The sequence below is a fragment of the Cherax quadricarinatus genome, unplaced genomic scaffold, assembly GCF_038502225.1.
Source record: "Cherax quadricarinatus isolate ZL_2023a unplaced genomic scaffold, ASM3850222v1 Contig2607, whole genome shotgun sequence".
NCBI lineage: Eukaryota > Metazoa > Arthropoda > Malacostraca > Decapoda > Parastacidae > Cherax > Cherax quadricarinatus.
In genome coordinates this window covers 1-57703 of record NW_027197633.1, presented here as the reverse complement: position 1 = coordinate 57703, position 57703 = coordinate 1, and the positions used below count along the sequence as shown (strand labels likewise).

Here is a 57703-nt window from a genome sequence, read left to right as displayed (position 1 = left end):
TGATAATAAAACAAAAAATAATTACTGTAATGAGTTATAATATTGGTACCACTACAGTGAGTTATAATATTGGTACCACTACAGTGAGTTATATTGGTACCACTACAGTGAGTTATAATATTGGTACCATTACAGTGAGTTATAATATTGGTACCACTACAGTGAGTTATATTGGTACCACTACAGTGAGTTATAATATTGGTACCACTACAGTGAGTTATAATATTGGTACCACTACAGTGACTTATAATATTAGTACCACTACAGTGAGTTATAATATTGGTACCACTACAGTGAGTTATAATATTGGTACCACTACAGTGAGTTATAATATTAGTACCACTACAGTGAGTTATAATATTAGTACCACTACAGTGAGTTATAATATTGGTACCACTACAGTGAGTTATAATATTAGTACCACTACAGTGAGTTATAATATTGGTACCACTACAGTGAGTTATAATATTGGTACCACTACAGTGAGTTATAATATTGGTACCACTACAGTGAGTTATAATATTGGTACCACTACAGTGAGTTATAATATTGGTACCACTACAGTGAGTTACAATATTAGTACCACTACAGTGAGTTATAATATTGGTACCACTACAGTGAGTTATAATATTGGTACCACTACAGTGAGTTATAATATTGGTACCACTACAGTGAGTTATAATATTAGTACCACTACAGTGAGTTATAATATTGGTACCACTACAGTGAGTTATAATATTGGTACCACTACAGTGAGTTATAATATTAGTACCACTACAGTGAGTTATAATATTGGTACCACTACAGTGAATTATAATATTGGTACCACTACAGTGAGTTATAATATTGGTACCACTACAGTGAGTTATAATGTTGGTACCACTACAGTGAGTTATAATATTGGTACCACTACAGTGAGTTATAATATTGGTACCACTACAGTGAGTTATAATATTGGTACCACTACAGTGAGTTATAATATTGGTACCACTACAGTGAGTTATAATATTGGTACCACTACAGTGAGTTATAATTTTGGTACCACTACAGTGAGTTACAATATTAGTTCCACTACAGTGAGTTATAATATTGGTGCCACTACAGTGAGTTATAAATAACAAAAAGGCACAATACCGTGACTGGAACGATACACAAATAACCCGCACATAAAAGACAGAAGCTTACGACGACGCTTCGGTCCGACTTGGACCATTGACAAAGTCACACTAACAGTGTGTGTGTGTGAGTTATAATATTGGTACCACTACAGTGAGTTGTAATATTGGTGCCACTACAGTGAGTTATAATATTGGTACCACTACAGTGAGTTATAATATTGGTACCACTACAGTGAGTTATAATATTGGTACCACTACAGTGAGTTATAATATTGGTACCACTACAGTGAGTTATAATATTGGTACCCCTACAGTGAGTTATAATATTGGTACCACTACAGTGAGTTATAATAATGGTACCACTACAGTGAATTATAATATTGGTACCACTACAGTGAGTTATAATATTGGTACCACTACAGTGAGTTATAATATTGGTACCACTACAGTGAGTTATAATATTGGTACCACTACAGTGAGTTATAATATTGGTACCACTACAGTGAGTTATAATATTGGTACCACTACAGTGAGTTACAATATTGGTACCACTACAGTGAGTTATAATATTGGTTCCACTACAGTGAGTTATAATATTGGTACCACTACAGTGAGTTATAATATTAGTACCACTACAGTGAGTTACAATATTAGTACCACTACAGTGAGTTACAATATTGGTACCACTACAGTGAGTTATAATATTGGTACCACTACAGTGAGTTACAATATTGGTACCAATACAGTGAGTTATGATATTGGTACCACTACAATTAGTTATAATATTGGTTCCACTACAGTGAGTTATAATATTGGTACCACTACAGTGAGTTATAATATTGGTACCACTACAGTGAGTTATAATATTGGTACCACTACAGTGAGTTATAATAGTACCACTACAGTGAGTTATAATATTTATACCACTACAGTGAGTTATAATATTGGTACCACTACAGTGAGTTATAATATTGGTACCACTACAGTGAGTTATAATATTGGTACCACTACAGTGAGTTATAATATTGTTACCACTACAGTGAGTTATAATATTGGTACCACTACTGTGAGTTATAATATTAGCACTACAGTGAGTTATAATATTGGTACAACTACAGTGAGTTATAATATTGGTACCACTACAGTGAGTTATAATATTGGTACCACTACAGTGAGTTATAATATTGGTACCACTACAGTGAGTTATAATATTAGTAGCACTACAGTGAGTTATAATATTGGTACCACTACAGTGAGTTATAATATTGGTACCACTACAGTGAGTTATAATATTGGTACCACTACAGTGAGTTATAATATTAGTACCACTACAGTGAGTTACAATATTAGTACCACTACAGTGAGTTACAGTATTGGTACCACTACAGTGAGTTATAATATTGGTACCACTACAGTGAGTTATAATATTGGTACCACTACAGTGAGTTACAATATTGGTACCAATACAGTGAGTTATGATATTGGTACCACTACAGTTAGTTATAATATTGGTACCACTACAGTGAGTTATAATATTGGTACCACTACAGTGAGTTATAATATTGGTACCACTACAGTGAGTTATAATATTGGTACCACTACAGTGAGTTATAATATTAGTACCACTACAGTGAGTTATAATATTGGTACCACTACAGTGAGTTATAATATTGGTACCACTACAGTGAGTTATAATATTGGTACCACTACAGTGAGTTATAATATTGGTACCACTACAGTGAGTTATAATATTGGTACCACTACAGTGAGTTATAATATTGGTACCACTACAGTGAGTTACAATATTGGTACCACTACAGTGAGTTATAATATTGGTACCACTACAGTGAGTTATAATATTGGTACCACTACAGTGAGTTATAATATTGGTACCACTACAGTGAGTTATAATATTGGTACCACTACAGTGAGTTATAATATTGGTACCACTACAGTGAGTTATAATATTGGTACCACTACAGTGAGTTATAATATTGGTACCACTACAGTGAGTTATAATATTGGTACCACTTCAGTGAGTTATAATATTGGTACCACTACAGTGAGTTATAATATTGGTACCACTACAGTGAGTTATAATATTGGTACCACTACAGTGAGTTATAATATTGGTACCACTACAGTGAGTTATAATATTGGTACCACTACAGTGAGTTGTAATATTGGTACCACTACAGTGAGTTGTAATATTGGTACCACTACAGTGAGTTATAATATTGGTACCACTACAGTGAGTTATAATATTGGTACCACTACAGTGAGTTATAATATTGGTACCACTACAGTGAGTTATAATATTGGTACCACTACAGTGAGTTATAATATTGGTACCACTTCAGTGAGTTATAATATTGGTACCACTACAGTGAGTTATAATATTGGTACCACTACAGTGAGTTATAATATTGGTACCACTACAGTGAGTTACAATATTGGTACCACTACAGTGAGTTATAATATTGGTACCACTACAGTGAGTTACAATATTGGTACCACTACAGTGAGTTATAATATTGGTACCACTACAGTGAGTTATAATATTGGTACCACTACAGTGAGTTATAATATTGGTACCACTACAGTGAGTTATAATATTAGTACCACTACAGTGAGTTATAATATTGGTATCACTACAGTGAGTTATAATATTGGTACCACTACAGTGAGTTATAATATTGGTACCACTACAGTGAGTTATAATATTGGTACCACTGCAGTGAGCTATAATAATGTAGATAAATTAGACACATGTGCAACTCTTGGGTATCTTTATTGAGGAAAACGTTTCGCCACACAGTGGCTTCATCAGTCCATACATAGGAGAAACTTGAAGAACAGGAGGAGAATGAGGTAATCAGTCCCTCAACCTTGAGTCGATGTGTTCAGTCCATCAATCTTGAGTAGAATACGGCAGATGAGCGGAGAAGCAGCTTATAAACCGTATGGCAGGAGAGGTGTAGCAGTCATAGGTAGTGTCACATTTGTTCAGTGTGGAAGTAGGTTGTGCCCAAGAATTAGGCAAGCGAAGAATTCCTAAGTATTAAGATCCCAAGAAGTTGCAGTGTCTGACAGGTTTGTAGATGAATGGTTCAGAGAACCGACATGTTGATAAATTAGACACATGTGTCTAATTTATCAACATGTCGGTTCTCTGAACCATTCATCTATAATAATGTACCAATATAGTGAGTTATAATATTGGTACCACTAAAGTGAGTTATAATATTGGTACCACTACAGTGAGTTATAATATTGGTACCACTACAGTGAGTTATAATATTGGTACCACTACAGTGAGTTATAATATTGGTACCACTACAGTGAGTTATAATATTGGTACCACTACAGTGAGTTATAATATTGGTACCACTACAGTGAGTTATAATATTAGTACCACTACAGTGAGTTATAATGTTGGTACCACTACAGTGAGTTATAATATTAGTTCCACTACAGTGAGTTATAATATTGGTACCACTACAGTGAGTTATAATATTGGTACCACTACAGTGAGTTATAATATTGGTACCACTACAGTGAGTTATAATATTGGTACCACTACAGTAAGTTATAATATTAGTACCACTACAGTGAGCTATAATATTGGTACCACTACAGTGAGTTATAATATTGTACCAATATAGTGAGTTATAGTTTTAGTGTACCACTACAGTGAGTTATAGTTTTGGTAACACTACAGTGAATTATAATATTGGTACCACTACAGTGAGCTATAATATTGTACCAATATAGTGAGTTATAATTTTAGTGTAGCACTACAGTGAATTATAGTTTTAGTACCACTACAGTGAGTTACAATTTTAGTACCACTACAGTGAGTTATAATATTGGTACCACTACAGTGAGTTATAATATTGGTACCACTACAGTGAGTTATAATATTGGTACCACTACAGTGAGTTATAGTTTTAGTACCACTACAGTGAGCTATAATATTGGTACCACTACAGTGAGTTATAATATTGGTACCACTACAGTGAGTTATAATATTGGTACCACTACAGTGAGTTGCAATATTGGTACTGCTACAGTGAGTTATAATATTGGTACCACTACAGTGAGTTATAATATTGGTACCACTACAGTGAGCTATAATATTGTACCAATATAGTGAGTTATAATTTTAGTGTACCACTACAGTGAATTATAGTTTTAGTACCACTACAGTGAGTTACAATATTGGTACCACTACAGTGAGTTATAATATTGGTACCACTACAGTGAGTTATAATATTGGTACTGCTACAGTGAGTTATAATATTGGTACCACTACAGTGAGTTATAATATTGGTACCACCTCAGTGAGTTATAATATTGGTACCACTAAAGTGAGTTATAATATTGGTACTGCTACAGTGAGTTATAATATTGGTACCACTACAGTGAGTTGTAATATTGGTACCACTATAGTGAGTTATAATATTGGTACCAGTACAGTGAGCTATAATATTGTACCAATATAGTGAGTTATAATTTTAGTGTACCACTACAGTGAGTTAAAATTTTAGTACCACTACAGTGAGTTATAATATTGGTACCACTACAGTGAACTATAATATTGTACCAATATAGTGAGTTATAATTTTAGTGTACCACTACAGTGAGTTAAAATTTTAGTACCACTACAGTGAGTTACAATTTTAGTACCACTACAGTGAGTTATAATATTGTACCAATATAGTGAGTTATAATTTTAGTGTACCACTACAATGAATTATAGTTTTAGTACCACTACAGTGAGTTACAATTTTAGTACCACTACAGTGAGTTGTTATAATAGTGTTCCACTACAGTGAGTTATAATTTTATTACCACTGGAGAGTGAGCATTATAACTTTATCACAAATGTTGCTTATTGTTTTAGTTTTTTGTTGTGCTTTTATAAGGATGTACAGAGTGCATTATTCTTGAGATTTATCATATTACTGGAAAGTTATTTCATTTATAACCATTTATTATTGTTGCATTGTAATGTAGCATTATCATGTTTGTATTTTTTCAGGACTTTGAAGACGTTACCCCAAACACATTATGTGGCATTGTTGAGAGTGTGAGTGGTGGTGGGGTTGTGGTGTTTGTCATGCAAGGCATGCACTCCCTCAGGGACCTCTTTCCTCTTGTTATGGACGTTCATGGTAAACTCAAGACATATTCCCACCCTCATGTTACTCCACTCTTTAATGAAAGGTTAGTTCACAGTTTGTTGACATGTTCATGAATTCTGTGTTTAATTTGCATATTATCAGAGTAATGGAGGAGGTTGCAGACTGCATTGATCAGGTGAACTTGGATTATGCTGCTTAGTATCTTGATTAGTTTACACTTTGTAGAATGTTGTTGAAGTCTGGTGCTTTGTGAACTGCTTGATGATTGGCTGGTGCTACTTGAACTGCTTGATGATTGGCTGGTGCTACTTGAACTGCTTGATGATTGGCTGGTGCTACTTGAACTGCTTGATGATTGGCTGGTGCTACTTGAACTGCTTGATGATTGGCTGGTGCTACTTGAACTGCTTGATGATTGGCTGGTGCTACTTGAACTGCTTGATGATTGGCTGGTGCTACTTGAACTGCTTGATGATTGGCTGGTGCTACTTGAACTGCTTGATGATTGGCTGGTGCTACTTGAACTGCTTGATGATTGGCTTCAATGATTTTCAGTGTGTTTCCATTCTGTGTGTTTAAATTTACAAACAAGTTGTTTTTTGTAGAAATTATAGTACAAATAATGATGATTATTGTATTTTACTGTGAACAAGATGCTCCGGCGTTAAAGATGCAACACAATTCTGTCTAAATTTTGGAAAAATGATAAATGTTATCCAAAGTAATAACTGTGCTGTAGTACTACAGCTTTGAGGTCACTGTGAGTGCCGTAGTACTACGCCATGTGCTCAGCTCACTGAGATAAGTTGTTAGCAGTAAATTTGGGCCTAGGTATGAGAGAATGGGTCTGTGTGATAAGTGTGCACCATATAAAAAAAATCCTGCAGCATGCATTATTTAATGAGAAAAAACTGCAGTCATGTTTTGGGTTTAACCCTTTGAGGGTCCAAGCCGTAGTTCTACACCATGAGCTCAGCTCACTCAAATAAGCTGTGAGTAGTAAATTTGGGCCTAGATATGAGAGAATGAATCTGTGTGGTAAGTATGCACCATATAAAACAAATTCTGCATCACGCAGTGCATAATGAGAACAAAAAACTGTGACCTTGTTTTCAGATTAAAACTGCAACTTTGTGGTGTATTTGCAGTTTCTTGGTCTCATTTGATAGAATATAAGAAATATTACAGAAATAGAGATGGTTTTGATTGGTTTTATTACTGAAAATAGCTTGAAATTGAGCTCAAAATAGCGGAAATGTTCGATTTTTGCCGATGTTCAAGAGTAAACAGATGACGTTCCGCATCCAATATACGTCAGCTGGTGGGTCTGATGTGCATTCATGAATGCGCTGATATTATTTATACAATTATTACAATATTGCATAACAGTAAATCTCATATTTTTTGGTGTGAATAAAAATTCATTATGTGAATAAAAAATAAAAATGGAATTAATTTTTTATGCCTAAAACATAACTAATAAACAGGGAATGTTATTTTAGTGCCATGAATGCCTACATTGTTTATTCTGGACCATATTTTGAAATTGGAATTTTTTGAACTTTGTGTGGAATTGACCAAATTACCAATTTCTGATCACTTTATTGGGTAGTTTAAATAGTTACACTTTCTTGTGCTCAGTTGATAAAATAGAAGTAATACTAGCGAAATAGCTAAGAATTTGGTCGACTGGAATAATGTAATTGACCTAAAATAGGAGTCAGAGTGGGCAAAATTGTCAATGCGTAAATATTGCCGACACAGTAAAATTCGCAATAGCATAATTTCGTCAGTTTTCCATCAAATTTCGTACTTTTTATTTTATTACCTTCAGAAAAAGATTCTCTACCATTTCATAAGAAAAAATAAAAAATTTTTTTTTTGAAAATTCTTGGACCCTGTGGACAAGGCGTAGAACTACGGTTTGGACCGTCAAAGAATTAAAACAGCGATTTCGTGGTGTATTTTTGTATAGTGTTTATAATTGTATTCTTCGTTTCTTGGTCTCCTTTGATAGAATGGAAGATATATTACAAAAATAGAGATGATTTTCATTGGTTTCAGGATGGAAAATAGCTTGAAATTGAGTTCAAAGTAGCAGAAATATTCAATTTTTGCCGATATTCAAGGGTAAACAAATCACATCACTCATCCAATACACATCAGCTGGTGAGTCTAATATGCATTCATGAATGCACTGATATTATTTACACAATTACAGTGGACCCTCGACTAACGCTATTAATCCGTTCCTGAGAGCTCATAGTTAGTCAAAATTATCGTTAGTCAAGTTAATTTTCCCCATAAGAAATAATGGAAATCAAATTAATCCGTGTAGGACACCCCAAAGTATGAAAAAAAAATTGTTTTTACCACATGAAATAATAACCCTTTGACTGTTTCAGGCCCCTCTCTGAAACTGTCATTCTATGTCGCCAAATATTCAAAAAAAAAAAATTATTTTTTATGAAAATGTTAAGATTATTTTTCTGAGGGTTTTAGTCAAAAAAAAAAAAAATTTTGCCATCGGTACTTACCGAGATATAGAGCCGTGAAGTTTGCAGAAAATGAGCCGCGTATGGCAACAGCGGCGACTGCCGCTCACCCGGTAAACTTTAGTTTACTTGTAATTGAAGGTTTTTTGTTTTTTTCACTATTTTATTTTTTCACATAACTTATGTGGCCTATGAGACCAAAGTAAGGTGCAATGTACATATATACACTCGTTGTATACAACACAATAAGCACACAAACATAATTATCAATATATTGTTTACAAAACTTGTTTACAAAAACAAACAAACAATCATCCTCCTCCTCCTTCTCCTCCTCCTCCTTCTCCTCCTCCTCCTCCTCCTCCTCCTCCTCCTCCTCCTCCTCCTCCTCCTCCTCCTCCTCCTCCTCCTCCTCCTCCTCCTCCTCCTCCTCCTCCTCCTCCTCCTACTCCTCCTCCTCCTCCTCCTCCTCCTCCTCCTCCTCCTCCTCCTACTCCTCCTCCTCTTCCTACTCCTCCTACTCCTCCTTCTCCTCCTCCTCCTTCTTCTCCTCCTCCTCCTTCTTCTCCTCCTCCTCCTTCTCCTCCTCCTCCTTCTCCTCCTCCTCCTTCTCCTCCTCCTCCTCCTTCTCCTCCTCCTCCTCCTTCTCCTCCTCCTTCTCCTCCTCCTCCTCCTTCTCCTCCTCCTCCTCCTCCTCCTCCTCCTCCTCCTCCTCCTCCTTCTCCTTCTCCTCCTCCTCCTCCTTCTCCTTCTCCTCCTTCTCCTCCTCCTTCTCCTCCTCCTCCTCCTCCTTCTCCTCCTCCTTGTCTTGTGTGCGAGTGTGTGGCTTATAATTCTTTTGAGTCAGAAGTCGGCAGCTGTCAAAGTGACATATTGTCTCATTAGTCACTCCCCCTACCGCCTGTCAAAACAATGGGGTCGGATGCTGCTTCCCCTCCTCCATTCTATCTAATTATCTTTCTCCCTCATTCTATATCTTTCAATCTGTCTCTCTTTCTATCCGTCTGCCTATCTCTGTCTCACAGGTACACATAAATACAAGTATACATAGTGTAAATTACCTAGGATAACCCAAGAAATCCAGACAAAGTGCTATACTCTGCTTGAAGATGTGAGTAAACGTGATGACACAGTCTTGTGGCTCTCTCTGAGACAGAGAGCTAGATGGACAGACAGGGAGCTTGACAGACAGACAAATAGACAGACAGAAATGTTTGTGTACCAGCAAAAACAAAGGGAGGGCGATGGTCATGTAATATTACCCTCCTTTACGCTCATCAAAGTCAGCTCTTATCAGATGTTATCTCCCCTTATCTTGTCACTGTCATGGGGTGGACTTTTTTTTTTCTTGCTTCAAGGGAACAATATTATTACATCTTCTTCTTCCTCCTCCTCCTCTTCTCCTCCTCCTCCTCCTTCTCCTCCTCCTCCTCTTCCTTCCCTCCTCCTCCTCCTCCTCCTCCTCTTCCTCCCCTCCTCCCCCTCCTCCTCCTCCATTGCTTTTGGTCTCAAACTCCTCCAAATCATGAAATTGATCTTCACTGACACTTCCATCTGTGTTAGAGCATCACTTGGGAAGAGAAGAGTCCCAGATTTGCTGGGGAATCACATATTTCTTACCGCTAGACATGCTGAAAAAGGACAACTGAAATGGCATTCCCACAATGCACCACTGGCTCCCCGATTTTTTTTATATGGTGCACACTGACCATGGAGACCCATTCTCTCACATGTGGGCCTACCAGCTTTCTCCTGCTTGATTTGAAGCTGCTAGAATTTATGCGTATAAATATGTCAGAAACATTGGCTCGTAAGACGTATTTATACGTCGGAAACAGTCAAAGGGTTAATTTTAATACACACAAACTGAAGAAGACATGCACAGTTACTTGACACTTACCTTTATTGAAGATCAGGTGATGATTGATGGGATGGGAGGAGGGAAGAGTGTTGATGGTCTTAGTGTTTAGAAGGGGAATCCCTTTCCATTAGGACTTGAGGTGGCAAGTACTTTTCCGGGGTTACTTCCCTTCCCTTTAAATCTCTCAAACCAACCTTTGCTGGCCTTAAATTCACTCACATCACCACTAGTTGCTGGCATTTTTTTAATTAAATCGCCATGCAACTTCCTAGCCTTTTCACATATGATCGCTTGAGAGATGCTATCTCCTGCTATCTGTTTTTCTTTTATCCACACCAATAACAGTCTCTCAACATCTTCGAGTACTTGCGATCTCAGTTTCGAAAACATAGTTGCACCTTTGGCAAGAACAGCTTCCTTGATTGCCGTTTTCTTGCCCACAATAGTAGCGATGGTTGATTGGGGTTTTGTGTACAACCTGGCCAGCTCGGAGACACGCACTCCACTTTCATACTTAGCAATAATCTCTTTCTTCATATCCATAGTAATTCTCACCCTTTTTGCTGTAGGGTTGGCACTAGAAGCTTTCTTGGGGCCCATGGTGACTTACTTTGCAGGTGCAATCACTAAAAAGGCTGTGATAATATGAAATGTTCCGATTGTATGCTTGGAAGTGACAGCGGTGGCTGGCTGGCTTGTAAACACTGGCCGGAAGTGGACGCGTCTCAGACTGAACGAATAGTGTTGGTCGAGTTTTTTAGTGCTAGTCGAGGCAAAATATTTGCGTTAAAATGTATCGCTAGTTGGAATTATCGTTAATCGATGCCATCGTTGGTCGAGGGTCCACTGTATTACAATATTGCATAACAGTCAATCTTCTGTTTTTTTTGTGTGAATAAAAATTCTTTGTTTGAATAAAAAATCAAAATGGAATTCATATGTAAAGCCTGGGAATGTAACTGATGAACAGAGGAATGCCTGCAGTGTTTATTCTGGACCCTGTTTTGAAACTGGAATATTTTGAAATTTGTGTGAAATTGGCCACATTACCAATTTCTCATCACTTTATTGGGCAGTTGAAATAGTTGGTTGGGCAATTTCTTGTGCTCAGTCGATAAAATGGAAGACATACTAGTGAAATAACTAAAAATTTGGTCAACTGGAACAGTGTAAGTGGTCTAAAACAGGACTCAAAGTGGGCAAAATCGCCGATGCTTAGATATCGCTAATGCAGCAAAATTCATGAAAGCATAATTTCGTCAGTTTTCCATGAGATTTCGTACTTTTTGTTGTATTACCTTCAGAAAAACATTCTCTACCATTTCATAAAAAACAAAATAATTTTTTTTTTAAATTCTTGGACATTGTGGACAAGTTTTGGATTGTGAGTCTGGACAGTGAAAGGGTTAAATTTGAGGCATTACTTGTAAAAACACACATGTTGATGGTTTGTTCTGCATTTGTTTACCACTGATACAGCTGGCTGGCAGGGTTGCCAATGAAATTTTCAAATAGCACTAGACTCATGCCTAAATTTTCAAATAGCACTAGACTCATGCCTAAAATGAGCTAATAAACGTGCTATATTTATGTGAAGCAGCACTAAAAATGCGCCAGTATACAGTAGATTATTCTTGATTTGCTAAATCCCAGTCCTAAGCTTAAAAGGTTCTTACATCCAGAAGTGTAGCAAAGTGTAGCAAATGCAGAGAGGATGTAACAAAGTAGAATGACTTGGTGAGTGTATAAATCTGTAGGGAAAGGAAGGCGGGGTAGGAGTCGTCTTAGGAAAGTTGGAGGGAGGGGGGTAAAGGAGGTTTTGTGGGTGAGGGGCTTGGACTTCCAGCAACCATGCATGAGTGTGTTAGAAAGGAGTGAATGGAGACAAATGATTTTTTGGAATGTGACAAGCTGTTGGAGTGTGAGCAGGGTAGTATTTTGCGAAGGGACTTAGGGAAACTATTTAGCCGGGCTTGAGTCCTGGAGGTGGAAGTACAATACACAAATAACCCACACATAGAAGAGAGGAGCTTACAACGACGTTTCTGTACAAGTCGGACCGAAATGTCGTCGTAAGCTCCTCTCTTCCATGTGCGGATTATTTGTGTATCGTTCCAGTCACGGTATTGTGCCTTTTTTTTGTTATTTGTGGAAGTACAATGCCTGCACTTTAAAGTAGGGATTTGGGATATTGGCTGTTTGGAGTGACATCTAAACTTTCATGTCTGGACACATCTGCAGAAACAGTGATTATGTGTGAATGATGGCGAAAGTGTTGAATGATGATGAAAATTTTCTCTTTCTTTTTGGGCTTTTCTTTCTTTTGGGGTCACCTTCCTCAGTGGGAAACGACCAGCGTGCTAGAAAAAAAAATAAGTGTGTTGCAACCAGATCAGAAGAAACCTTCAGTGTGCAAATGGTGGCTTTTTGTGTCTTACTACCATGTACTGATACGTATCCTTATTGGAAACCCTTTTAATGTACCTGGTGTGAATTATACTCCTCTTGTTTTATAACATGTTCTCACCTGGTGTGAAGGACTCACCTGTATATGTTGGACAAGGTGTAGGGAGGCAAAAACTAAGTGCTGTAGAGAATGGAAAAAGTACAGAAGGCAAAGGACTCAGGAAAATAAAGAGATTAGTCAATGAGCCAGAAACGAGTACGCACAAATAAGGAGGGAAGCGCAGCAGCAGTATGAAAATGACATAGCATCGAAAGTCAAGTCTGACCCGAAACTACTCTACAGCCACATCAGGAGGAAGACAACAGTCAAGGACCAGGTAATGAGGCTGAGGAAAGAAGGTGGGGAGCTCACAAGAAATGACCAGGAAGTATGTGAGGAGCTCAATGTGAGATTTCAGGAAGTATTTACAGTGGAGGCTGAAGGGACACTGGGAAGACAAAACAGTGGGGTACGTCAACAAGGGATATACCAACAAGTGTTGGATGAATTACACACAGCTGAAGAGGAGGTGGAGAAGCTCCTAAGTGACCTTGATACCTCAAAGGCGGTGGGACCGGACAGCATCTCTCCTTGGGTCCTTAGAGAGGGAGCAGAGACACTACGTGTGCCACTAATCAAAATCTTCAACACTTCCCTTGAAACTGGGCAACTACTTGAAGTATGGAAGAAGGCAAATGTAGTCTCCATCTTTAAGAAAGGAGACAGAAATGAAGCACTAAATTATAGACCAGTGTCACTGACCTGTATAGTATGCAAAGTCTTGGAGAAGATCATCAGGAGGAGAGTGGTGGAGAACCTGGAACGGAACAAGATTATAAACAGCAGCCAGCATGGATTCATGGAAGGCAAATAATGTGTCATAAACCTACTAGAGTTTTATGACAAGGTAACTGAAGTAAGAAACGAGAGGGAGGGGTGGGTTGATTGCATTTTTTCTTGGACTGCAAAGCCTTCGACACAGTTCCTCACAAGAGATTAGTACAGAAGCTAGAGGAACACGCACGTATAACAGGAAGGGTACTGCAGTGGATCAGAGAATACCTAACAGGGAGGCAACTGCGAGTCATGGTCCATGATGAGGTATCACAGTGGGCACCGGTGACAAGTGGGGTCCCATAGGGGTCAGTCCTGGGACCAGTGCTATTCTTGGTATATGTTAACGACATGATGGAAGGGATAGACTCAGAAGTGTCCCTGTTTGCAGATGATGTGAAGTTAATGAGGAGAATTAACCCTTTGACTGTTTCAGTCATATATATACATCTTACGAGGTACCGTGTTTGACGTATATATACATGTACTCATAAATTCTAGCGACTTCAAATCAAGCAGGAGCAAGCTGGTAGGCCCACATGTGAGAGAATGGGTCTGTGTGGTCAGTGTGCACCATATAAAAAAAATCCTGCAGCACGCAGTGCATAATGAGAAAAAAACTGACCGTTTTTTTTTTAATTAAAATGCCGACTTTGTGGTCTATTTTCGTATAGTATTTATGGTTGTATAGAAATAGAGGTAATTTTGATTGGTTTTACTATAAAAAGAACCTGGAAATGGAGCTCAAAGTAGGGGTAATGTTTGATTTTTGCCGATGTTCAAAAGTAAACAAATGATGTCATGTCCAATAAATGTCCAACTAGTCATTCTGATATGCAGTCATGAATGGGTTGACATAATTTATACAATTATTACAGTATTGCAGTAGTCTGCATAACAGTAAATCTTCTATTTTTTTGTTTACCTTACCTTTGATATACCTTTGAAGAATTTTGAGAGTATATCTACTCTCTGAGCCCGGCCATGGGCCAGGCTCATCTGGTGCTCGCCTGGTCAACCAGGCTGTTGTTGCTGGAGGCCTGCTGCCCCACATATCCATCACAACCTGTTTGATCTGGCACCTGGTGAAGATACATGTCTAGTTTCCTCTTGAAGGCTTCAACACTTGTTCCAGCCATGTTTCTGATATCTTCTGGTAAGATATTGAAAAGTCTGGGACCCCGGATATTGATACAGTGTTCCCTTATTGTCCCCACTGCACCCCTGCTCCTCACTGGGTTTGTTTTACACTTCCTCCCATATCTCTCACTCCAGTATGTTGTTATGGCAGTGTGCAGATTTGGAACCAAGCCCTCGAGTACCTTCCAGGTATACATTATCATGTACCTCTCTCTCCTCTGCTCCAATGAGTACATGTTCAAGACTTGCAGGCATTCCCAGTAGTTTAGGTGCTTTACTGGCTCAATGTGAGCCGTAAACGATCTCTTGTATTTGTTCCAGCTCAAATATTTCTCCTGGCCTGAATGGGGCTGTCAGCACTGAGCAATATTCTAAGTGAGGGAGCACTAGCGATTTGAAGAGTGTCACCGATATCAGTATTGTTTCCCTTGTTTTGAAAGTTCTCAATACCCACCCAGTCATCTTCCTGGCTGTCGTGATCTTTGTCTTGTTATGGTCTGTAAAAGAAAGGTCCGCTGACATAATTATTCCTAGGTCTTTTACGTGTTCCTTACGTTCTATTTAGTGACCCTCTTGAGTTTTGTATATAGTGCTCCTTTTGAGTTCTTCATTCTTTCCATACCTAAGCAGCTGGAACTTATCACCATTGAACGTCATGTTGTTTTCCACTGCCCACTGGAAAACCCTGTTTATGTCTTCCTGTACTTTTTCAGTGTCCTCTACCATAGTGACTTTCATGCTTATTTTAGTGTCATCTGCAAATGATGATAAAAAAGTGTGCCGGGTGTTTTTGTCTATGTCTGCTATGAGGATGAGGAACAGCAGAGGTGCCAGGACAGTGCCTTGGGGCACTGAGCTTTTAACATAAGAACATAAGAAAGGAGGAACACTGCAGGAGGCCTGCTGGCCCATACTAGGCAGGTCCTTTACAATTCATCCCACTAACAAAACATTTGCCCAACCCAATTTTCAATGCCACCCAAGAAATAAGCTCTGATGTGAAAGTCCCACTCAAATCCAACCCCTCCCACTCATGTATTTATCCAACCTAGATTTGAAACTACCCAAAGTCCCAGCCTCAATAACCCAACTAGGTAGACTGTTCCACTCATCAACTACCCTATTTCCAAACCAATACTTTCCTATGTCCTTTCTAAATCTAAACTTATCTAATTTAAATCCATTACTGCGGGTTCTCTCTTGGAGAGACATCCTCAAGACCTTATTAATATCCCCTTTATTAATACCTATCTTCCACTTATACACTTCGATCAGGTCTCCCCTCATTCTTCGTCTAACAAGTGAATGTAACTTAAGAGTCTTCAATCTTTCTTCATAAGGAAGATTTCTAATGCTATGTATTAATTTAGTCATCCTACGCTGAATGTTTTCCAACGAATTTATGTCCATTTTGTAATACGGAGACCAGAACTGAGCTGCATAATCTAGGTGAGGCCTTACTAATGATGTATAAAGCTGCAGTATGACCTCTGGACTTCTGTTGCTTACACTTCTTGATATAAATCCCAGTAATCTATTTGCCTTATTACGTACGCTTAGGCATTGTTGTCTTGGTTTAAGGTTGCTGCTCACCATAACCCCCAAGTCCTTTTCGCAATCTGTATGGCTAAGTTCTACATCATTTAACTTATAAGCACCTCTGTGACCACAAATGCATTTGTGGTCACAGAGGTGCCTGTGCTAACTTTCCTATGATGTAGAAATATACCTAGTTGGATGAATCTTATTGTGGCTAGCTGGTCTAGTGGCTAACGCGACGGGCTGGAGTTTTGAGACTCTATGACCGCGGGTTCAATCCCGGCTGGGGGTATGGTTTATTTGCAATCGTGTCATTACGATTTCTTGAGTCATGTTGGATCTTGCATTGTTCACTACTACTTTTTGTGTTCTGTGTGTTAGGAAACCGAAAATCCATCTGCCTACCTTCCCTGTAATGCCCATGGCCTTCATTTTGTGCGCTATCACTCCATGATCACATTTGTCAAACGCCTTTGCAAAATCTGTGTAAATCACATCTGCGTTTTGGTCGTCTTCCAGTGCCTCCGTAATTCTGTCATAATGGTTCAGCTGCTGTGACAGACATGATCGTCCTGCTCTAAAACCGTGCTGGTTTAGGTTATATTGGTTGTGCTGCTCCATGAAATTTGTAACCTGCCGTCTCATCACTCTTTCGAAGATTTTTATGATGTGAGAGGTTAGGGCTACTGGTCTGTAATTTTTAGCTAGTGCTCTACTACCTCCCTTGTGCAAAGGAGCTATGTCTGCACTCTTTAAGGCCTCCGGTATTTCACCTAGATGTAAGCTCTTTCTCCAAAGAATACTGAGGGCTCGTGCTAGTGGTACTTTGCACTTCTTTATAAATAGAGCATTCCATGAATCTGGTCCAGGTGCTGAGTGAGCGGGCATGTTTTCCATTTCTTTTTCGAAATCTATGGGATTTGTACTAATGTCAGTTAGTTGGTCTGTATGGCCTTCTTCTGGAGTGAAAAATATTTCTGCATTTTCTACCTTGCTGTCATTTAGTGGGTTGCTGAACACCGACTCATACTGTTCTTTTACGATTTCACTCATTTCCTGTTCATCGTCAGTATATGAATCTCCTCTCAGTAGTGGTCCAATTCTACAGGTAGTTCTTAGCTTGGATTTTGTGTAGGAATAGAAATATTTTGTGTTTCTTGCAATATCCTGTATGGCCTTTTGTTCCCTTTGTACTTCTGTGAGGTATGACATCCCAAGTTTTTGCTCTAATTCAGTGATCTCTCTGCTAAGTCTATCTTTCCTCTGTTGTAGCATATTTGTGTTTTTAAGCAGTTCAGTAACCCGTTTTATTCTTCTGTACCATCTCCTACGCTCTCTCTCTATATCTGATCTTCCTCTGGGTTTCCTCAATGGTACATGTTTCATACATACTTTGTATGCTTCTGTATTCAGCTTCTCTAGGCACTGGTGAGGATTTAGGTCGCTCATGTCTGATTCCCAGTGTATGTATGATAGCTCTTGCTTTATTTTTTCCCAGTTAATTCTATGGAGATGTCCTGTTTAAGGGCAATGTGTGGTGTAAATATTATGCAGAAAATTTGGAGTGTGGAAATTAGGAGAAGGTGTGGAGTTAATAAAAGTATTAGTCAGAGGGCAGAAGAGGGGTTGTTGAGGTGGTTTGGTCATTTAGAGAGAATGGATCAAAGTAGAATGACATGGAAAGCATGTAAATCTATAGGGGAAGGAAGGCGGGGTAGGGGTCGTCCTCGAAAGGGTTGGAGAGAGGGGATAAAGGAGGTTTTGTGGGCGAGGGGCTTGGACTTCCAGCAAGCGTACGTGAGTGTGTTAGATAGGAGTGAATGGAGACGAATGGTACTTGGGACCTGACGATCTGTTGGAGTGTGAGCAGGGTAATATTTAGTGAAGGGATTCAGGGAAACCGGTTATTTTCATATAGTCGGACTTGAGTCCTGGAAATGGGAAGTACAGTGCCTGCACTTTAAAGGAGGGGTTTGGGATATTGGCAGTTTGGAGGGATATGTTGTGTATCTTTATATGTGTATGCTTCTAGACTGTTGTATTCTGAGCACCTCTGCAAAAACAGTGATAATGTGCGAGTGTGGTGAAAGTGTTGAATGATGATGAAAGTATTTTCTTTTTGGGGATTTTCTTTCTTTTTTGGGTCACCCTGCCTCTGTGGGAGACGGCCGACTTGTTGAAAAAAAAAAAAAAAAAAAAATTCTATGGTTGTTAAAATTAAACTTACTGAACATCCCGTCTCTAACTTTAGCGATGCAGTTTCCTACCCCTGAGTTAATACTAGTTTGAACCTCTATGATGTTATGATCAGAGGAAATAGTTTTGGAAACTGTTATGTCTCTGATCAGTTCCTTGTTGTTTGTGAATATCAAATCCAGGGTATTTTCATTTCTAGTGGGATCAGTTACCTGTTGGTTTAACCCTTTGAGGGTTTTGGTCGTACTAGTACGTTTTACGCGTAGGGGTTTTTGACGTACTAGTACTCATAAATTCTAGCGGCCTCAAATCTAGTGGGAGAAAGCTGGTAGGCCTTCATATGAAAGAATGGGTCTATGTGGTCAGTGTGCACAGTCTAAAAAAATCCTGCAGCACACAGTGCATAATGAGAAAAAAAAAACTTTGACCATTTTTTTTAATAAATCAGCGACTTTGCAGTGTATTTTCGTATGGTATTTATTGTTGTATTCTAGTTTTCTTGGTCTCATTTTATAGAATGGAAGACATATTACAGAAAATGAGATGATTTTGACTGGTTTTACAATGAAAGGTGCCTTGAAATTGAGCTCAAAGTAGCAGAAATGTTCGATTTTTACCAAACTTCAAAAGTAAACAAATCGTGCCAAGCGTGTAATACACGTCAACTGGTGAGTCTAATATTCTTTTACAAGTGCACCAATAATATTTATACCATTTTTTACACTAATGCAGTAGTCTGCATAACAGTAAATCTTATATTTTTTGTGAGAATAAAAATTCAAAGTGGAAAGCAAAAGAATATAAGAGGGGCCTTGAGACGTGACTAATGACTAGAGGAAATATCATTTTAGTGCCAGGAATGTCTGTCTTGTTTATTCTGGACCCTATTCGGAAATTGGCATCTTTTGAAATTTGTGTGAAATTGGCAAAATTGCTAAATTCTGACCACTGTACTGGATAGTTAAATTTCATAAATGGGTGGTTTCTTGCACACATTCGATAGAAAAAATGGAGTTCTAGCGAAATATTCATGTTTTTTGTTGACTAGTACAGTGAAATTGGCCGAAAATGGGGCTCAAAGTGGGCAAAATCGCCGATGCGTAAACATCGCCGAGACCGCTAACTTTGCGAGAGCATAATTCCGTAAGTTTTCTATCAAATTTCAAACTTTTGGTGTCTTTATGATCGGGAAAAGATTCTCTATCTTTTCATAAGAGAAAATAATTTTTTTTTTTTTTTAAATTTGGCCGACCCTGAGAACGAGTTTCGGAGAGGGCCTGTCGACCCTCAAAGGGTTAAAGAGTACTTTTCACAAAACCTCATTATTTCCCTGGTATGTACCTGTTGAGCCAGGGTGCTTCCCGGGGATATTTCTGGTGTAACATTGTGTTTGAATAAAAATTCAAAATAGAAAGCAAGAGTAATATCAGAGGGGCCTGGAGACATGACTGATGAATAAAGAAAATGTTATTTTAGAGCCAGGAATGTCTGCATTGTTCATTCTGGACCTTATTTTGAAATTGCCATATTTTTTTAATTTTCGTGAAATTGGCCAAATTGCAAAATTCTGACAACGTTATTGGGTAGTTGAAACTGACTTTATCTCGTTGACATCATTATGCTGTATGAATGTGTTCCATACTCGAGTCATCCTGGGTATGTATGATCTCAGATGGAGTGATGTTCTGGAGAAGGTACAGCCAGAGTGAAGTTGCTGCTTTCTGCCCGTCTTGTGGCATAAAAGCTTGTTTCACGCTGTCCTCGAAGTGGATCCAAGTGTGGTACTTTGACAATATTGGCCTTGTACATAACAGTAAGGCCACCCACATCCCTCCTATGTTGAAGGCTCTGCTAAAATGACAGATCTATCCAGGATGGGTCCAGGCGAGAGATGAGACATCTTGCTCTGTTCTCTACTCTGTCAAGCAGTTGCAGATGAGAGGGGGGGCAGGCAAACCAAGAAAGTGGAGCATACTCAAGGTGTGAGCTTACTTGTGCCTCGTACAGAATCTTGCAACCCCTACTGTCAAGCAGATGCGAGATACGGCGAAGTGCTGTAAGCTTCCTGGCTGCCTTGTTTGCAAGATTTACAACATGGTTCTTCATGGTTAGTTTGGAGTCAGATTTCACCCCAAGGATATCAACTTCTTCTCCAGGTGCCAACATCCTCCCATTCATCCTTACTATTGCACCAACATTACCATCATGGTGCCAAGAGACGATCATCATTTGCATTTTCTCAGGTGCAAATGTTACTTGCCATCTATTTCCCCAAGCTGATATAGCTCTCAGCTGGTGATTGATGTAGCTTAGAGCAGCTGGCATTTCTTCTCTTGGATAAGTGAATGTCAGTGTACAGTCGTCTGCATATGCATGTGATTCTGGGACGAGATGAGGAAGGTCGTTGAAGTAGACATTCCATAACAATGGTCCCAGCACGCTTCCTTGTGGAACACTTGCCCCAGTAGGATGTCTTGCTGATTCCGTTCCATTGAGAACTACACTTAAATTTCTACCATGAAGGTAATCACTGAGGAGACATAACATAGAGCCTGCAATTCCCAGTACTTGAAGTTTTGCTAAGAGGCCCTGGTGCCACATCCGGTCGAAAGCGCCAGCAATGTCCAGTGCTACCACACAGCTGACTTTGGATTCATCTAGTGACTGGTGCCACTTAGTGGAGAGGTTTAACAACAGATCAGCAGCAGAGTAACCTTTCCTGAAGCCATATTGACGATCACAAAGTAGTGAGTGATAGTCAAAGAAAACTCTGTCATTTGTCCTGAGATTATTGTTTCAAGGATCTATAATTCATTCATTCTCTCTCTCTCTCTCTCTCTCTCTCTGTGTGTGTGTGTGTGTGTGTGTGTGTGTGTGTGTGTGTGTGTGTGTGTGTGTGCGCCAACCCCTAGATTCCTGCCTCCCTTTCATGGATTTATTAAACAAAAGTAGTAACCACTCCATAACTATATCCCCACCTGCTATTAACATTTCTGTCTTGATCCCATCAAATCCAGCTGCCTTACTCCCTGTCATTTTACCCATTGCATCATGCACCTTCCCTACTCTCACATCTGGCTCTTCATCACTCGTAAATGATATTATACCTACCTGGCCAATGAAGGAAATCGCTGCCTCCTTGTCTTCATCAACATTTAACAGTTCCTTAAAATATTCCCTCTATCTTCCCACTACCTCCAACTCACTATCTTATATGTAACTCTCCTCTTCTGTCTTTATTTGTCAAATCCATTCATTCATACATTATTTGATACATAGTAACTTAAAATATTCCACAACTTTAATAAGTAATTTTAAAATAATTTATATACAGTGTATCAAGGTTTACAGTGCTTTTAAGAAATATGAAAAATATATAAAGAACTTTCCTAGGTAGTAGGTTGGTAGACAGCAACCACCCAGGGAGGTACTTCCATTCTGCCAAGTGAGTGTAAAATGAAAGCCTGTAATTGTTTTACATGATGGTAGGATTGCTGGTGTCTTTTGTCTGTCTCATAAACATGCAAGATCTCAGGTACGTTTTGCTACTTCTACTTACACTTAGGTCACACTACACATACATGTACAAGCATATATATATACACACCCCTCTGGGTATTCTGCTATTTTCTTTCTAGTTCTTGTTCTTGTTTATTTCCTCTTATCTCCATGGGGAAGTGAAACAGAATTCTTCCTCCATAAGCCATGCGTGTCGTAAGAGGCGACTGAATTGCCGGGAGCAAGGGGCTAGTAACCCCTTCTCCTGTATATATTACTAAATTTGAAAGGAGAAACTTTCGTTTTTTCTTTTGGGCCACCCCGCCTCGGTGGGATACAGCCGGTGTGTTGAAAGTAAGAAAGAAGATAAAGAACTTTTCAAAAATATATCGTTTTTATTTTCATTTGTTAAGAAACCTGTTTAAAATCACAGAATGGGTGGTTGTCGAACCCATGGCAGGTGAGTCGTTCAACTCTGAGGTCATTGTGTTTCAATATACTACTTGGTTGTCTTATAGATAGCCAGATGACTGCATAATTACTCAGTATTAACTTAGCAGTTGTTTGGGTGGTAATTCAAATGTTATGACAATTTTCAGGCAGCTATAACAGAATTTGATATTTAATTATTTCTCTGGCAGGTTTGTGATTTCCTTGGGTTGGTGTAAATCTTGTTTGATTTTGAATGACCGAGTTGAAATCACTCCTGAACTGCCACCTCTCTGTGGGCCGGTTGATGCAGTGAGTAACACACGTTTGGCTGAGGTGGAGGCTTCTCAGGCTGGCCTGCTGGAGCTGCAGAAGAGCCTTGAGGATGGTGAAAAACCTCTTCCTCAACTTGTTGGTTGCTGCAAAACACTAGACCAGGTGAGTAGTAACTAATGGTAATGATACTATCATTCTTATCTATTTTATTGTGCCATGTCTCTTGTCCTAACTTTCCCCAAGATCTTCCATGATCATGACACACAGGTCTTACTTTCTTTTGACACTTGTACTGTTATGAGAAAGATTCCTGAAGTAATCCTCCACAGTACTATCACAAAGACATTCCAGAAACATACACACATAACCTGCACATAGAAGAGAGGAGCTTACGACGATGTGTCGGTCCGACTTGGATCATTTGGACCTGAAGTAATCCTCCACAATGCTATCACAAGACATTCCTGAAGTAATCCTCCACAATACTCTCATGAGATATATTCCTGAATTAATTGTCCACTTTCTTGTTCCATGGTATAGATTATCTAGTCATCACCCTGAACCCCCTGTGCTATATTCTTGTATGTCTGTTTTACAGTCTTGTCATCACTCATCCTTTATTAATATATTAATGTTGGTAGAATTACTGACAATATGCTAGGTTAAAAGACACAAGTGCAAGTAATGTCACATTTTATTGTGACAACATTTTGCTCTCCAGGAGCTTTATCAAGCTGTAATGGCTTGATAAAGCTCCTGGAGAGCGAAACGTTGCCGTAATAAAATACGACATTAGTTGCACTTGTGTCCTTTTACTAATTTTTTTTTTTTTTTTTTTCAACAAGTCGGCCGTCTCCCACCGAGGCAGGGTGACCCAAAAAAAGAAAGAAAATCCCCAAAAAGAAAATACTTTCATCATCATTCAACACTTTCACCACACTCGCACATTATCACTGTTTTTGCAGAGGTGCTCAGAATACAACAGTCTAGAAGCATACACACATAAAGATACACAACATATCCCTCCAAACTGCCAATATCCCAAACCCCTCCTTTAAAGTGCAGGCATTATACTTCCCATTTCCAGGACTCAAGTCCGACTATATGAAAATAACCGGTTTCCCTGAATCCCTTCACTAAATATTACCCTGCTCACGCTCCAACAGATCGTCAGGTCCCAAGTACCATTCGTCTCCATTCACTCCTATCTAACACGCTCACGCACGCTTGCTGGAAGTCCAAGCCCCTTACCCACAAAACCTCCTTTACTTGCTTGTACTTGCCACCTCACATCTCTGGTCAGCTCCATCATCCCAAGTACTCCATGCACTTCCCAAATTTTATTCCCTATATCCCTATGAAGAATATAGAATACAGTACAATTTTTATTTCTTTATTTGTTACAAATAATGTAGTTTACATATAATAAAACATTGGTAGGAACAGAAGAAAGCCACTAATTATGTGATGTACACAAATAACCTGCACACAGAAGAGAGGAGCTTACGATGACGTCGTAAGCTCCTCTCTTTTGTGTGCAGGTTATTTGTGTATCGTTCCAGTCACGGTATTGTGCCTTTTTTTGTTATTTATGTGATGTATTATGGGCAAACTACCCCTTATGCTTAAATGTTACTTAACCATTTCACTGTAAAGACCCCCAAATTAATATTTCTCTCAGTGTCCATTTAAAAAAAAAAATGTATTTTTTCTTCTGAAATGGTAGAGAATATTTTTCTGGAGGTAATGGTACCAAAAGTACAAAATTTCATGGAAAACTTATGTAATGATGTAGCCACAAAGTTAGTGGTCTCCTTGCAAGTTATGCATCAGTGATTTCACCCACTTTAAACCAAATTTATTTTATACCAATTCCATTGCTCTAGTTGACCGAGTTGTTAGGTCTTTCACTAATATGCCTTCACTTTATCAGTTGTTCACAAGAAACCACCTACAATAGACCCTTGGTTTTTGTCGATTTTGGTTATTGCTGATTTTGGTTTTGGCCGACTTTTATTGTCGTTTTTTGGCTTTAGTTTTCGTCAATTACCTCTGTTTTCATCAATCGTACGGAACCTATCCAGTCCCCAGTGTGCAGACAAAGCCGCCTCCCGCACACATTCTCAGCCAGTGTAGCATTCTTTCTCAGTCAGTGAACATATCCTACCAGGTCATACGAAACATTTTATAATAATCCATTGTTTTTGCCACTTGTTTATCGTGTGTGACTGCTAAATAAGCAACCATTGCCCCAAAGAAAGCTCCTAGTGCCAGTGCTTTGGTAAAGAAAGTGACGAACACCTTAGAACTGAAAAAAGAAATCCTAAGAAAATATGATAGTGGCATACGCATTGCTGAACTCGGCAGGATGTACAGGAAGTCGCCATCAACAATCAGCTCCATTGTAACAGAGAAAAGAAATTATGGAAGCTGATGTTGCGAATGGGATGAATGCAATAAACAAACAGAGATCCCAGACATTTGAAGAAGTGGAGAAATTGTTGTTGGCATGGATCAGAGAGAAAGAGTTAGCAGGAGATTGTGTTGTGCAGTCAATTATTTGTGGAAAGGCAGGGCAGTTGCATAAGGATCTCATAAAGAAACTGCCTGAAACAAGTGGTGATGAAAGTGAATTCAAGGCCAGTGAAGGCTGGTTCAAAAATTTCAAGAAGCGAAGTTGCATACACAGTGTTGTAAGGCACGGTGAGGGTGCCAATTCAGACAAACAAGCGGCTGAAAAATTCATGCGGGAATTCAAATGTTATGTAGAGTCTGAAAAATTTCAGCCCCAACAAGTGTTCAGTTGTGATGAAACAGGCCTCTTTTGGAAGAAAATACCAAAGAGGACCTACATCATGCAGGAGGAAAAGGCACTGCCAGGACACAAACCTAGGAAAGACAGGCTAACTCTCTTGTTGTGTGGTAATGCTAGTGGGGATTTCAAAGTGAGGCCTTTTACTCGGTATCACTGAAAATCCCAGAGTGTTCAAGGAAAGCAGTGTTGCCAAGAGTAAATTGTGTGTGATGTGAAAGGCAAACAGCAGGGCATGGGTAACAAGGAAAATTTTCCTGGAATGGTTTAATGAAGTGTTTGGCCCGAGTGTGAGAAAATACTCCTGGATAAGAAATTGCCACTCCAGTGTTTCCTGTTAATGGACAGTGCTCCTGCTCATCCTCTAGACTTGGAAGACCAATTGTCTGAGGAATTCAGTTTTATAACAGTGAAGTTTTTACCTCCTAACACCACTCCTCTCCTCCAGCCCATGGATCAGCAGAGAATTGCAAACTTCAAAAAAACTGTACACCAATGCAATGTTTCAGAGGTGCTTTGACAACCTCGGACACTGAATTGACCCTAAGAGAGTTCTGGAAGAATCTCTTCAATATTTTCCGCTGCATAGGCCTTATAGGTAAGGCTTGGCAGGGAGTGACTTCCAGGATGATGAACTCTGCTTGGAGAAAATTGTGGCCAGATTGTGTCCAAAAGAAGGATTTTGAAGGGTTTGAGGCTGACCCTGCCGACCCTACACCTGTTGTGCAATCAATTGTGGCATTGGGGAATTCCATGGGGCTAGATGTGAGTGGCCAGGATGTGGAAGAGTTGGTGGAGGACCACAATCAAGAGCTAACCACTGATGAGCTGTAAGAGCTTCATCTGCAACAGCAACAGACCACAGCTGAGGAAATTGCTTCAGAGGAGGAGAAGGAAGAGAGATGGAAGAAGGTGCCTTCTTCAAAGATTAAGGAGATTTGTGCAATGTGGACTAAAGTGCATTCATTTGTGGAGGAACATCACCCTGAGAAAGCTGTTGCAATCCGTGCTGGTGACTTTTACAAAGGCAATGCCATGTCCCATTTTAGGCAAATCTTAAAGAGACACCAGAAACAGACCTTTCTAGACAGATATTTTGTGCAGCTCGGGTCCAGTGACTCTCAAGCTGGTCTTAGTGACAGTAAAAAACAAAGGAGGGAAGTGACCCCAGTTAAGGACTTGGTACCTAGAGTCCTTACGGGGGGGATTTCCCTTCCTAACAATAATCTATCTTCCCTCTCCCTTCATCCCTGCCTTCCTTCCAGCAACAACAGCCTTCAAATCAAATCAAATCAAAGTTTATTCTCTATAAGGATTACAATACAGGGTTTACAGATTTTGATTATTGTGTGGTTTACATGTAGTAAAATACTAATTACAGAGGGGGCCACTAGAACACCTAGCATGGCTAGGCATTTCGGGAAAACTTAGATTAATTCTTAACCCTAAAATATAACACATTGTGGAGTAAGTTGACTAAATACTAAGTGACAAATACTAGTTTGTGAGTTTAGCAATGTGAATGCTTTTGTTTTGGCACAATACATAGGTAAGGTAAGTGTCATGTTTAATGTTCATTCTTTTGTGCATTTAAATGTATATTTAAGATAAAAAAAATTTTTTGTTGATACTTCTGGGTGTATGGAATGGATTAATTCCATTTACATTATTTCTTATGGAGAAAATGGTTTCAGTTTTGGCCGATATTGGTTTTGGCCGATGGCTCTGGAATGGGTTAAGCTTGAAAACCAAGGGTCCACTGTATTTGACTGTTACAACTACCCTTTAAAGCAGCCAGAAGCTGGTAATTTGACCAATTTTACACAAAATAAAAACAATACCAATTTATAGAATGCAAAATAAACAATATAGACATTCCCAGCACTAAAACAACATTTTCTCTGTTCAGTAATCCTTTCAGTTTCCATCACATAGAACTATGTCATTGATGAAAGGGTCCCCAACATAGATCTATGCCCAAATTCTAGCGACTTTCAATATAGTAAGAGAAGCTTGGTAGGCCTACATATGAGAGAATGGATCTGCATGATCATTGTGCGCATTATGCAGAATTTCGGGGCCCTTGTAGTGCTTTGTGGGAATGCTATATGTATTTATTTCACCCTGTTTACATATCAAGTGGATGCAAAGACCTCACTCCCAGGCAAAATGAATGAGTTTCATTCCCATTGACTGCTCCAACAATGATAATTATGGAACCAGTGAGGAGTTCTTTGGTTTAAAAATTATAATGACCAAAAGTGATGCTCAGGACTCCGGAAATATAGCTGAGAGGTGATTATTGAATACCCTCTTGTTTGAAGTTGATCATTTCCTAACAACACTTCCTGCCACAGAAAAGATAAAATGGGCTTAGAAGAGATGTTATGTTTGTGCACACACAATAAGGTGCCAAGCATAGTTCAGACACACATTTTATGTGTAGATATGTGTAGTTTATTAGATTATGTATTGGTGGATAAAAGGTTGATATGTAGGCTCCAGGATGTACATGTTTATAGAGGGGCAACTGATATATCGGATCATTATTTAGTTGTAGCTACAGTTAGAGTAAGAGGTAGATGGGAAAAGAGGAAGGTGGCATCAACAAGTAAGAGGGAGGTGAAAGTGTATAAACTAAGGGAGGAGGAAGTTTGGGTGAGATATAAGCGACTATTGGCAGAAAGGTGGGCTAGTGCAAAGATGAGTAGTGGGGGGGTTGAAGAGGGTTGGAATAGTTTTAAAAATGCAGTATTAGAATGTGGGGTAGAAGTTTGTGGTTATAGGAGGGTGGGGGCAGGAGGAAAGAGGAGTGATTGGTGGAATGATGAAGTAAAGGGTGTGATAAAAGAGAAAAAGGTAGCTTATGAGAGGTTTTTACAAAGCAGAAGTGTTATAAGAAGAGCAGAGTATATGGAGAGTAAAAGAAAGGTAAAGAGAGTGGTGAGAGAGTGCAAAAGGAGAGCAGATGATAGAGTGGGAAAGGTACTGTCAAGAAATTTTAATGAAAATAAGAAAAAAATTTGGAGTGAGTTAAACAAGTTAAGAAAGCCTAGGGAAAGTATGGATTTGTCAGTTAAAAACAGAGTAGGGGAGTTAGTAGATGGGGAGATGGAGGTATTAGGTAGATGGCGAGAATATTTTGAGGAACTTTTAAATGTTAAGGAAGAAAGAGAGGCAGTAATTTCATGCACTGGTCAGGGAGGTATTCCATCTTTTAGGAGTGAAGAAGAGCAGAATGTAAGTGTGGGGGAGGTATGTGAGGCATTACGTAGAATGAAAGGGGGTAAAGCAGCTGGAACTGATGGGATCATGACAGAAATGTTAAAAGCAGGGGGGGGATATAGTGTTGGAGTGGTTGGTACTTTTGTTTAATAAATGTATAAAAGAGGGGAAGGTACCTAGGGATTGGCAGAGAGCATGTATAGTCCCTTTATATAAAGGGAAAGGGGACAAAAGAGACTGTAAAAATTATAGAGGAATAAGTTTACTGAGTATACCAGGAAAAGTGTACGGTAGGGTTATAATTGAAAGAATTAGAGGTAAGACAGAATGTAGGATTGCGGATGAGCAAGGAGGTTTCAGAGTGGGTAGGGGATGTGTAGATCAAGTGTTTACATTGAAGCATATATGTGAACAGTATTTAGATAAAGGTAGGGAAGTTTTTATTGCATTTATGGATTTAGAAAAGGCATATGATAGAGTGGATAGAGGAGCAATGTGGCAGATGTTGCAAGTATATGGAATAGGTGGTAAGTTATTAAATGCTGTAAAGAGTTTTTATGAGGATAGTGAGGCTCAGGTTAGGGTGTGTAGAAGAGAGGGAGACTACTTCCCGGTAAAAGTAGGTCTTAGACAGGGATGTGTAATGTCACCATGGTTGTTTAATATTTTTATAGATGGGGTTGTAGAGGAAGTAAATGCTAGGGCGTTCGGGAGAGGGGTGGGATTAAATTTTTGGGAATCAAATTCAAAATGGGAATTGACACAGTTACTTTTAGCTGATGATACTGTGCTTATGGGAGATTCTAAAGAAAAATTGCAAAGGTTAGTGGATGAGTTTGGGAATGTGTGTAAAGGTAGAAAGTTGAAAGTGAACATAGAAAAGAGTAAGGTGATGAGGGTATCAAATGATTTAGATAAAGAAAAATTGGATATCAAATTGGGGAGGAGGAGTATGGAAGAAGTGAATGTTTTCAGATACTTGGGAGTTGTGTCGGCGGATGGATTTATGAAGGATGAGGTTAATCATAGAATTGATGAGGGAAAAAAGGTGAGTGGTGCGTTGAGGTATATGTGGAGTCAAAAAACGTTATCTACGGAGGCAAAGAAGGGAATGTATGAAAGTATAGTAGTACCAACACTCTTATATGGGTGTGAAGCTTGGGTGGTAAATGCAGCAGCGAGGAGACGGTTGGAGGCAGTGGAGATGTCCTGTTTAAGGGCAATCTGTGGTGTAAATATTATGCAGAAAATTCGGAGTGCGGAAATTAGGAAAAGGTGTGGAGTTAATAAAAGTATTAGTCAGAGGGCAGAAGAGAGGTTGTTGAGGTGGTTTGGTCATTTAGAGAGAATGGATCAAAGTAGAATGACATGGAAAGCATATAAATCTATAGGGGAAGGAAGGCGGGGTAGGGGTTGTCCTCGAAAGGGTTGGAGAGAGGGGGTAAAGGATGTTTTGTGGGCAAGGGGCTTGGACTTCCAGCAAGCGTGCATGAGCGTGTTAGATAGGAGTGAATGGAGACGAATGGTACTTGGGACCTGACGATCTGTTGGAGTGTGAGCAGGGTAATATTTAGTGAAGGGATTCAGGGAAACCGGTTATTTTCATATGGTCGGACTTGAGTCCTGGAAATGGGAAGTACAATGCCTGCACTTTAAAGGAGGGGTTTGGGATATTGACAGTTTGGAGGGATATGTTGTGTATCTTTATATGTGTATGCTTCTAAACTGTTGTATTCTGAGCACCTCTGCAAAAACAGTAATAATGTGTGAGTGTGGTGAAAGTGTTGAATGATGATGAAAGTATTTTCTTTTTGGGGATTTTCTTTCTTTTTTGGGTCACCCTGCCTCGGTGGGTCACCCTGCCTCGGTGGGTCACCCTGCCTCGGTGGGAGACGGCTGGCTTGTTGAAAAAAAAAAAATGTGTATAATATAGTTGTGTATGGAGAAGTGTTTTATAAACTTGCAGAGACTGTAACAACTCTATGTACGTGACCAGTGCCTAAATGTGTGCACATAAATGTTAGAATGTTAATACAGTGGACCCTCGAATCTTGTAATTAATCCGTTCCAGAGAATCTGACAAAAGGCAAAATTTACGAATGGCGAAACCATTTTCTCCATAAGAAATAATGTAAATCCAATTAATCCGTTCCAGACACCCAAAAGTACATATTAACAAAAAATATTTTTTTACGTTAAATATAGATTTACATACAGAAAACGATGATTCATCAAGTATAAAACAATAATAACATCACACTTACCTTTATTGAAGACTCTTGTTGGTGTACGGAAGATGGGAGGAGGGAAGAGGATGGAAAAGTTACACTATTGTTTGGAAGGCAAATCCCATTCCATAAAGACTTTAGGTACCAAGTCTTTATCCGGGGTTACTTCCCATCTTTGTTTTTTAACCCTTTCAGGGTCCAAGGCCCAAATCTGGAGTCACGCACCAGTGTCCAAGAATTTAAAAAAAAAAAATTTGTTATTTTTTCTTATGAAATCGTAGAGAATCTTTTTGTGAAGGTAATAAAACAAAAAGTACGAAATTTGGTGGAAAATTGACGAAATTATGCTCTCGCGAATTTTGATGTGTCAGCGATATTTACGAATCAGCGATTTTGCCGACTTTGACTCCCATTTTAGGCCAATTACATTATTCCAATCAACCAAATTCTTAGCTATTTCACTAGTATTACTTCTATTCTATCGATTGAGCACAAGAAATCGCCAAGTCAACTGTTTCAACTACAAAATAAAGTGATCAGAAATTGTTAATTTGGCCAATTTAACACAAAGTTCAAAATATTCCAATTTCAAAATAGGGTCCAGAATGAACAATGTAGGCATTCCTGGCACTAAACTAACATTTCCTCTGTTCATTAGTTATATTTTGAGGCTTTACAAATAAATTCCATTTTGATTTTTTATTCACATAATGAATTTTTATTCACACCAAAAAATAGAAGATTTACTGTTATGCAATACTGTAATAATTGTATAAATATCATCACCATATTTGTGAATGTATATTAGACCCACCAGCTGACGTGTATTAGACGTGTGAGGTCGTTTGTTTACTCTTGAATATCGGCAAAAATTTAACATTTCCGCTACTTTGAGCTCAGTTTCAAGCCATTTCCAGTGCTAAAACCAATCAAAATCATCTCTATTTCTGTAATATGTCTTCCATTCTATCAAATGAGACCAAGAAATCGCAAATACAACTATAAAAAACATACGAAAAAACACTGCAAAGTTGCTGTTTTAATCGAAAAATCATGATTTCATTTTTTTTCTCTCATTATACACAGTGTGCTGCAGGATCTGTTTTATGTGGTGCACACATACCACATAGATGTATTCTCTCATATCTAGGCCCAAATGTACCACTCACAGTTTATCAGAGTGAGCTGAGCTCATGGCGTAGATCTACGGTTTGGACCCTGAACGTAAAGCCGTAGATCTACGGGACGGACCCTGAAAGGGTTAATGCCACTAGGACTAGCTTGAGAGTCACTGGACCCCAGTTGCTCAAAAAATTGTTCCAGAGAGCTCTGTTTCTAGTATCTCTTGAACCCTTTCAGTGTCCAGACCCAGAATCTGAGACATGTCCACAGGGTCCAAGAATTTAAAAAAAAAAAAAAAAAATTATTTTTTCTTATGGAGTAGTAGAGAATCTTCTTCTGATGGTAATAAGATAAAGAGTACAAAATTTGGTGGTGACAAAATTATGCTCTCACGAATTTTGATGTGTCAGCGATATTTGCGCATTGGCGATTTTGCGAAGTGTGACTCACATTTTGGGCCAGTTACATTATTCCAGTCGACCAAATTCTTACCCATTTTGCTAGCATTACTTCTTTTTTATAAATTGAGCGCAAGAAATCACCAAGTCAACTGTTTCAACTACCCAATAAAGTGATCAGAAATTGGTAATTTGACCAATTTAACACAAAGTTCAAAATATTCCCATTTCAAAATAGGGTCCAGAATAAACAATGCAGGCATTCCTGGCACTGTTCATTAGTTATGTTTTCAGGCTTTACAAATGAATTTCATTTTGATTTTTTATTCACATAATGAATTTTTATTTAAACCAAAAAATGGAAGATTACTGGTATGCAATTTTGCAATAATTGTATAAATAATATCAGCGCATTTGTGAACGCACATAACACCCACCAGCTGACATTTATTGGACGAGTGATGTGATTTGTTTACTCTTGAACATCAGCAAAAATTTGACGTTTCTGCTACTTTGAGCTCAGTTTCAAGTCATTTCCAATACTAAAACCAATTAAAATCATCTCTATTTTTGTAATATATCTTTCATTCTATCAAATGAGGCCAAGAAATCGCAAATACAACTATAAAAAACCTACAATAAAGCACCGCAAATTCGCTGTTTTAATCCAAAATTACAGTCTCAGTTTTTGTTCTCTCATGCACTGTGTGATGCAGGATTTGTTTTATGTGGTGCACACTTACCACATAGATGTATTCTCTCATATCTAGGCCCAAATTTACCGCTCACAGCTTATCTGAGTGAGCTGAGCTCATGGTGTAGAACTACGGTTTGGATCCAGAACTCAGGGCCATAGAACTACGGCACGAACCCTGAAAGGGTTAAAATTTGCCTAAAATGAGATTAGACATTGTCATTGTGCATGTTGCTGACACAGCTTGCAACAGCTTTGTCAGGGTGATGTTCCTCCACAAAAGTTTGCACCTCAGTTCACTTTGCACAAATGTCCTTAATCTTTGAAGAAGGCACGTTCTTCCATCTCTTCTCTTCCTTCTCTGATGCAGTTTTCTGAGCTGTGATCTGTTGCTGTTGCAGATGAAGGTCTTGTTGGGGACGAATCCTTGAGCCTTTACAGAGTCCTTGAATTCCTACACGAATTTTTCAGCTGCACATTTGTCAGAACTTGCAGCCTCGCTATGCCTTACCACACTGCGTATGCTTCTTAAATCTCTCAAACCAGCCTTTGTTGACCTTAAATTCACTAACACCAGCACTCGTTCCAGGCATTTTCTTTACGAGATTGGCATGCAACTGCCTTGCCTTTTCACAAAGTATCGACTGCATAACACTATCTCCTGCTAACTGTTTTTGGTTGATTCACACCAACAACAAATTCTGAACATCTTTGAGTATTTGTGATCTCTTTTTTGTGAGCAACAACAGATTCCATGATTTCCTTTGTCATCACCACAATGGAAGTGATGGATGTATGGGGCTTCCCATACATCCTGGCAGGATGGGCCACATGCATGCCACTTTCATATTTTGCAGTGATTTCTTTCTTGAATTCTATCATGTTTCTCACATTCTTTACCAAAGGGCTGGCACTAGAAGCTTTCTTTGGGCCCATGGTGGCTTATTTAGCAGTTGCAAGCATAAAAAAGAATGGAATATTATGAAATGTATCATATAAATGCATGGGGTGATGGCCACTCGCCAATGAACAATGCCACACTGGCTGGGAATGGTGTGTGGGGCGCCTTTGTGTGGTGCGGATGCGCATGTTCCAGGTAACCGACGAATGGTGAAGCAAATTACGAATCGCAAGGCTATACAGTGGACCCCCGCATAACGATATTAATCCGTTCATGAGAGCTCATTGTTATGTGAAATTATCGTTATGCGAATGAATTTTCCCCATAAGAAATAATGGAAATCAAATTAATCCATGCAAGACACCCAAAAGTATGAAAAAAAAAAAATTTTACCACATGAAATATACATTTTCCTACACACAAAGAGAAAGATACATGCACAATAGTAGAGTAGTACATGCACAGTATATATTGTGCATGTACTACTCTACTAAATGAAGAATAAATGACACTTACCTTTATTGAAGATGCAGCAATGACTGATGAGACAGTGTGTCCTGGGAGTGCCTTTTCCTCCTGAGTACTGTAGGTCCTGTTTGGTATTTTCTTCCAGAACATGCCTTATCACACTGTGTATGTCACTATGATTCTTAAATCTCTCAAACCAACCTTTGCTGGCTTTAAATTCACCAAAATGAGCACTAGTTCCAGGCGTTTTTCCCTGTTCACCTGGGTGTTAGTTGACTGGTGTGGGTTGCATCCTGGGAGACAAGATTAAGGACCCCAATGGAAATAAGTTAGAGAGTCCTCGATGATGCACTGACTTTCTTGGGTTATCCTGGGTGGCTAACCCTCCATGGTTAATCGTTTCTCGGTAATTGTTTTACGTTAAGCCACATCAACAACACTCTCTCCACATCTTCGAGTAATACAGCTGATGGTGGTGCAGCAACAACAACAGCTGTGGTGCAGCTGACCATGGTGCAGCAGCAGCTGTGGTGCAGCTGACCATGGTGCAGCAGCAGCTGTGGTGCAGCAACAGCTGACCATGGTGCAGCTGTGGTGCAGCAGCAGCTGTGGTGCAGCAACAGCTGACTGGTCCAATTTATCAGCTGACTGTGGTACGATAGTATTTATCACCCTTTTTACCACAGGGTTGGCACTAGAAGCTTTCTTTGGGCCCATGGTGGCTTATTTAGCAGTTACAAGCACTATAAATAATGGAATAATACAAAATGTATCGAATGCATGCATGCAACCGGCCACCCTGGCTTGTAAACAATGACGGCAAGGCAGGCGCTCTGGCTGGATGGACAGGTTCAGGACGAGTCATGTTCAGAAACAGCTGATGGTGCAACAGCATCCGACCGTGGTGCAGCAGCAGCTGACTGATCCAGCAACAGCTGACTGGTCCAGCAACAGCTGACTGATCCAGCAACAGCTGACTGATCCAGCAACAGCTGACTGGTCCAGCAACAGCTGACTGGTCCAGCAACAGCTGACTGGTCCAGCAACAGCTGACTGATCCAGCAACAGCTGACTGGTCCAGCAACAGCTGACTGGTCCAGCAACAGCTGACTGGTCCAGCAACAGCTGACTGGTCCAGCAACAGCTGACTGATCCAGCAACAGCTGACTGATCCAGCAACAGCTGACTGATCCAGCAACAGCTGACTGATCCAGCAACAGCTGACTGATCCAGCAACAGTTGACTGATCCAGCAACAGCTGACTGGTTCAGCAACAGCTGACTGATCCAGCAACAGCTGACTGATCCAGCAACAGCTGACTGATCCAGCAACAGCTGACTGATCCAGCAACAGCTGACTGGTCCAGCAACAGTTGACTGATCCAGCAACAGCTGACTGGTCCAGCAACAGCTGACTGATCCAGCAACAGCTGACTGGTCCAGCAACAGCTGATCGTGGTGCAGCAGCAGCTAACTGATCCAGCAACAGCTGACTGGTCCAGCAACAGCTGATCGTGGTGCAGCAGCAGCTGACTGATCCAGCAACAGCTGACTGGTCCAGCAACAGCTGATTGTGGTGCAGCAGCAGCTGACTGATTCAGCAACAGCTGACTGGTCCAACAACAGCTGATCGTGGTGCAGAAGCAGCTGACTGATCCAGCAACAGCTGACTGGTCCAGCAACAGCTGATCGAGGTGCAACAGCAGCTGACTGATCCAGCAACATCTGACTGGTCAAGCAACAGCTGACTGTGGTGCAGCAGCAGCTGACTGTGGTATGATAGTATTTCTCACCCTTTTTACCACTGGGTTAGCACTAGAGGCTTTCTTGGGGCCCATGGTCACTTATTTTGCAGATGAAATCACCAAAAACGCTGTAATAATACGAAATGTTCCGATTGTATGCTTGGATGTTACCGCGGAGGCTGGCTTGTAAACAATGCCACCGGCAGAACATGTGAAGCTGGCTCAGGCTGCACATTAGAAGCGTCTCGGATGAATAGCGTTGAGCGAGTTTTTTAGCGGTATGCGAGGCAAAATTTTAGTGATAAAATGTATCGGTATGCGGATTTAACGTTATGTGATGCCAACGGTATGCAAGGGTCCACTGTACTATTTTGAAGAAAAAAGTTGTCGAAGGGCAAAATTTACAAAGTGTGAGGCTTACGATACTCGAGGGTCCACTGCAATGTGAAACATTTTACCTGTGTGGGTTATGTTGCATAAACTTGTTACAAATGCAAATTTTTATTTCTTAGCAAAAGATTACAATGTGTGATTTACATTTTGTAAACGTGTTGTTAAGTACAGTGGACCCCCGCCTTATGAACGCATCGCGTTACGTTAAATCCGCCATACGAAGCATTTGAACACAAAAATTTTGCCTCACCTCATGATAAAAAACTCGCCTTACCCGATTCGTCTGGGGCACATCCCACGTGTGGCCTCAGCGCCAGTGCGGTCACATGTACACATACATTCAGTACATTTCACGTTATCCCAGTGTTTTTAGTGCTTGTAACTGCAAAATAAGTCACCATGGACCCCAAGAAAGCTTCTAGTGCCATCCCTGTGGTAAAAAGGGTGAGAATTAATCTGGAATTGAAAAAGAGATTAAGGAAATGTGTGCAAAGTATGTTGAACTGCAAACCTTTATGGATGAAAATCACCCTGACACAGCTACTGCAAGCCGTGTTGGCAACCTGTACAATGACAATGTTATGGCCCATTTTAGGAAAGTCTTAAAGGAACGGGAGATACAGAGCTCTATGGACAGATTTTGTTGTGCGACAGAGGTCCAGTGACTCTCAGGCTGGTCCTAGTGGCATTAAACGAAGAAGGGAAGTAACCCCGGAAAAGGACTTGTTACCTCAAGTCCTAATGGAAGGGGATTCCCCTTCTAAACAATAACTTCCACACTCTCCCCTCCTCCCATCCCATCAATCATCACCAGATCTTCAATAAAGGTAAGTGTCATGTATTCTATTCTTAGTAGAGTAGTAATTGTGCATGTCTTCTTCAGTTTGTGTGTATTAAAATTAATATTTCATGTGGTAGAAATTTTTTTTTTTCTTACTTTGGGGTGTCAGGAACGGATTAATTTGATTTCCATTATGTATTTCTTATGGGGAAAATTATTTGGCTAACGATAATTTCAGCTTACGATGAGCTCTCAGGAACAGATTAATATCATAAGGCGGGAGTCCACTGTACAAAGAAAGCCACTAACATTACTGAGCATTTCAGGCAGACTAATCAATGCTGACACACTACTTAACCTTTTGAGGGTTTCGAACGTGCTAGTACGGCTTAGGCACAGGGGTTTTTGACGTACTAGTATGCATAAATTCTAGTGCCGTCAAATCTCGTGGGAAAAGGCTGGTAGGCCTAGATGTGAGAGAATGGGTCTGTGTGGTCGGTGTGCACAGTAGACAAAAAATCTGGGACCCAGTGGTGCATTGTGGGAACACCATCTTAGTACACAATGTCCACCATGCCTCGCGGTAAGAAGTTCCTCACTCCTTGGCGAATTGGGACACTTTTGTTTCCCAGTGACAGTTCTAATACAGATGGAAGTGCCAGTGAAGATGAGTTTCAAGGTTTTGGTGAGGTTTTGACCGAAACTAATAACCATAATATCGGTAATAGTGAGGAAAACCCAGACGACCCTCAGCCTTCCACCTCTGGTGCTGGGCTGTCTTGTTAACGTTCAGTTGTACCAGAATCAAAGAGGAAACTCCTATTTTCCCAAATCCCAGACTCAGACGTGAGCATTTGTGATGATAGTGATAGTGATTATGAACTACAAGCTCTTTAAAACAGTTCCAGTAGTGTTAGTGAAGTGGAATATTCTCCAGTGAAGCGTCAGTATATACGATGATATATGCACTCTGGTAGTGTGTCATATGCTATTCCAAGGGGAAAAAGTACATCTCGGAGTACATCCTGTGGCGGTACAACAGGAACAGACAGTGAAAATGACGATGATAGTGTTGCAATTGGGATGGAAAATGCGCATTGTGGAGGTAGTGGTGGTGATGGCCATGAGGCACCAGCAGTGGGCCATGCTGCCACCCACGCCGCTGCCTCAGCTTATCTACAACAAAGGCCACCATCCCCCACCCACTCACCACACCAGCCTCCACAACCACAACCACCTGTCATTGTCCAGTACCCACCAGCAGACCGCACCTGGGATTGGCAGGAAGCTGTCAATTTTGTTCCAAATGCCCACCAGTTTGATGACAGCCAAAGTGGAATACGGCCATCTTGTACACTTGGGAACAATGCCACTGAACTGGAATGTTTCGAGTTATTCTTTGACGAACCCCTGATGGAAAGTATTGTCATGGAAAACAACACATACTACGAGTACACCATGGCAAACACAATACTTTCACCAAAATCACATCTACACCAGTGGAAGGAGGCAACTGTGGCTGAGATGTATCTTTTCTTTGCCACAATAATGCTTATGCCACATGTGTATAAGCACAAAGTGAAATCATACTGGTCAACAGACTGCCTGATTGCAACCCCAGGTTTCAGTGATATAATGCCAGTGAATCGATTTGTGCTAATGTTACGTATGCTTCACTTCTCAGACAAAACCAGGCCTGACAAAAATGACAGGTTATATAAGATTAGGCATGTGTTTGTGTATCTGAAAGAGAAATTCAATATGTATTTTTATCCCTTCAGGAAGCTTGTAATTGATGAGTCTTTGATTCTGTTCAAAGGAAGACTCTCTTTCAAGCAGTACATACCAAGCAAGAGGAAACGCTTTGGTATAAAGTTGTTTGTGCTTTGTGATTGTTACAGTGGTCTGGTATTGGATATTATTGTGTACACTGGAAGTTATACATTGCAAAATGCTAGGAAGTTATTGGGCATCTCTGGTGATGTGGTTAGAACAGTGATAGAACCATACCTTGGTAAGGGGCATATATTATATACTGATAACTGGTACACAAGCCCCTCACTCAGTGATTTTTTGCGAGTGAACATGACAGATGTGTGTGGCACAGTGCGTGCAAATCGGAAACATATGCCCAGGTTTGACGCTAGCACTCGTAGAGGTGAGGTGCAGGCGTTTGCTGCCAATGACATCATGGCATTTCGGTGGCATGACAAACGAGGTGTCACACTGTTGTCATCAGTTCACCCTAATGAAATGGCAGACACTGGCAGGTAGCATAGAGAGAGCAATGAACCCATTCTAAAACCTGCAGCTGTGATTGATTACACCTTCAATATGCATTCAGTGGACAAATGTGACATGCATATTGGGTTTGCTGATTGTGTTCGCAAGAGTTATAAGTGGTACATAAAACTCTTTTTCCATCTTCTGGACATTTCCATGCTCAATGCTTATAATATGTATAAGATGAGGACCAGAAACAAGCCACAATACGGAGAATTCTGTTTGTCTGTCATCAGACAAATAGTATTCAAGTACCAAGGAAGAACACCTGCAATGGACCGCTCACCAAATTATCAACAACTACCTTCTCGTCTGAAGCATGGTGATCACCTCCTGGTAAAACTGCCTGCTACTGCTTTCAAGAAAAAGGCTCAGAAGAGGTGTTATGTCTGTGCACATACAAGGAAACGCCCACAACAACACAGAGACACTCGTTTTATGTGTGAGGAATGTAAAACACCACTGTGCATGACACCATGTTTCAAAGACTTCCACAGGCTGCAGAACTTCTAGAAACATTCCTTGTGACTGTATATGTGTATATAAAATATAGAAAAATAGTAATAAACAACATTTCATATCGTTTGTTTGTGTGAATATTTTTTATAAACAAAACAATGACAACAGTGTTTATGCCCTTATTGAAAAAGAAAAAACTTACAAAATACCGATCATATTGGTCTCACATGCCATAAAAGTTACTTGGAAAAAGAAAAATTTAAAAATAATAGAAATTAGTACATAAGAAAGTAAATAAAAGAATACCGGGAAACGGCAGTCGGCGATGTTGCCACATTGTCCCCCTTTTTCATCAACTTCATGCCTCCATATCTCGGTAAGTATTGATGGTAAAAAATTTTTGTTTAGCCTATAATATTTAAAAAAAAAAACTAATTTTTCATAAGAAAAAATATATTTTTTTTTTTTTAAATTTGGCCGACCCTGAGAATGAGTCTCTGAGAGGACCTGTAGTCCCTCAAAAGGTTAAAACTAGACATTGGTTATAGAGTGGTCAATTTTAATTATTCATTATTTTACATTATTACAATAGAGAGCTAGTCGAAATATTATAATTAATAAGATTTATAGTCGAGGAGTAGTAAAAAAAATGAAAATATCACAATTAGTACAATTTACAGTGTTACAACAGTCCTAAGTTTTTTGGAATTTCTTGAATAGTTGAATGATTTAGTATGTGTTGTTATAGTTAATCTTGGGAGATGAGATGATTTTTTTAGTATAGTCCTAAACTGATTGGCAGACAGGGAACCTTTTGCTGGTTCAGGCAATGAATTCCAGATTTTGGGGCCCTTGATGTGCATTGCATTTTTGCATAGGGTGAGATGGACATGATGGATGTCAAAGAGTGTTTTGTGCCTTGTGTTGTGCCTGTTGTAGCTATCAAGGAGAAGTTTGAGAGGAGGGTTTATATTGGAGTTTAATGTTCTATATACATACAGCCTCTCCCTCCTCACTTAACCCTTTGAGGGTCGACAGGCCCTCTCCGAAACTCGTTCTCAGGGTCGGCCAAATTTAAAAAAAAAAAAAAAAATTATTTTTTCTTATGAAAAAATAGTTTTTTTTTTTCTAAACATTATAGGCTAAACAAAAAAATTTTAACGTCAATACTTACCGAGATATGGAGGCGTGAAATTTGCCAAAATTGAACAACATATGGTAACATCGCCGACTGCCATCACCCGGTATTTTTCTACAGTGGACCACCGCAGAGCGACCTTAATCCGTGCAAGAGGGCTGGTTGTTATGCGAAATGATCGGTATGCGAATGAATTTTCCCCATAAGAAATAATGGAAATCAAATTAATCCGTGCAAGACACCCAAAAGTATGAAAAAAAATTTTTTTACCACATGAATTGTTAATTTTAATACACACAAACTGAAAAAGGCATGCTCAATTACATGACACTTACTTTTATTGAAGATCTGGTGATGATTGATGGGATGGGAGGAGGGGAGAGAGAGTGTTAGTATTTAGAAGGAGAATCCCCTTCCATTAAGACTTGAGGTGTCGAGTCCTTTTCTGGGGTTACTTCCTTTCTTCTTTTAATGCCACTAGGACCAGCTTCAGAGTCACTGGACTTCTTTCGCACAACATATCTGTCCATAGTGGCCTGTACCTCTCGTTCCTTTATGACTTCCCTAAAGTGTTTCACAACATTGTCAGTGTAATAGTCACCAGCACGGCTTGCAATAGCTGTGTGAGGGTGATTTTCATCCATGAAGGTTTGCACTTCAAGCCACTTTGCACAGATTTCCTTAATCTTTGTAGTAGGCAATTTCTTCAATTTCTCTCTCCCCTCCTTCGAACCAGTTTCCTCAGGTCTGGCCTCTTGCTGTTGAAGTTGATCTATCAGCTCATCAGTGGTTAGTTCTTCATTGTCCTCCTCCACCAACTCTTCCACATCATCCCCACTAACCTCCAACCCTAAGGACTTTCCCAATGCCTCAATGGATTCCTCAACTGGCATAATCCTCTCAGGGTTAGCCTCAAACCCTTCAAAATCCCTTTTGTCTACACATTCTGGCCACAGTTTCTTCCAAGCAGAGTTCAAGGGCTTCTTAGTCACTCCCTCCCAAGCCTTACCTATAAGGTTTACACAATTGAGGATATTAAAGTGATCTCTCCAAAAGTCTCTTAGAGTCAGTTGAGTTTCTGAGGTCACTACAAAGCACCTTTCAAACAGAGCTTTTGTGTACAGTTTTTTGAAGTTTGCAATAACCTGCTGGTCCATGGGCTGCAGGAGAGGAGTGGTATTAGGAGGCAAAAACTTCACCTTAATGAATTTCATGTCCCCATAAAGTCGCTCTGCCACGTCTGTAGGATGACCAGGGGCATTGTCTAACACCAGGAGGCACTTAAGTTCTAATTTCTTTTCATTTAGGTAATCTTTCACATTGGGGGCAAATGCATGGTGTAACCAGTCATAGAAAAAGTCCCTAGTGACCCATGCCTTACTGTTTGCCCTCCACAGCACACACAAATTCTCCTTGAGGACATTCTTTTGCCTGAACGCTCTGGGAGTTTCAGAGTGATACACTAATAAAGGCTTCACTTTGCAATCACCAGTAGCATTGGAACACATCAACAGAGTAAGCCTGTCTTTCATAGGCTTATGTCCTGGGAGTGCCTTTTCCTCCTGAGTAATGTAGGTCCTGCTTGGCATTTTCTTCCAAAACAGGCCTGTTTCATCACAATTAAACACTTGTTCAGGTTTCAGTTCTTCACTGTCTATGTACTTCTTGAATTCCTGCACATATTTTTCAGCTGCTTTGTGGTCCGAACTGGCAGCCTCACCATGCCTTATCACACTATGTATGCCACTATGCTTCGTAAATCTCTCAAAGCAACCTTTGCTGGCCTTAAATTCACTCACATCATCACTAGTTGCAGGCATTTTTTTAATTAAATCCTCATGCAACTTCCTAGCCTTTTCGCTTATGATCGCTTGAGAGACGCTATCTCCTGCTAGCTGTTTTTCATTTATCCACACCAATAAGAGTCTCTCAACATCTTCCATCACTTGCGATCTCTGTTTCGAAAACACAGTTAAACCTTTGGCAAGAACAGCTTCCTTGATTGCCTTTCTGTTGCCCACAATAGTAGAGATGGTTGATTTGGGTTTCTTGTACAACCTGACCAGGTCGGCGACACGCACTCCACTTTCATACTTATCAATGATCTCTTTCTTCATCTCTATTGGAATTCTCACCCTTATTGCTGTAGGGTTGGAACTAGAAGCTTTCTTGGGGCCCATGGTCACTTATTTTCCAGATAAAGCACCGAAAACACTGTAATAATACGAAATATTCCGATTGTATGCTTGGATGTTACCGCGGAGGCTGGCTGGTAAACAATGCTACCGGCGGAACATATGAGGCTGGCTCAGGCCGCACATTGGACGCGTCTCGGACAAAGGGCGGTGAGCGGGTTTTTGGGCAGTATGTGAGGCAAAATTTTAGCGATCAAAGCATCCGGTATGCGGATTGTACGGTATGCAATGCGTACGGTATGCGGGGGTCCACTGTATTTACTTTTTTATGTACTATTTTCAATTATTTGTCAATTTTTCTTTTTCTGAGTAACTTTTATGGCCTCTGAAGCCAACATGATGAGTATTTTGTAAGTTATTTCTTTTTCAATACTACACAATAAGGGCGTAAACACTGTTGTCATTATTTTGTTTACAGAAAATATTTACACAAACAAACAATATGAAATGTTGTTTATTACTATTTTTCTATATTTTATATACACATATACAGTCACAGGGAATGTTTCTAGAAGTTCTGCAGCCTGTGGAACTCTTTGAAACATGGTGTCATGCACAGTGGAGTTTTGCACTCCTCACACATAAAACGAGTGTCTCTGTGTTGTTGTGTGCGTTTTTTGTATGTGCACAGACGTAACACCTCTTCTGAGCCTTATTCTTGAAAGCAGTAGCAGGCAGTTTTACCAGGAAGTGATCACCATGCTTCAGACGAGCAGGTAGTTGTTGATAATTTGGTGGGCGGTCAATTGCAGGTGCTGTTCCTTGGTACTTGAATACTATTTGTCTGATGACAGACAAACAGAATTCGCCATACTGTGGTTTGTTTCTGTTGCCACTCTTATACATATTATAAGCATTGAGCATGGAAATGTCCAGAAGATGGAAAAACAGTTTGATGTACCACTTATAACTCTTGCGAACACAATCAGCAAATCCAATATGCATATCACATTTGTCCACTGAACGCATGTTGAAGGTGTAATCAATCACAGCTGCAGGTTTTAGAATGGGTTCATTTCTCTCTCTATGCTGCCTGCCACTGTCTGCCATTTCATTAGGGTGAATTGATGACAACAGTGTGACATCTCGTTTGTCATGCCACCGAAATGCCATGATGTCATTGGCAGCAAACGCCTGCACCTCACCTCTACGAGTGCCAGCGTCAAACCTGGGCATATGTTTCCGATTTGCACGCACTGTGCCACACACATCTGTCATGTTCACTCACAAAAAATCACTGAGTGAGGGGCTTGTGTACCAGTTATCTGTATATAATATATGCCCCTTACCAAGGTATGGTTCTATCATTGTTCGAACCACATCACCTGAGATGCCCAATAACTTCCTGGTATTTTGCAATGTATAACTTCCAGTGTACACAATAATATCCAATACCAGACCACTGTAACAATCACAAAGCACAAACAACTTTATACCAAAGCGTTTCCTCTTGCTTGGTATGTACCGCTTGAAAGAGAGTCTTCCTTTGAACAGAATCAAAGACTCGTCAATTACAAGCTTCCTGAAGGGATAAAAATGCGTACTGAATTTCTGTTTCAGATACACAAACACATTCCTAATCTTATATAACTTGTCAGTTCTGTCAGGCCTGGTTTTATCTGAGAAGTGAAGCATACGTAACATTAGCACAAATCGATTCACTGGCATTATATCACTGAAACCTGGTGTTGCAATCAGGGGGTCTGTTGACCAGTATGATTTCACTTTGTGCTTATACACATGTGGCATAAGCATTATTGTGGCAAAGAAAAGATACATCTCAGCCACAGTTGCCTCCTTCCACTGGTGTAGACGTGATTTTGGTGAAAGTAATGTGTTTGCCATGGTGTACTCGTAGTATGTGTTGCTTTCCATGACAATACTTTTCATCAGTGGTTCGTCAAAGAATAACTCGAAACATTCCAGTTCAGTGGCATTGTTCCCAAGTGCACAAGATGGCCGTATTCCACTTTGGCTGCCATCAAACTGGTGGGCATTTGGAACAAAATTGACAGCTTCCTGCCAATCCCAGGTGCGGTCTGCTGGTGGGTACTGGACAATGACAGGTGGTTGTGGTTGTGGAGGTTGTGGTTGTGGAGGTTGTGGTTGTGGAGGCTGGTGTGGTGGGCGAGTGGGGGATATTGGCCTTTGTTCTAGATCAGCTGAGGCAGCGGCGTGGGTGGCAGCGTGGGTGGCAGCATGGCCCACTGCTGGTGCCTCACCGCCGGCACCACTACCACCACGCACATTTTCCATCCCAATTGCAACAGTATCTTCGTCATTTTCACTGTCTGTTCCTGTTGTACAGCCACGGGATGTACTCCGAGATACACCCCTTCCCCTTGGTATAACATATGGCACACTACCAGAGCGCATATATCGTCGTATATACTGACGCTTCACTGGGGAATATTGCACTTCACTATCACTACTGGAACTAGTTTGAAGAGCTTGTAGTTCATATTCACTATCACTATCATCACCCATGCTCTCATCTGAGTCTGGGATTTGGGAAAATAGAAGTTTCCTCTTGGGTTCTGGAACAACTGAACGTGAACAAGAGGGCCCAGCACCAGAGGTGGAAGGCTGAGTGTCGTCTGGGTTTTCCTCACTATTACCGATATTATGGTCATTAGTTTCGGTCAAAACCTCACTAAAACCACGAAACTCATCTTCACTGGCACTTCCATCACTATTAGAACTGTCACTGGGGAACAAAAGTGTCCCAATTCGCCGAGGAGTGAGGACCTTCTTACCGCGAGGCATGGTGGACATTGTTTACTAAGAGTGCATTCCCACAATGCACCACTGGGTCCAAGATTTTTTTTCTACCGCGCACACCGACCACGCAGACCCATTCTCTCACACCTAGGCCTACCAGCCTTTTTGCGCGAGATTTGAGGCCGCTAGAATTTATGCGCACTAGTACGTCAAAAACCCCTGCGCTTAAGACGTACTAGTACGACCAAAACCCTCAAAGGGTTAATGACGGAGTTCCATTCCTAAATCCACATTGGTAAACGAATTCATTGCTAAGCGAGGAGCATACTATAATGCTAGTGGGTTTATGTTAACCATTCATTCATTCATTCATTCATTCAAGTTTATTCTCTATAAGGGTTACAATGTGGGGTTTACAGGTTTTGGGTATTGTGTGGTTTACATGTTATAAAATACTAATTACAGAGTGGGCCACTAGGACACCTAGCATGGCTAGGCATTTCAAGCAGACTTAGATTATTTTTTTTCATTATTAACACACTGGCCGATTCCCACCAAGGCAGGGTGGCCCGAAAAAGAAAAACTTTCACCATCATTCACTCCATCACTGTCTTGCCAGAAAAGGGTGCTTTACACTACAGTTTTTAAACTGCAACATTAACACCCCCTCCTTCAGAGTGCAGGCACTGTACGTACTTAGATTAATTAGATTAATTCTTAACATTAAATCCTTACAGATTATGGTATTAAGGCTAAGTGACCTCATCATAATTTGTGAGTTTAGCAATGTGAATGCTTTTGTTTTGGCACAATACAAGGTGTCTATATTGGAGTATCATAGGCAAACTTATGACTAGTTAGGATTTATTATTTTAAGATTAAAATTAGTATTTCTGGGTTTATAGTCAGTGGGTGAGTGAATGTAATTGTGAACCACCAGGTGGTTATCATGTAGTTAGTTGTCGGGGTGGATCAGGGAGATAAGATGTTTTCTAACTGTAGTTTTGAAAGTGATGAATGTGTCTACAGTTCTAGAGTTTTCAGGTAGGGTGTTCCAGATTTTAGGTCCTTTGAAATACATTGAATTTTTGTAAAGGTTTAGTCGAACGCGGGGAATGTCATAGAGATGTTTGTGTCTGGTGTTATGCCTGTGGATCCTGTCACAACTATCAAGAAAGCATTTTAGGTCAAGGTTAATATTGGAATTTAAGGTCCTGTAGATATAGATTGCACAGTAGTAAGTGTGGATGTTCTGAACAGGGAGTAAGTTTAGATCTATGAAGAGTGGGGGGGGGGTGTTGCCAGGGATGGGATTTAGTGATTATTCTTACTACAGCTTTTTGTTGGGTTATTATTGGCTTTAGGTGTGTTGCTGCAGTTGAACCCCAAGCACAGATAGCATAGGCGAGGTATGGATATATAAGTGAATGGTATAGTGTGAGAAGGGCAGTTTGCGGTACGTAGTATCGTATCATGGAGAGGATCCCCACCGTTTTGGATACTTTTTTTGTTATGTGTTGGATATGGGTGCTGAAATTTAGGTTGTTGTCGAGGTATAGGCCAAGGAATTTTCCCTCATTATGTCTGGCAATTAGAGTGTTGTTGATCTTAATGTTAAGTTGTGCAACACCTGCTTTGCTGACACACATAATATAGTAGGTTTTGCCAGTGTTAACCCTTTGAGGGTTTTGGTCGTACTAGTACGTCTTACGCGTAGGGGTTTTTGATGTACTAGTACGCATAAATTCTAGCGGCCTCAAATATAGTGGGAGAAAGCTGGTAGGCCTTCATATGAAAGAATGGGTCTATGTGGTCAGTGTGCACAGTCTAAAAAAAATCCTGCAGTACACAGTGCATAAAGAGAAAAAAAAAACTTTGACCATTTTTTTGGAATAAATCAGCGACTTTGCAGTGTATTTTCGTATGGTATTTATTGTTGTATTCTAGTTTTCTTGGTCTCATTTTATAGAATGGAAGACATATTACAGAAATTGAGATGATTTTGACTGGTTTTACAATGAAAGGTGCCTTGAAATTGAGCTCAAAGTAGCAGAAATGTTCGATTTTTATCAAACTTCAAAAGTAAACAAATCGTGCCAAGCGTGCAATACACGTCAACTGGTGAGTCTAATATTCTTTCACAAGTGCACCAATAATATTTATACCATTTTTTACACTAATGCAGTAGTCTGCATAACAGTAAATCTTATATTTTTTGTGAGAATAAAAATTCAAAGTGGAAAGCAAAAGAATATAAGAGGGGTCTTGAGACGTGACTAATGACTAGAGGAAATGTCATTTTAGTGCCAGGAATGTCTTTCTTGTTTATTCTGGACCCTATTCGGAAATTGGCATCTTTTGAAATTTGTGTGAAATTGGCAAAATTGCTAAATTCTGACCACTGTACTGGATAGTTGAATTTCATAAATGGGTGGTTTCTTGCACCCATTCGATAGAAAAAATGGAGTTCTAGCAAAATATTCATGTTTTTTGTCGACTAGTACAGTGAAATTGGCCGAAAATGGGGCTCAAAGTGGGCAAAATCGCCGATGCGTAAACATCGCCGAGACCGCTAACTTTGCGAGAGCATAATTCCATAAGTTTTCTATCAAATTTCAAACTTTTGGTGTCTTTATGATCGGGAAAAGATTCTCTATCTTTTCACAAGATAAAATAATTTTTTTTTTTTTTAAATTTGGCCGACCCTGAGAACGAGTTTCGGAGAGGGCCTGTCGACCCTCAAAGGGTTAATTGTAAGTTTATTGGCTGTCATCCAAGTCGATATTTTGAACAGCTCCTCGTTAACAATGGTGTTGAGGGTGGCATGATTAGGGTGGGAGATGACATAGGTCATGTCGTCAGCAAAGAGAATGGGTTTCAGGTGTTGGGATATGTTTGGAAGATCATTGCTGTAAATGAGGAAGAGCAGGGGTGTAAGGACACTTCCCTGCGGAACTCCAGTATCAAGTGGCCATATTGATGAGGCTGTGTCTTTAATGGTGACATACTGATACCTATTAGAAAGGTAGGATTTAAAATATGCAAGTGCGTGGCCTCTTATACCATAGTGGTCAAGTTTGTGGAGTAGGGTGCCGTGGTCTGCTGTGTCAAACGCTTTTCATAGGTCAATAAAAATTCCTAGCAGATATTCCTTATTTTCCAATGCTGTGTAAAGCAGGTCTAGCCTTTTATAATTGCATCATTAGTGCTTTTCTTTTTCCCGAATCCAAATTGGCAGGGGTTGAGTATGTTTTGTGACGTTATAAATGAATAGTCTCCTGTGCACGAGTTTCTCGAAGATTTTGGATAGCAATGGTAAGTTTGATATTGGCCTATAGTTGTTTACGTCTGTCGGGTCACCACCTTCATCTATTGGTGTAATCCTTGCTGTCTTGAGTAGTGTCGGGAAAGTGCTAGTTTCTAGTGACTTGTTAAAAAGTAATGTAATAGCATGCGAAAGGACATGGGCTGCTCGCTTGTACAATAATGGTGGGACGTGAGACAGATTCCTCGAGTTATTTTTAAGTGACTTTATGATCGCGGTGACTTCTGTGGGCTCAGTTGGTACAAGATAGAAGGAATTTGTTTATACAGTAGTGTACTCTATATTGTAATAAACAGAATAGAGGAAATCAGCTCTAATATACGTACATTATTTACGTATGCACATAATGGTCCGTGTCGTCGGTAAACAAGTTCGTTGCTAAGTGAGGAGAGGCTATATATTGTTTACAAAACTTGTTTACACTAACAAATAGGTAAAAATGTTCCTTATTACTAATGTTCTATCATATTTATGCATGTATACATTCACTGGACGTGTTCCTAGAACTGTTACAATTTTGTCGAACTCCAAAAAATAGTGTCATGCTCAGTGGTGTTTTACACTCTTCATACATTAATCAAGTGTCTCTTTTTTTTGTATGCACACAATAAAACATTTCTTCTGAGCTCATTTCTTCTTAGTAGGAGGAGGTTGTGTTAGGAAGTGATCACTTTGCCACCTCAAACGAGAGGTTATTTGGTGATCAGTTCATGGGTGGTTTTGTATTGTAGGTGTTCTTACCTGGTACTAGAATATTAGTTGTCTGATAACAGACAAACAAAATTCACATTCAGTCTTCATTTGGTACACATTATATTGCTGATGACATTGTGCTCTTGGGAGATTCTGAAGAGAAGTTGCAGAGATTGGTGGATGAATTTGGTAGGGTGTGCAAAAGAAGAAAATTGAAAGTGAATACAGGAAAGAGTAAGGTTATGAGGATAACAAAAAGATTAGGTGATGAAAGATTGGATATCAGATTGGAGGGAGAGAATGGAGGAGGTGAATGTATTCAGATATTTGGGAGTGGACGTGTCAGCGGATGGGTCTATGAAAGATGAGGTGAATCATAGAATTGATGAGGGGAAAAGGGTGAGTGGTGCACTTAGGAGTCTGTGGAGACAAAGAACTTTGTCCTTGGAGGCAAAGAGGGGAATGTTTGAGAGTATAGTTTTACCAACGCTCTTATATGGGTGTGAAGCATGGGTGATGAATGTTGCAGCGAGGAGAAGGCTGGAGGAAGTGGAGATGTCATGTCTGAGAGCAATGTGTGGTGTGAATATAATGCAGAGAATTCGTAGTTTGGAAGTTAGGAGGAGGTGCGGGATTACCAAAACTGTTGTCCAGAGGGCTGAGGAAGGGTTGTTGAGGTGGTTCGGACATGTGGAGAGAATGGAGCGAAACAGAATAACTTCAAGAGTGTATCAGTCTGTAGTGGAAGGAAGGCGGGGTAGGGGTCAGCCTAAGAAAGGTTGGAGGGAGGGGGTAAAGGAGGTTTTGTGTGCGAGGGGCTTGGACTTCCAGCAGGCATGCGTGAGCGTGTTTGATAGGAGTGAATGGAGACAAATGGTTTTTAATACTTGACGTGCTGTTGGAGTGTGAGCAAAGTAACATTTATGAAGGGGTTCAGGGAAACCAGCAGGCCGGACTTGAGTCCTGGAGATGGGAAGTACAGTGCCTGCACTCTGAAGGAGGGGTGTTAATGTTGCAGTTTAAAAACTGTAGTGTAAAGCACCCTTCTGGCAAGACAGTGATGGAGTGAATGATGGTGAAAGTTTTTCTTTTTCGGGCCACCCTGCCTTGGTGGGAATCGGCCAGTGTGATAATAAATAATAAATAGTATGGAAATGTCCATGAGATGGAATAAGAGTTTCATGTACCACTTATAACTCTTATGAACGCAATCAGCAAATCCAATTTGCATGTTACATTTGTCCACCAAACCTATATTGAGTGTGTAGTCAGTCACAGTCGCAGGTTTTAAAATTGGTTCATTGGTCACTGTATCCACCCTGCGAGTATCTTTCATTTCATTATGGTGAATGGATGTCAACAATGTGACATGTCGTTTGTCATGCCACCGTAATGCCATAATGTCATTAGCAGAAAACACCTGCACCTCACCACTATGAGTGCCTGCATTAAACCTGGACGTATGCTTATGATTTGAGTTCACTGTACCACACGTCTGTCATATTCACCAGTTATCAGTATATAATGTATGCCCCGTACCAAAATGTGGTTCCATCGTTGTTCTCACTATGTCACCTGAGATACCCAATAACTTTCAGGTATCTTCCAATGTTTTACTTCCTGTGTACACAATTATATCCAGTACAATACCACTGTCACAATCACAAAGCACAAAGAACTTGATACCAAACCATTTCCTCTTGCTTTGTATATACTGCTTGAAAGACAGTCTACTTTTGAAGAGAATCAATAACAAGGATCCTGAAGGGATAAAAATACATACTGAGCTTCTGTTTCAGATACATTTCTGTCAGGCCTTGTTTTGTCAGAGAAGTGTAGCATACATAACAGTAGCATAAATCTGTTGATTGGGATAATATTACTGAAGGCTGGGGTAGAAATTAGGCACTCTGTGGACCTGTGTGATTTGATATTATGCTTAAACACATGTGACAAAAGCATTATTGTGGCAAAAGACAAATACATCTCAGCCACCGTGGTCTCCTTCCACCAGTGTAGTTGTGACTGTGGTGAAACGTGTGTTTGTCATGGTATAATCAAAGTGCCTGTTACTTTCCCTGACAATAATTTTTATCAGGGGTTGATCAAAAAAGAGTTGAAAAAATTTTGGTTCACTAGTAGTGTTCCCAGAGGTACAATTTGGCAGGATTCCACTGTGATTGCCACCAAATTGATGAGGATTGGGCACAAAATTTGCATTTTGCGGCCAATCCTACATATGGTTTGTTGGTGGGTACTGGATATTAATATCTGGTTGTGGTCGTGGTTATGCAGGTTGTTGTGTAGGGACAGTTGAAGATTGTGGATGTGCTGAGTCAGTGGTGTGGCTCCCATCCTGGGCTGTTGCTTGTGCCACATCCTGCATGGCACCACCACCACCTACTGACGTATGTGGTCTATCATCCATCCCAATTGTAGCCTAATCATCATCACTTTCAATGTCTGTTCCTGGTATAGGGACAGGATGTGCTCTGGAATGTACTCCATCCCCTTGAGTTACATATAGCACACTACCAGACTGCATGTGGCATCGTATAAATTGACACTTCACTGGTGAATATTCTTCCTCACTGTTGCTACTCGAATGGTAATCAAGAGCTAGGAAATCAAAATCCACATCACTGTCATTACCAGTTCAGCGGGAAGTGAAGGTCTTTGCTACCATGAGGCATGGTGAACAAAGTGTACTGAGATGGCATTCCCATAATGCAGTGTGGGCACCCCAATTTTTTGTTTACTATGCACTCTAACCACACAGACCCATTCTCTTACATGTAAGCTTACCAGCCTTCTCGCTCTAAATTTGAAGCCGCTACAATTTTGGCATAGTACTATGGCACGGACATTGACTTCCAAGCCATGGAACTATGGCACAGACGGCAAAGTGGTTAAACAAATGTATATAAAACAGGTAAAATCATAACAAGTTACATGGGAAGAGTAAGAATATTTACATTATACAGTGGACCCCCGGTTTACGATATTATTTAATTCCAGAAGTATATTCAGGTGCCAGTACTGACCGAATTTGTTCCCATAAGGAATATTATGAATTAGATTAGTCCATTTCAGACCCCCAAACATACACATACAAACGCACTCACATAAATACACTTACATAATTGGTCGCATTGGGAGCTGATCGTAAACCGGGGGTCCACTGTACTGTATGTATTAAGATTATTCTATTAATTTAAAATAAAATTATAATAAAAATTACAATAAGAGTGAAACTAATTACAGTGGACCCCCGCATAACGATTACCTCCGAATGCGACCAATTATGTAAGTGTATTTATGTAAGTGCGTTTGTACGTGTATGTTTGGGGGTCTGAAATGGACTAATCTACTTCACAATATTTCTTATGGGAATAAATTCGGTCAGTACTGGCACTTGAACATACTTATGGAGTGAAAAAATATCGTTAATCGGGGGTCCACTGTATCTGTATTATTACAGAATGCGATGAGATAGTATTTTATATGTATTTAAGTCAATGATATTCACAGTAGGATTGATTCAGTGAGAATGACTCAATGTATATGGACAGATAAAATTCTAGCAAGGTTAATGAGAATAGCAATACTTAGATTATTCAATATTTAAGGTAATCAGTAATTCAAAATAAAAATTATAATAAAAATTATATTAGGAATATAGCTAGTTTCCTGAAGTCATACTAAATATGACGATATATTTGTTGATAAATTAGACACATGTGCAACACTTGGGTATCTTTAATGAGGAAATGTTTGGCCACACAGTGGCTTCATCAGTCCATACAAAGGACTGTGAGGATCACATTAAGGTAAGGAGGTGGTTTTTAACAGTAGCTTGGAACTGGTTGGCAGATAGGAAGGAGTCAGATTTTAACCCTTTCAGGGTCCGTCCCGTAGATCTACGGCTTTACGTTCAGGGTCCAAACCGTAGATCTACGCCATGAGCTCAGCTCACTCTGATAAACTGTGAGTGGTACATTTGGGCCTAGATATGAGAGAATACATCTATGTGGTATGTGTGCACCACATAAAACAGATCCTGCAGCACACTGTGTATAATGAGAGAAAAAAAATGAAATCATGATTTTTCGATTAAAACAGCAACTTTGCAGTGTTTTTTCGTATGTTTTTTATAGTTGTATTTGCGATTTCTTGGTCTCATTTGATAGAATGGAAGACATATTACAGAAATAGAGATGATTTTGATTGGTTTTACCACTGGAAATGGCTTGAAACTGAGCTCAAAGTAGCAGAAATGTTAAATTTTTGCCGATATTCAAGAGTAAACAAACGACCTCACACGTCTAATACACGTCAGCTGGTGGGTCTAATATACATTCACAAATATGGTGATGATATTTATACAATTATTACAGTATTGCATAACAGTAAATCTTCTATTTTTTGGTGTGAATAAAAATTCATTATGTGAATAAAAAATCAAAATGGAATTTATTTGTAAAGCCTCAAAACATAACTAATGAACAGAGGAAATGTTAGTTTAGTGCCAGGAATGCCTACATTGTTCATTCTGGACCCTATTTTGAAATTGGAATATTTTGAACTTTGTGTTAAATTGGCCAAATTAACAATTTCCGATCACTTTATTTTGTAGTTGAAACAGTTGACTTGGCGATTTCTTGTGCTCAATCGATAGAATAGAAGTAATACTAGTGAAATAGCTAAGAATTTGGTTGATTGGAATAATGTAATTGGCCTAAAATCGGAGTCAAAGTCGGCAAAATCGCCGATTCGTAAATATCGCTGACACATCAAAATTTGCGAGAGCATAATTTCGTCAATTTTCCACCAAATTTCGTACTTTTTGTTTTATTACCTTCACAAAAAGATTCTCTACAATTTCATAAGAAAAAATAACAAATTTTTTTTATGAAAATTCTTGGACACTGGTGCGTGACTCCAGATTTGGGCCTTGGACCCTGAAAGGGTTAATATGGAAATAATACTAAATATTAAATTCAAAGTGTAGTCCTTTTTCATATTTTTAGGCCAAAGCACTGCTGGTCGAGGTCGAGGCAAGTCAGCAGCCTTGGGTCTGGCTGTGGCAGCAGCTGTACATTTTGGTTTGAATAATATATTTGTCACCAGCCCATCACCAGACAACCTTGGCACATTTTTTGAATTTGTCTTTAAAGGTATGATTTTTTGGTATTTTATACAGGTATGTTAATTCAGTTCATATGAGTTTTACAACTTTGAGTTTCCAGCACAACACATGTTCTGGCCTTGTACTTCTGTTAAAGTGGTGTTGTTTTGTTTGTGCTTAAGTAGCATGACAATTGAAAAACAAACAGTAAAATTATATTTCATGACTTCTTCAATATATTTATCTAAGGTACAAATTGCTGGTACAGTATATTATTACATATTTTAACACACCACTGGTCTCCCACCGAGGTACGGTGACCCAAAAGAGAAAAAATACTTTGTCTTTTTACATTTTGTGATTTATACAGGAGAAGAGGTCATTAGCCCTTTGCTCCTGACATTTTAGTTGCCTTTTACGACACACATGGCTTACAGAGAAAGGACTCTTTTTCCACTTCCCATGGAGAATTATCATGTGTTTTTTCGATGAAGTGGCTGTATCCAACTCAGGCAGGGTGACCTAAAAAAAAAAATGAAAGTTTTTCTTCTTAAATTTAGTAATTTATAGAGGAGAAGGGATTACTAGCCCCTTGCTTTTGGCATTTTAGTCACCTCTTATGACATTCATGGCTTACGGAGGAAAGTCTCTCTTCAACTGCCTCAAGGAGAATTATCACATTTCTTCGTTCAGCAAACTGGCCGTATCCCACTGAGGCAGGGTGCCCTAAAAGGAAAAATGAAAGTTTCTCTTTTTAAATTTAATAATTTATACAGGAGAAGGGGCTACTAGCCCCTTGCTCCCGGCATTTTAGTCGCCTCTTACAACACGCATGGCTTATGGAGGAAGAATTTTATTCCACTTCCCCATGGAGATAAGAGAAAATAAACAAGAACAAGAACTAGTAAGAAAATAGAAGAAGACCCAGAGGGGTGCATTTATATATATGCTTGTACATGTATGTGTAGTGTAACCTGAGTGTAAGTAGAAGTAGCAACCTGGAGTTTATCTGGAGAGAGTTCCGGGGGTCAACGCCCCCGCGGCCCGGTCTGTGACCAGGCCTCCTGGTGGATCAGAGACTGATCAACCGGGCTGTTGCTGCTGGCTGCACGCAAACTAACGTACGAGCCACAGCCCAGCTGGTCAGGAACCGACTTTAGGTGCTTGTCCAGTGCCAGCTTGAAGACTGCCAGGGGTCTGTTGGTAATCCCCCTTATGTATGCTGGGAGGCAGTTGAACAGTCTCGGGCCCCTGACACTTATTGTATGGTCTCTTAACGTGCTAGTGACACCCCTGCTTTTCATTGGGGGGATGGTGCATCGTCTGCCAAGTCTTTTGCTTTCGTAGTGAGTGATTTTCGTGTGCAAGTTCGGTACTAGTCCCTCTAGGATTTTCCAGGTGTATATAATCATGTATCTCTCCCGCCTGCGTTCCAGGGAATACAGGTTTAGGAACCTCAAGCACTCCCAGTAATTGAGGTGTTTTATCTCCGTTATGCGCGCCGTGAAGGTTCTCTGTACATTTTCTAGGTCAGCAATTTCACCTGCCTTGAAAGGTGCTGTTAGTGTGCAGCAATATTCCAGCCTAGATAGAACAAGTGACCTGAAGAGTGTCATCATGGGCTTGGCCTCCCTAGTTTTGAAGGTTCTCATTATCCATCCTGTCATTTTTCTAGCAGATGCGATTGATACAATGTTATAGTCCTTGAAGGTGAGATCCTCCGACATGATCACTCCCAGGTCTTTGACGTTGGTGTTTCGCTCTATTTTGTGGCCAGAATTTGTTTTGTACTCTGATGAAGATTTAATTTCCTCGTGTTTACCATATCTGAGCAAGATGTACAGTGGAACCTCAAATTTCAAACTTAATCCGTTCCAGGAGCTAGTTTTAAATTCAAAAAGTTTGAAAAGCGAAGCAATATTTCCCATAAGAAATAATGGAAATACAATTAATCCGTTCCAGAAACCCAAAAATATTCACAAAAAAATACATTTTATAGAGATTAATTATAGTTTT

The 57703-nt window shown here is 39.8% G+C and overlaps 1 protein-coding gene across 1 annotated transcript; it reads left to right on the top strand.

Annotated features, from left to right (window-relative positions):
- The first annotated feature begins 6166 nt into the window (after positions 1–6166).
- LOC138851888 (RNA cytidine acetyltransferase-like) lies at positions 6167–55927 on the top strand. The gene is made up of 3 exons (XM_070081407.1): positions 6167–6347; positions 22916–23141; positions 55590–55927. Exons 1-3 carry the CDS (start codon positions 6241–6243, stop codon positions 55668–55670), a joined length of 414 nt encoding a protein of 137 aa, XP_069937508.1. The 5' UTR covers positions 6167–6240; the 3' UTR covers positions 55671–55927.
- The last annotated feature ends 1776 nt before the right edge of the window (positions 55928–57703 follow it).

Excerpts from the sequence above, each read along its gene's own strand:
- LOC138851888 (XM_070081407.1), top strand. The coding sequence starts at position 6,241 with ATGCAAGGCATGCACTCCCTCAGGGACCTCTTTCCTCTTGTTATGGAC. Across the intron at positions 6,348-22,915 it reads ACTCCACTCTTTAATGAAAG|GTTTGTGATTTCCTTGGGTT; the intron begins GTTAGTTCACAG and ends TTTCTCTGGCAG. Across the intron at positions 23,142-55,589 it reads GCTGCAAAACACTAGACCAG|GCCAAAGCACTGCTGGTCGA; the intron begins GTGAGTAGTAAC and ends TCATATTTTTAG.